This window comes from Barbus barbus (assembly GCF_936440315.1).
Source record: "Barbus barbus genome assembly, chromosome: 37".
In the NCBI taxonomy this organism is placed as follows: domain Eukaryota; kingdom Metazoa; phylum Chordata; class Actinopteri; order Cypriniformes; family Cyprinidae; genus Barbus; species Barbus barbus.
The window spans coordinates 15,742,525-15,810,648 of NC_136715.1; the positions used below are offsets into that span (position 1 = coordinate 15,742,525).

Genomic DNA, 68,124 nt, shown 5'->3' on the forward strand with positions numbered 1-68,124 from the left:
ATGAAAAGTAAGTTCATCTCACTTCTGTGCAAGAAACAAAATGTTGGCTTTTGGTTTCACCCAAGCAAAAAACGAAGCCTGAATGTCCTGGAAAGCATGAATAGCTAGCTTAGTGTACACTGTTATCTTTGCACATACAGGTCCTGCAAATTGCCAGCTGGCTCAGACACGCACTGTCAGCTCCATTCAGATTCTACTGAATCCTCCTATGGTGACTCTATCTAAAGGCAAAGAACCTCTAAATTCCCACTGAACATTCCAAGAGTTTGGAAATGCTGATGCCATTCAATATTGACAGCATACTGCACCAAAACACCAACCCTAACTTTGAAAAGCATGGTGAGGATTCTCCTGCACCAAAAGCTGACTATAGCAGGATGAAGTCAAATAACAGCATATTCTCCTCCGAATGCCTGACCATGTAGTTAAATAAGAAAAAGCATGCTTAGATCTAGCAAGCTGGGGGTCTCACCTCCACTTATGCAGAACGAAGCCAGGACACTGCTCTCCACATGCGGTACAAGGTTGTCCTCTTTCTAAGTCATCAAGCACAGTGGGCTACAGAGGTTGAATAGAAGAGTGAAGAGTTATTTTTCATATAAACTTAAGTTACGCAGTACTTTGTGGAAAAGGCATTACTAGGCTACATAAATGCATGAATATGGCATTAAGAACATCTAAATGTACAATGCATACTAAGTGTGCACATACATAATGTGAACTCAGTCTCTTTCTGTACTTCCCCAAATCATTTTTAAGCTGCACAGTGCACACATTTAATTTAATTCCACCAGTGACTAAAGTGTACATTTGCATTGTAAGGGTTTAAAAAGAATGTTGATATTGTCAGATAACATTTTTGATGGCAGGTGTAAAAAGTCCCTTGACTACAGATGTTTATTTTCAGCTCATCCTTCTGAAAGATGGTGACTAGGTCAAAGCGCCATTAAAAGAAACATGTTAAATGAGTAATAATACAGATAAAACTACCATATTTGATACACGTAATATTTACAGGGTTTATCATTAGTGTAATTACTGATTGCACTAATTTAAATAATGATCTCAGTCAGTGGTTTATTGCTTCATTTCGACTGATCGATTGGAATTATAAAATTGTATATTTTAAAGCAGTGTTACATTAAAACAGGTATAGTTTTATTTCCAAATAACTACCTCACATAAAATTTTACATTGTTATTTTATTTTTTTGTTATTTCTTAGCTAACTTTTGTTTGTTTCATTCGGCTGTCCAAAAAGTAAAACTTAGTAAATCTGCTCACCCAGTACAATTCACACAGCAACATATCTGCTCAAATGCTGTCATATCATAACATGATGTCACACTTAAGAAAAGTTAATTTGTTAAAAAAAACAAAAAAAAAAACATCCAACGTTTTGCAACGTCAAACAGCAATCTGATAACAGGAGGCATCAAAACTGTGGGATGTAGCACTGAGTGTTTGTTGTTCATAACTTCACAGATCAGCTCCAGCACGTTCATCACATACAGCCTTTTCATTTCCGTCCAAATAACTCACAACAAAGAGCTCCATACTTGAATGTCTTACTGATGCACCGTGCGTAAAAATACAAGTCGTTAAAATGTAAAGACCCCGTACCACTTTACTCACCGACCGGCTGGAGTTTCTCTTCTTAAGGCTTCGAGCAAACATGACAGCGTGAGGAACTGAATCTCAAAGCGCAGTGAAACGGGTCACCGAGTCAATAATGTGAGAAAGAGAGCGTCGGTAGAAACGTTCATCTCCGCGCTCTCTCAGTCCGTCCCATGTGAGCTTGGAAATGAAATTTCTGCATTTCCGGACACGCCAGCGGTCTTTTGTTTCTTTAACTACCCCAGTAAATGTCAGGTACATTTCTGTTAATGTGTGAGACCTTTTCTTTAATTGAAGTTATGTAAACCACAGATTCCGACGGTGTAATTGTTTCAAAGTAAAGTTTTGAGTTTCTGTGTCAGTGAATTGTTTGATGTGATATAGCCTAAGCGTTTCACTTGCAATGGTGAGAATGTATAGGCTATTTGTTTGCAAATTTGATAATGGTAAATGCCATTATTTTTAATATTTTTGATTACCATAAAAAATGGACATCTTATGTTTAAGTTATAGCATAGAGCTAGCAACGTGGTTTATTCCCAAGGAATTCATGAACTGATAAAAAGCATAAAATGAAAGTCCTTTTAAAAGTCTATTCTTTTTTGCTAAGCGCCCAAATGCGTCATCATATTTTTTGATCTTGTTATTCAGTGAGATGCACTGATCAACAAAGCAGTATGATAAGGACCCTTACATCGACATTTTCAGTATTCAGTGGGGCTCAAAGAGCAAGCTCAGTATTTCTGTGTAGGAGTATGTGCACTGAATGCCTACAAAACTGACAGAAGAGACTAAAAGGAGCTGTCCAATCCAGTTTCTAATGTAGTCAACCTTTAACCTAAGGTGCATAATGAAAGTTTGTGAAACAATACAGTTTTGAGTCCCAGAATCCTCTCTGGCCAATCTTAATGCAGTCTGTTTCACTAGACAGAGTCTGAAGAAATAAGATAACTTGTACCTTATTAAATATTTATCAAATATGTACTCAACTCTACTTTTCTGAGAAGAATTCAGGTATCTAGCACATAGGTTTAATCAAAGACAGACTTTGTCAATGATGCTCACCGAATCCGTTGAGGAGGTTCAGTGGCACTGAATCCAGCAGTTTCCGCCATGCATGACTCCTGTAGGTGTTTAGTCTAATAAGCCTGTGTGTTGTCCTGGTGACAGTAAACATTACCTGTCTTAACAGATTTCTGGGTACTTGAAAAACATAATCTTCCATGGCCTTAAATAAACTAACATGGCAACACAAAAGAGTTTAAAAACCCTCAGACGAAATAACTATAAAAGACTGTGTTGGACATGTCACTAAGCAAAGGAACCTAAATAACCATGTGACTACAAAGATGGGTGAATCTCATAAAACACAGCCCAGTGATATTTTACCCCAAAGTCAATCGAAATGATAATTTATTAAAAAACAAAGTGATTTTGCTTAAAGAAAGCACATGCCACTGGCAAATATTTTTGTCTATCTGGCTGCATTAGTTTAATCAAAGAGACATCACAACATCATATCAAAGGGAATTTATTTGTGAGGCATACACATTATATTCATTTTGACATTAAATACTTTTATAGACTTTATCAAGACAAATGCATTGCATTAAATCATTCTTATACATAACTCATATGACAACCTGCACCAAGCAGCTCAGAAACTAAACTAAGCAGAAAACTAAAATGATGTTTCTTATTGTTTTACACATAATAGCACCAATGTTACCAAAAAATGGTTTCAACACTGATAATAATAAGAAATGTTTCATGAGCACCAAACCAGCATATTAGAATGATCTCTGAGGTTAATGTGACACTGAGGACAGGAGTAAAGGTTGTGAAAATTCAGCTTTGCATTACAGGAATAAATTACATTTTAATATATATTGTAACAAAATAGAAAACATTATACATTTCAATACTTTTCGCAGTATTTTACTGTATTTTTGATCAAATAAATACAGCTTTGGTGATTATAAGAGACATCTTGTTCTCAAAAAAAAAAAAAAAACGTACCAACAATAAGCTTTTGAACAGTAGTGTATAAATACATCCAGTAAACTAGATGTCAAAGAACCTTTACTGGTATTTCAACACTCCTAATGGCTCATAAACTGTATGGCACTTGAGGAATCATACACATAGAATGTATATGTCCCTCTAAAAGAAATGAAGTCTGACAGTAGAAATAAGTATTTAGAAACAGGTCATACACATTCATGCTGGTTTGTCTGCAGACCTAACCAGTACACCTGCAACATGAAACTTCAACAAGAAGTCCAGGGCTGGAGGAGGGAGTGCATTTTCCACAATAACCACCACATATCCCACAAACTCTACTGCCATCCTGTGGATACAAGAAGACGTACATGTAAAGTTTGCGTAATCATTTTATAATATAGCTAAAGCACGCAAAAAACAATTATTTAGAGAAACCCCAAGGGCATGACAACACAACTCAACTGACTTCAACTAAAGATACAATTCTCTCTCTGCATGTCCTCCAGAGCTCTTGACTTAGAACAGTGGATCATTTTGAATGAATTCTGTTTAATCTCTGCCAAAAACGGTCCCTCTGCTGATTTCAAGAAGGACTGGATCTACACAGCAGCTGCTCAGTTGTGATGGATGATGTTCTACATGTGCTTAAAAACTAATTCTAAGACAAAAATGGACAATATACTTAATTTACTATTCATTCAGAGTTGCAGGTAACAGGAACAACAGACGGTCTGGTGAACTTGGACACATTTTACTCTAATCATTAAGCCTTCTAGTGTGCATTAGTTAGAGTATCTTTTGTTTTATAAAGTTCTTAAAAATGCTGTGTTTTCATACTACAAATAACTATTTTATTAATGTGGAATTACAACATCCTAATGGGCTAAATAGAAATTGCGTGTTAGTTTTTTAAGTCAGTGCATGGTGGTGGAATTACCTGAGACCTGTGAATACAGGAGTTTCCTTGGGAAATCCACCTAGTGCTTTCTGTCATCTTAAATCCTGTTCCTGAGCGGTTGATCCTGAACCGGCCCTGAAAAAAGGGAGCACATTGTTTGAGCAGTCACAACATTTTACCTCCTAGTAACAGGTGGCAGTAATAGGAATTGTAACCTCACGCTATCTGTACACTAAAATCTGGATGAGTAAGCTAATCAAAGACAAACATGTCATTCATATATTTATTTATATAGAAAAGGTAAAAATAAAAGCTTTTCACACTGCACTTAACCCCTGATTACAGTCATTCTTAATCCTGCTTTTAACCCTGGGTAGAGGAATGTTTCACAATATACTTTAGCAGAGGTAGCATTGTATGTTACTTGGGGTTAGAACCATTTATGCACTGCTAGAAGTGTTAGAATATTATGGCTAGATGCTAAGCAACAGACAGTGTCTCATATTCACTTGCTTTGAACAGTCATGGAAACACTGCATGTTGAATTTCAACATTTAAGGGGAAAATGTCAAAAAGAGATGTAAATTGCAATGAAGAAAAGAGCATTTCATTCTTACTTTTGTAGCCCAATAAAATCCACTAAGGAACAACTTCATAAAGTCGGCAATATATACCAGTAATACTAGGATGTCTTTATGCAAACAGGTTTGAGAAACCTACCTGTGGGAAGCGGGCAGCACTATAGCAATCTCCTGCCATGGCAAAAGGAACCCTATGCCCTTCATGGATAAAGGCAAATTTCCAGTCTGTGGCTACACACACACACAAAAAATAAAAATTGACATTTATAATTTAAGGTAGGCATATTAAAGATTAAAAGGGCACTAAATAAATGAAAAAGAGACCAGACTTTTTTCAAGAATAATTTCTGGCAAAATGTGTGTTAGCTAGGCTTACTTATAATGGTCATTTTGCTGAGGTCCATTCTGACTCTTGTGAAGGTAGAAAGACCAGCAGCAGTGTACACTGGCAATCTTCTCTCCTGCTCAGGTTGGATGGGCACTGTGTAGGGTCCATCAGCCTGGACAACAACACAAAGAACAAAGAAATGTTGTTTCTTTGACGGAAAAAAATAATAATATAAATATATAATACAAATGTATTTTGTAAAAGCACCGAATTGCATATTTATGTACTCGCAATGGAAGTCAAACGGTGTAACCTGTATCTGAAGAACTCAGAGAAGTTCTCTTCTTCTCCGGTGATCAACGTGATATACTCCTTAGGACTGTCAGTGTTCATCTCTGAACAGTAGATCTGAGGAATAGAGGTAAGTGGAGTTTTATAATGTCTAAACAATCAGGAATTCATTCTTTGTGCCAAAAAACAAAGTTAACTTATTTAACTCTTAGAAAATGTTTCATAGAAGAGCTGAATGTCATGTTAACAGAAATTTAAATGAGACCTAAAAATTTATCTTACTTTTAACATTTTTCCATCAATGTTCAACGTCTGTTCACCGTCAGAGACAACACCTTTCTGGAGCCGTGCATCTCTACAGCTAGTGGGGAAGTGGCCTGAAAATGAGAGAGGAAAAGAGTTTGTACGGTACGGATCAGACACAGCAATCGATATCCGTAATATTTGTACATTTTCAGCTAGAAAGTGTTTGCCTATATCCTGAAGAGTAAAGAGCATGGCAATTCAAACCAGGGACAGGTTATTTCAGTTCTAGATTTTAATATTCACTTAACCCTCTGATATTATTCGGTCATTTTAGACCCCGAAAATATTTTAAATTTTTAAATTTCACTACTTGAATGGTACGAAACTTGATGACATTTATGTGACCACAAAAATAAATCGTGGACTTGATTCGAAAAAGCTAAATGGTCATAAAAAAAAGTCATAATTGTGTTGTTCACAATCAAAAATGACCGTCTTTGGAAATTAATGGGAAATATGCAAAAATACAAAGATACAGAGAATCTACAAATTATTACGATTCAGAAATAAAAGTAAAAACACAGACACCAGCCCTGCTGAAATAAAAAAAAAAAACAGCTAAAACCAGCGAAGACCAGTCAACCATCTTAGGTTTTTTTCACCAGGGAAGGAAGAGGTTACACTAAAACATCGAGAGAACAAATCAGACAGACCCACTCAAACAAACACTCACAGACACACTATTATTATACATACACAAATGAACTGGTGTGGGCTGTAACAATGTGGCAAAACTGAGCCAGAAGACTCAAATAAGAGGATGAAATAAGATTGATTAACCGCTGATAAAAGCATTCCTGCTCATTTTGTTACATTTTTGTTGAATTTTGATGTTATGTGTAACAAAATGTTTTCCTCTGTGTTAAGGTTTGACTGTAGTACAATTAATGCAAAAACTGACATTTCAAAAAATAAATCTAAACCTTTACAAAAAGATTAATTTTGGGTATGTCTAAATATTCAAATCCACAACTTAATAAAAATAAGTGTTTATGTCTAAAACAACTAGAGAATTATAAGCCTTTATATAAGCATTCTATAAGCATTTACTCCCACCAGATGGCACTAATCTGCCGTCAAAACATCGGATTTTGAAGGCATTGTCTCGAGTTTAACATGAAAAACTGCCTTAAATGTGCACTATTTGCAATTTTTGAAAAATGCTTTTGACCATAGTGTCGGACCGTGTCCCAAAACACACTTGTAGCCAATCAGCAGTAAGAGGCATGATTAGTAATGATAGAGAGAAGAGAGCGCTCCATTTGAGTGCGCAGGACGGGTATTAGCAGATGGACTATAGTCTATAGATATTAGATATGGAAGAGGAAAAAACATTAAAAATAAGGCTTATGATCAGGCAAGAGGTAGGACCTGTGTAAATATCGGAGCAGCTTTCCAGCGGTGGAGAGAACTCGAGAAGCAGGAAGCCCTGGAATCGCGTTGTTTCTTTTTGATAGGTGAGCAAGGGTTGATTTTGCATCGTTTCACACAACTTATCTGTGTTGGCTTTTGTTTGAATATGTTAGTGTGCCATCTTCGCTTGTTTCCTCAGGTATGTGTGGAGCGGATGAGGGAGAGGTCCTGTTGGGGTATGGGCGTGTTTGTTTTGGTGCTTTCAAATCAACATTGTTTGGCAAAAATCGCTTAGTGCACCTTTAATTTAAAAGCAATATAAAATATTATGGAAAAAAAAAACTTTAATGTGAAAAATTTGATCACGCTTACTGCACAAATATTAATTAGTACAATGAAATTCTCTCAAATTAAAAATATTATTGAATAAAAATATATTACATTTATTTGAATTACATTTTTTTTTTAAAGTTACATTTCAGGTGTTTGGTCACTTTTGACCATGTACAACATGGGTAAATGATCAGCTTCTGTGAATTCATGAACCCCCTGCAGTTCCTTGACAAACCTGTAGGGCAAGAACAGCGTTATAAGCAGGCGTTTCCGTAGTGTAGTGGTTATCACGTTCGCGGGCGGAAACAAGGCTTTTTAGAATCGTTTCTTTGTGTAAAAGGTCTGCACTATAGATATGTGGAGAAAATGTGTTTTTGCTAAATATTTCCTCTTTATAAATCAGTCTGGATATATGGTGAGTCCTCTTCCTAGGCAAAGCAGAAGTCATGAAGGCTGCACAACTTGGCCAAAAAATTAATTCCAATTATATTGTCATTATGAAGATTTTAACAATGATATGACCAGTGCCCATCCTACACTTCTGGGGGCCCTACGCAAAACTTTGTGATAACCACTACACTACGGAAACTTCGAGGTTACAATTGTCCTTTTGGTAAAATCAAACATTACAGACGAGTGCTCCTCACCAAGTTTACACTTTTGGAAGATACTTACAATAAAGTTAAACGAGATATTTAAGAAATAGTTTTGAAGTAAAATTAATTTGACCTAATACAGGGCTGTCCAAACTCGGTTCTGGAGGGCCAGTGTCTTACAAAGTTTAACGTCAACCCCTAATTAAACACACCTGAAGCAGCTAATCAAGCTCTTACTAGACATAGTGCAAAATACCAGGCAGGTGTGTTGAGGCAAGTCCATACCCGTCAGATTTTCCTACTGGGGCTTACTTAAATCAATATTTCGTCCTTTTTACCGAGTTTGGACACCCCTGACCTAACAGATTTATTTTAAGTACCTTCTAAAATTTTAAGGTAGTATTTCAACAATTTAACAATATGTGGATTTCACATGTAAGTGTTTTATCTTGATTTAGTTTTGAGAACTCACAAACCACCGTCACTTCCCCAAAAAACCCTCATGACAGTGACAAGAATAATAGCAGGTGTTTCCGTAGTGTAGTGGTTATCACCTTCGCCTAACATGTCCATGAAACATTCACTCTTACAAAGAAAGTGAAACTATAAAATTATAAAAAATAACATTTCAAAGATGAGTTTGGTTTAATGTTCCCTAACATCACAATTTAACACAATCAACAATACCATTACATGAGAATATGTATATGATAATATAATTTATATGATAATGTATATACAAAACAGTAAGTTAATATTGCTAAAGTAAGCTAAAGTATAAAGTAGCGTTAATTAAATATTGCTTTCAACTTACCTTCTCGATTTGACACCATTCCAGAGCTGAGATTTTGATTGAAGATTACAAAGATACATTTCTTTAGTGGATTAATTTTCACAGAAGACTAGCAATGTCTGCTAACAAAATATTTCAATCTTTAAAATCTCTTTACATATGAGCAAAAGCCAATCCGTCCCAGGCAATTTTGATTTCAGAATCAGAATCAGAATGAGCTTTATTGGCCAGGTATGTTTACACATACGAGGAATCTGTTCTAGTGACAGAAGCTCCACAGTGCAACAGAAAGACAGCAACAGGACACCACACAGATAATAAAGAGAATAATATACAGATAGGCACTGTGCAAAATAGCAAAAACACAGTATATAATATAGACAATTATGTGTGTACAGGTCTGATATGTGCAAATTTGAAATGAAAAAATAAGTATGTGTGGTGAATAAATAATGTATAATAGTGTTGTGTGTTCCACGTTTAATGTCAAGTGTTCATGAGATTGATTGCTTGAGGGAAGTTTGCAATACAAACACCTGTGCTGTGCTGGCAAAAATATGGGTGCTGTCATCAATTTGGACCCCCAAACCCTGGAAATCAATGCTTAATTGTTGTCCTGTTTTAGATATTCTCCCAATGTGACAGCTGAACACTCCTAATTAAAATATTAATAATAGCTAAGTAAAAAACAACTACTGGATATTTCCGCCCGGTTTCAAACCAGGGACCGAGGCGAACGTGATAACTTCTACAATTGATGGTTAATTATTTATTTATTTATAGTTTTTCTTTCTATTTTTCTATAAGTAAGTTAATTTATTTGAATTTATTTGAATGAACTCACAAACACCCTTTAGTTCCCCCACAAATCCCAGGGCAGTGAAGTTGGGTTTTCATAGTGTAGTGGTTGTCATGTTCCCCTAACTCACAAAAAGTTCCTGGTTCGAAAACATCACATTATTTGGAATTCTTTAGCGCTATTCAGATGGCAATTGCTTCTCATGGGAATGTTAAAGCTACAGTCCGTAACTTTTTTTGGTTAAAAATTATCCAAAATCAATATTTGAACAAGTACATAACCAGCCAGTGTTCAAAACTATATAGCCTTACTTTAGCCCGAGTCACAACGGTTAGTAATGTTAATAATGTTTCCTAATTTGAGTGGTACGATTTGATTGTGATCCAAAATAGATTATGTGTTTATGAAACACATGTGAATGAAATGAAATTATATTCCAGTTTTAAATATGCTTCTGATTACAGATAGCCTAGGATTACACAAAAGTTGTATTTTAAAGAAAACCAGTTTGAAGGGAGCATAGTTTGCTTTTGGGGATAAAATAATTTCTCAATATGAAATTCGAATGGTATGACAATTAGATATTAGACTGTACAGAAATTGAAATCTACATGGTAATAAACACTATACTCATATTCACGCAATGCTGATGTTGTTATAATAATTTGAGAATAAAGTATAACAGTAATAATAATTTGCACGGTTTAATGTGATATGAGTTAACCGATCTTTAGATTAAATCCCATTGGTAGCGCAATTTATGGTAATGCTTTTTTCCTCGGTTGGTCAGAACAAACGTGGCAGACTTGTTACTTGTTCAGATGACAATATACAGTGAAAATTCTTATTTGGGTCATATATTCCAAGACGTAGGCTAGAATCTGTGATTGGAAGTACAGTAAACATCCACACCGGTGTGGTGACTGACTGCCACACATACTCTAAAATCTAAAACATTAGATTCATCCGCGCCGGAGCCGTGCTGACTCACAAGCCCACGCAAGGAAGACAATTCCGCAAAAAGCTGCAATTCCAGGTTTTCAAACAGAGATGGCGACAAATAGGCAAAACTTACGGACTGCAGCTTTAACCTATTTTCAGTATTTGCAGGGGCCAGTCGTGATTTTATTTCTGTCCGAATCCAGATTGTCAATATTTTTCTCCCAACATCCACATAAAAATTCATGGCCGAATTATCTACTGTTTCTTGACAAACAGGTTGTGTGGTATTTTAAGTGCAGTCCAAATCCACATCTCTGAGTTTACAAGAGAGGATTAATCTAAAAGTTGAAATGGAATATTGAGTAGAGGGTGTGTTTTTATTTGAGTTTTCCTCCTCTCCATCTCTTGATTTCTGTTTTTAAAAATAAGCAAAAGCTTATTTATAAGCAAAGGGGTCATCGGATGCAAAATTCACTTTACAAGTTGTTTGAACATAAATGTGTGTTGGAAGTGTGTGTACACATCCATCCTATAATGATAAAAATACACACAGTGTTTTTTTTTTTAAATCCCTATTTTAAAATCCCCCCTCTCAAATCAGACCGTTCTGAGATTCCTGTCAGAATGACGTAGTTCTGCACAGGCCCCTCCCACCATAGTTGATTGACAAGGCCGTCTTACCTTAGAACCGCCCTGAGTGAGCTGTCATTCATCACTCCGGTGCAGGGGAAGACAAGAATGTCTCTAATTAAGTGATTGAGGTGTTTTGTTGTTGGATGTAATAATGAACATAGCAGTCGTCATTTACTCCTGACATCTGAGCCACTGAAGATGCAGAGGATTAACATTACTTTCACTTTGAAGTGAATGCACCGATTCCGATCTGCCTAAATGCGTCTATGTGCGAAACATTCGTGATCCAGCTTCATCTACAGAAGAAGTGACTATAAGGGTTTTTACGAATCTTTGCAAATCGCCTTTCCTAATAATGTGCTAGTTAGCCAGTTTCGCGGCTGAAGTTTACAGTCTGCTCGTCACTCCATGGAAGAGAGGGGCGGGGTCAGCAGAGCTCATTAGCATTTAAAGCAGCATGGAGTAAAAAAACAACACGCTGAAAACAGAGCTGATTTTGACCGGGTAAAAAAAGGTGTTTTTTTACACTACCATTGAGAAATTCTAACCAAAGTATGTTATAGACTTTTCATTAAGACCCCAAAGAATCATATCAACTTGTGTAAAATGGGCATCCGATGACCCCTTTAAGGAAATCTACTAATGTGTTTTTTTTTTATTCATTCTTTAGGGGAGTGATTATTCTGAGAGATATTCTGATCAAGCCATCAAACTGACATTAGAGAAGGAACGCCATTCCAGAGTGGAAGCAGATTTTAAGATTTTGAATTTTTTCAGTGGATTATGTTGCACAAATAATTATTCACCACATGGCAATGTGCGCTAGCAAAGTAAACAGTGTCAATTTTGATAAAAAGTTTTGAAATCACTTCAAAAATAAGCAAAAACCACTCAGTCACAGACAGTTTACATTTTCAATACAAGCACGTGTGCTTGGAAGAAAATTGGGTGCTGGTCATCAGTTTGAACCCCAAAACCCTGTCAGTTGATGCTTAATTGGTTTATCTATTTTATTCCCTTTGAAGGAAATCTTTCAATGTGACAGCTGAGCACTCCTAATACTGCTTGAAGAAGTATTTTCAGTATGGTGCTTATTTCAAAAATATTTATAGGATGCTTCTGCCGGGTTTCAAACTGGGGATCTTTCATGTGTGAGGCGGATGTGACAACTACTACACTACAGAAACATTGACAGAAACTTCTTTTCCCTTTCAGAAAATTAGGATACTTAAGGATACTTAAAGTTCTACTAGAAGTTTAAAGAAAGCAGTTGTTGTAAGAAGTTTTGACCACAAACTCGTTTGACTTCAAATTTTTATTTCAAGTAAATTTGCTTGAATACTTAAATATTGAAACATTACTATAAAATCTCAGAGGGTAAATGAAGTTCATATTTTAAGGCAAATGAGTTGTGGGTCAAAACTTCTCATGGCTACATCTTTCTTGAAATGTCTAGTAAAACTTGTTTCTGAATTGCATCTGTCAAAAGTATAAAATTAGTGAAGAGTGCTTGTTAATCACAGAAGATTTTATGAAAAAGACAAAAAAAATTGAGCATCAGGATTTCCACAGTTTAGTGCAGGGGTGTCAAACTCAGTTCCTGGAGGGCCGCAGCCCTGCAGAGTTTAGTTCCACACACACAACACAAACCGAGGCTGCTTCTCAAACGGAAGGCTGCATCCTACAAAGGCTGCATATCTCGGCTGCCACGTCATCAAACGTCGCTGAAGGCCATCTCAATCGAAAGGATCCTTGGAAGACAGCCTTTGTTTTGCGTCCTTCATTCAGCTGAAATTGAAGCATGCATGGGATGTATCCTCCGCGACCTTCAATCACCCACAATCCTTTGTACCCATTGCATTTCATGAAAATAAACTGATGAAAACGAGTCGGTACTGAGCTTGACTGAATTTATTATGAAATCTAAGACAAAAATAATGTTTTCGGACATGAAAGTATAGATGTTATCTTTTGTTTTGGTGTAAATTACCTACGAAACGCTAAACTGCCAATAATTTAAGACACAGGGAGATTATAGATGGCGGTTTTTCATTGTATTGCATTAATAAAAAGTAAAATAATATAATGATTTGTAATACAAAGGTTTTTTTCCAAAACTGAGTTTTATTAGTGTTTTCGTGCCGTGACGGTGAGGGCGGGAGCATATGTGACGTAGCCACGCACACTTACTAGACTGTCTTATTCTAGCGTTTATATGTTGAGGAGGACTCTAGCCTACAAGACTCTGAAGGACTGAACTAGGAAGGACGCAGCCTCAGTAGGATCCAGCCTTCCGTTTGAGAAACACCCCATGTAGTTTTCAACTCAGCCTGAAGGACTTGATTAGCTGGATCAGGTGTGTTTAATTAGGGTTGGAGCAAAACTCTACAGGTCTCCGCCCCTCCAGGAATTGAGTTTGACACCCCTGTTGTAGTGGTTATCACGTTCACCTCACATGTTGTGGCTGAAAATGGTTAAGCCTAACTTCTCGTAACTTCTATTCATTCTCTATGGTAGTGCTTAAAGGATTAGTTCACTTTTAAAAAAACTTTTGCTGATAATTTACTCACCCCCATGTCATCCAAGATGTCCATGTCTTTCTTTCTTCAGTCGAAAAGAAATTAAGGTTTTTGATGAAAACATTTCTCCATAAAATGGACTTCATTGGGACCCAAACGGTTCAAGGTCCAAATGACAGTTTCAGTGCAGCTTCAAAGGGCTTTAAACGATACCAGACGATGAATAAGGGTCTTATCTAGCGAAACGATCGGTCATTTCAAAAATAAATTAAAAAGTTTAAGTTTTATAAGCACAAATGCTCGCCTTGCTCTGTTCTGTGATGCTCGTTCGTGACGTCACGTAATACGCAATTACGTGGAAAAGGACACGGTTGACACGGAAGTACCGAGTCAGTAGGCTTTTTAATATTAAAACACCCAGGATACGCACACGAAATGGGCATTTTAAACGATAAACTGACACAAAGACATTTGAATATGTGTATATGGTCCTCCTTCCGCACATTTGTAAACACTGACTCGGTACTTCCGCCTGTCAACCGTGACCTTTTCAACGTCATTGCGTATTACATGACGTCACGAACGCGCATCACAGAACAGAGCAAGGCGAGCATTTGTGCTTATAAAACTTAAACTTTTTAATTTATTTTTGAAATGACCGATCGTTTCGCTAGATAAGACCCTTATTCATCGTCTGGTATCGTTTAAAGCCCTTTGAAGCTGCACTGAAACTGTCATTTGGACCTTGAACCGTTTGGGTCCCAATGAAGTCCATTTTATGGAGAAATGTTTTCATCAAAAACCTTAATTTCTTTTCGACTGAAGAAAGAAAGACATGGACATCTTGGATGGCATGGGGTGAGTAAATTATCAGCAAAAGTTTTTTTTAAAAGTGAACTAATCCTTTAACAATACAGATGCAATATATTTCCGGCCACACAGATTTCATGGCGCTGTTTTATCCTTTCCATGGCAGGGTATTTAAGTAGCACACAAACATCTGTCAATGATTCACTGTTAAACACAGGAGATGCACAGTATTTGAGGTCTGTGTTAGAGGGTTGCATTGGGTTTGGGCTCCCGCAGGACCCAACGCAAATCTCGCGGGAACGGGCGGTCCTGGTCAGAAATTCCGTGGGTGCGGGTTTAAGAAAACAGTCCCGCGCAGGGCTCTAGTCTGTGTCTTATCAGACTGCCACAGACATTTCTAAGGATATATGTATACATAGATAAATAATGTTACACATTTAATACTTATTTATTTCATGCTTTGTTCATTTAAGTATACTTACCAGAGATGTATTCTCAGCACTGAGAATTAAAATACCAGGAGCAGCTACATTTTTTCTACTTTTTAGAATTGTTTATCCCTGTTGTAGTTTTTGTTTTTTTTACTATTTTGGCTATTTATATTTTATCTTGCTCAGACTTGTAAAACATTTTAATATTTATTCAAATTAAAATAAACTCTCTGTTTAAATAAAGTTTAGTACTGGTAATTAAAAAAACAGATCAGAGTTTAATAATATCAGCAACAATAGTAACATATGATAATAGTAACAGAGGTTAATTCAGTAGAACTATATTGTCCATAATATAACTTTACAGCAACCTGAGATTTTTTTTTTATGCCACTTTGTGGCAAACCTTTCATTTCTACCACTATATGGGCATAAATAATCTATAAGGACATTTCATTGTAATTCACTGTCCTGCTGCTACTACTAATTCATTGTTACTCACAAGAAGGACTGATGCAGGATTTCCGTTCCTCGGGTTTGGAGGAGGAGGGACATTTTTCAGGAACCTCACCCTCTGCTGATATACACTGGATTTGTCTCTCTGTCCAACCACTTCCACAGGTTTCAGAACACTAATATACAAAAAAAAAGAGGTTTTTAAACACATTATGGGTTTAGTAATGACATTTAGTAATTTAGTATAATGTTATATCTTGTATAATTATTCAGTTAGGTATATATTTTTATCAGTCCAGATCTGTCTTAAATTCAGCAAAACTACATATTATCAATTTTTCTTTTTTAATTTCTAAAAAGGTTTTTATTTTCTTGTACAAAATGACATTTTTCGATTGAATGTCATTCCTTAAAAATGTTACATTTTTATTAGACAAATTCAAATCATGAATATTTACTTTAATAAACTCACAGGTCCCCATATACCCACTCTCCAAGTGTGTGGGGCAGGACAAGGCAGCCGAAAGCAGGGCAAGATGTCCTCAGGTGGCGTGCCGGGGCAGTCTAATGAAGAGTTAAGACTATACTCATAATTATTAATCCCAGCATGAACCTCACTGCAGGACACCAGCCTCCTCTGATACCCCAGACCACATGTGACTGAGCACTAAAATGGAAAACAGCCTTGATGGAAGCGAAACCCAATCTACAGTGTCTAAAACTTTACTGTAAATTGTCCATTGCTGAATCATAAATGTGCACTTTATAAATTACATCCATTTATTTATTCAACATAAGTTGTTATTCAGGATTCAAAACATCTATTGGCATAGAACATAAACTGTCAAATTATTTCCAAATATAATTTTCAAAAGAACTGTATTATTTCCTGTCTCTCACCTCAGACCATTCTCCTGTAATCCAGATGAACTCACAGTGTTGTAAATTACAAGTTTCCTTATCAGCTGGTTTTCTTTGGTTCATGCAGTACGCCTCATGCACCTCATCTTCATCCTTATCCAAACACACCACTGCTCGAACCTTGTACCCAGAACCACATGTTTTGCTACACTGAAGGAAGGGATATCAGCAAGCAGGAAAATACTGGTACTAATTTGATCAGCCAAGATAAGGAGTGGAAGGAAATGACATCAAAATCTTGTATGTGTGCAGCTTTCTGTTTAAAAACTACATAATTTGAGATTTTGGTGGTCTAAAAAGTAAAGTTCAGTTTTAGATATTAGTATAATGTATGATGAATGCTAACCTGGACTGAAATCTTTACTATGGGGATAACTGCAATGTAGAGAATGTAAAAGAAGTGGGAAGAAAGGTACCTGATTCTGGGAATTCTGTCATACGCTGTAAAGTGTTGACAGTGAGCAGCACCAAGCTTTGTGCGAGGCAACTTGGCCCCTCAAGCATCCGACAGGCAAAGTGAGCTAGTCTAATAGGCTCCAGCTGCCTGTGTCTGCTGTGGAGGGGGAGAAGGAGGTGTTCTCTAGAGCGGTGCACTCAACTAATTACACTTCTTTTAAGTGCTGTGAGTTCATGCTGCTAGATGACCCAGATTCGAGTCTTATGGAACAGTTTTTGTTGTCTTAAAGTTTTTCTGTAGAGCAGTGGTTCTCAACCTTTTTGACTCAGACCTCCCAATGGTCTAACACGATATTTGAAGGCCTCCATATAATATAATATTAGCAGAAATGCTGTGTTATATTATTAGCAGAAACTGGAGGTGACGATATAGGGAAATTAAAGGGTGAGTTCTTGTAGCTTAGAAAAATTTAAGTTGATGTCACATGGACTGTTTTATCAATGTTCTTACTATGTTTCTGGGTCTGGGAACATTTCAGTTGTGTTGCTGTCTATGCAGGGTCAGAGAGCTCTAAGATTTCATCAAAAATATCTTCATTTGTGTTCCGAAGATGAATCAGGTTTAGTCAGTTTAGTCTTACAGGTTTAGAACAACATGAGGGTGAGTAATTAATGACAGAATTTTCATTTTTGGGTGAACTAACCCTTTAATCACAACAATTCATTTTTCTTAAGGTAGAGTTAAATATTATATCAGTTCTTGATTTTTTTTAAGTTAAATTATATATGGAATGGATATGGACTATGCAAAAACATAAAGGTAAATTTAAGTAGATATCTAAAAAAAGTGTCTTAATTACTAGCCAAATTGAACAAAACTGCACCAACAGATCTAACAGGGAAGTGTTTTGCAATTTGGCATTCTTCTTGCTATTTTCATGTTTTTTTTTTTTGTTTTTTTTTGTTTTTATCATTGTGGAAAAAAATTAAAGGCATAGTTTGTATATTGTTTTAAACATGCTTGACTTTCTTTGTTCTGATATATTGAAGAACGTTGGTTGGTTTTGAAGAATGTTGGTAACCAAACAGTTTTGGTTACCACTGACTTCCATTGTAGCAATTTCTTTTATGAAAAACATATAGGTTTGGAGCAAAATGAGGGGAATAATTAAATTATGAAAGTTTTTTTTTTTTGCTGAACTAGCCCTTTAAAGGAAAAAAATACTTCCAGAACTGAGGATATAAAAAAAAAGTAGGCGGTCACTGTTGTGCTTGATTGAATTTTATCATCTGAGAGAGAGCGGTTTGAGGTGCATTTGTATGCTCGTACACACACTTGCTGCTCATTCACATTTGTTTAATTCTTACACTTTGTCACATATTCACCTCTTGCCAGTCTCCTTTGCCCCAGCTGTAGTGTGAGACACAATCGGTGACCCGGCAAGGCTGCGTAGAGGGCGGGCGAAGGAGACAGGCACATTTAGACTCCTGCGTCCTGCACTCGTCACCACTGACACAAGAAACCTCACGATGCTGCACTCCATTTCCACAGGATGATGAACACTATGGAGAACGACACAGGTAGGTTAATGGAACTCATTAATTCAACATTTCTGTGATCCGTTTACATACTGTAAACCCTAACAAATCACAGCTGTCCTCTAGTTTGTTACTTCCTTTGAAAGTCATAAATCAAAATGTGTTGACAGGATTACAATGAAGAGTCCTGCTCTGTTAAAGCTCAGAAAACTGCTGCTGTACCTGAATGTATGTGGACCACTTGCAACAGCAACCAGGAAGGTTTTTGTTTTTGTTTGTTTGTTTTTAGCTGGGGCCACTGAAAAACTAAGGATAAGGTAAAAGTTGAACTAATGTCTTTATCATGCATATTCTATTGTCTTTTAGTTTTGTAAATGTGATGAGCCTATGTGGGTTTTTCATTGCATGAATGCCATCCAAATGCAGGCAAAAGTAAAAGGGAGAAGAAAAGAAATTCAACTCTTCCATAAAAATAACCATTAAAGTATTTTTGCCAAACAAATTCTGTCAGTTTACTTTAACTCTCATTTTACTGTATCATCAAGCCTGCCTGTGGTTTACACAGAAGATGAAGTTTGACATTTTGCTAAAATGAAACAGGATGAAATGAAATAAGATGGAATTGGGCTCTCCATTCGTTTGCATGAGTTTAATTATTGGTCATTGTGTTTAGATCATGCTGAGTCATTTGATCATGCGTGTTTGGTTGTTGAATTGCTTGTAATCAAGAATATTTTGATATAACAGGCAGAGATATTCTAGAAAAGAAAGATTTTGAGTGCTACTGTATCCGATTGGGAAATATATTAAAACAGTGAGTGATCTCTGAACACATCGTACACTATACATTTACATTTACATACAATATACATTTTAAATGACTTGTTAAATATATTACATTGGTTTTGGTGGGGCGGTATTCAAATGATTGAGCAAAAAATGTAAGCATACTGTATATGGATAAGTAAAGTGAAGATTAAATGAGGGCTTTAACAGATTTCTGAAATTGGGACAAGCTGTGCAATACAAATACACATATCTTTCTGCATATCTGCTTTCCTTCTCTTCAGTTATTTACTACACAGACTGCTCCTGTAAATCTCTAAAACTCCATGCTGCTGATGACCTAAAATATATATTTACATTACAGTTTGAAAGTTTCAGATTTTTTTTAAAGAAATTTTATTCAGCAAGGGTGCTGTATATTGATCAGAAGTGACAGGTAAGACTTTTTATATTCTTACAAAATATCTATTTCAATTAAAACAAACAAACAAACAAACAAATATTCTTATGATTTTTTTTTTTTTAAAGAATGTTGAAAAAATCTCTCTGATGGTTTACATAAAAATATTAAGCACCACAATGGTCTTAAGCATTAATATATCAATATTAAGTATTATTATTATCATCAACATTCAAATATAATAATGTATTTTTATATTCATATTAATGTTATTTTCAATATTTTATCAGTATTATTATTTCTTTGAGCACCATTTTAAAATATATTAAAACACAATTAAACCTTACGGACCCCAACTATGTTTAATGGTAGTCCATATATGCACGCACACAGTGTAATATATAATAAAGTGAGTTTTACCTCTCCCCAGCTTCTGGTCTTCCACTTGGGGCACCTCCCACCTCTGCAACGCCTTTGCTTTTGTGGGAGGGGCAGGTGTAGGCAGTTCTCTTCTGGGATTGGCTGGCCCGAGTGACTGACACAAGTCACATTACGGTTCTTGTATCCTCTCCCACAGGACACAGAGCACTGCAAGGAGGGGAAAAAATCTACAGTGAAATCCAACTGCTCGATAAACACAAGCCTAATTAGTGTGTCATTTGAGGTGATTATGTTTGATTATGAAGCTAATTATGTCAAAGTAAACAAAAGAACAAATCAGTCCTGTGGTAATCATTGTAATTACTTTCAAATTTATTACCATTTTGACAACACATCATGTTATGTGGAGAAGTAGTATTTGGACATTTACATTATAATATACCAATAACATAATACATGATATACAATGGGAGCAGCATAAACAAATTGTTGGTTTTTACCTCAAATACTATTTACAGTATAAAAAAGAGGAAAGAAAGTGTCTCTGAATCATAATGAATGGCAGTCGCTACATCTGCTTGCTGAGCTGAAGAAACAGTGACATATTTTCTGGCACCAGCGGATAAAGGGAGAAGAGAGAGAGGCTTCCCTGGACCCCAGGATGGGAGAGGAACGGATAATCAAAGGGCCCCGTAGAGGGTGGATGGATATGATGCGACAAGTCTGAAGTTGAACGAGTCCATTCCCAGCATGCATTCACGAAATACAGGAACTAAGAGAACAGAAACTCCCCAGTCGGATAATGTGTTCCTGGGGATACTGTTTCAAGCAAGTCAGTGTGTCACAGTTGTATTTAAGGTGATGGAATTCATTTTGAACAATATAGGCCTTGGGCAAACAGTTTAGCTTTTACAAATATTTACAGTGCCAAAATATATACAATTGCTTCAACTGATTACATATTATACAAAATGGACAGTTTCTCCAAAATAAAATAAAAAACTTTACATAAAATGATATATACACTTTTATCTTTAAAGCAAGACCTCCATGTACCATTGTTATAATGAGCCATTTTAATGATTCATCCAAAGCTCTAAATATTGATTCATAATAAATCATACACTTGCTTACTCTGCCTCAGAATGTTACAGTGTGTGTTTATATGCGATATATATATTCTTTTAGGGATTCTATTACATGTGTAAAAGATGCATACCTAGTTTTTGTGGGAGTGTGTGAAGCGCTCTTTAGTTGATATGAAAAATCAATAAGCATACATTTAATAATTTGTATAACAATCTTGGTGCTGATCAGCTCTAAAACAATTAAAATGGTTGGTATTTCAATTATTGACAACTGAAATGGGTTTTACATACAGCAGTAATGTGTCTGAATATTTAGGGGCCATATCATTTAGTTTAGCATAACATATATCATTTTATTTGTTTTCATATGGCAAGGCCTTTATTTCAGTCGCGGTTAAGGTGTGGAAAGCTGCCATACTGTTGTTAAATGAATGCACCAGTGATTTGAGCACAAATGACCAACTTTTACACTCAAAAGGATTCCAATGCAGGGTAATTTACTTAAAAATTCCCTTCATCTAAAAATCACCCACAATCCTGAAATGCACAAGCTTGAGTTTGCTTTCCAGAGCAAAACCGTTTAACCAAATGTAATCAAATTGACAACAGAAAAATAAAATGCAAATGTAAAACAAGTGTATATGGGATTTTTTTTTGTTTGTCAAAAATGAACAATACATGGATATTTGTTATGCTAAAACAAACAAATATTCCAGTTCATGACATCTGAATGCAATCAAAACATATAGGTTTAATGTAATGCCACCCTTCAGTTCATTGATCATGGCTTTTTAGACCATGCAAAATTGCCTTTAAATTGTTGCCACAAATGATCAGTCCAGGAATGGCAACGTACTTGGCCACGTGCCTCACTACATTCCAACGTGAGGACTTCCAAGTATCAAACTGCACAGATAGCCATGCTATGTGGGGCCATCGCTCCTGCCGTTCATTCTTCCCATAAGAATAAAACTCTTTCTGAGAAATGCGTCCATTCTGATTAGATGAGCTGGGAAGGCCGGTAAAGACCTTTCCACACATCAAAGGCCATCCTTGGCCCCCCATGCCTTTGCCATTGTTATGCTCACTTGGTTGACTGTGACCATATCACCACCATCAGGGCTGGTTAATATCCTGTGCCGTCCAAAAGGAAATAGACAGCAGTAATAGACTTCTTCTGTAGGTATTGAGGTGAGTGAGCACCAAAAAAAGACCCCCATTTAAGGAACATTAAAACAGGTAAAAGATGTTGAATACTCAGATGAGAAATTAAATAAAAGCAGCAGGATAACAAAAAAAAAATAATTAGAAGTTTGACACACGAAACAACAGTTAAGCTCAGTGATTTTGTACCTTCTTTGATTTGAGAACATATGCTTAGTCGGCAAATAAAATGCTAACACCTTCAGAATAATACAAGACAATAAACATTCAAAGTCCTTTTCTTTTCTAGATGACTGATTCACCAATCTAGTATTATTAATTCATTACAAAAAATTGCCTACTTTTCCAAACCACATGAATAATAATAAAAAAGAAAAAGAAAAGCTTGTTGTTTAATTTGACCATCATCATCAACAGGTTCAAACAAATATGGACAAACATATGGCAGCAGAAATAAATACAAATACATACAATAATATACAGAAATGCTCATGCACACTTTCATCAATACTGCCATTCGATTTAAACCGCTTAATTTTCAGTCTGGTTGCATTAACAGACCATGTCATGAAAGGGAATAGCACCATTACATCTTTGGGGGGAAAAAAAATACAAATTTGTATAAATACAGTGCTGTGAAAAAGTAAGTGCACCCCATGAAAAGTGTAGTATTTAGAAAAGATTTTGGATTGACATTTCGTCAATGTTAATAGATAAAATAAATGATAATTTAATAAATCAGACTTTTTATAATGATTTGTGCCATTTCATTTTTACATCACTGTATGTTTACTTAAATATATAGTATTATATCCATGAGAGACTAGAGATCAAATTAAACAAATAATGGTTGCTTATGGATGTTATAGGATAGCTTAGCATTTGTTATCACTATCCACAAATATAAAGTGGATGGAAGATGTATGTGGGGCTCTTCATTAAGACTGAGGTAGACACAAGCAACTGGCCAACAAGCATATTAAAAAAACTGGCCTTCCCTGGGTCTGAGGGAAATGCAATAAGGAATTTTACACACTAGACTAAACATGTTTTTTGTTGCTTAATACAATAATAAAAAAATATTTAATATATGTAAATAACCTAGAAAACTATTACAATTGCAGAACAAATCGACAGACAAAATGACACAAAACTACATTAGATTTCAGATTAGGTCACAACGTTTTGTATTTGCTTAAAATGCACTTCTGTGTAAGTTACCTTAAATATACAAAAATATAGCAACTATAGACAGATTTTCACATAAAGTCTCCCTTGTACTGAAAAAGCACCATCATAAATTTAAAAAAGGTCAATGGCTAGCTGAGTTCATGTGAGGTATGGTTGAAAAAAAAAATTAAAGAGAAATGAATTATGAAGAGCGACAGAAAAACCACAGAAAGATTGTTTCAATACAATAAAGTAAACTGCCTGTGGCCAGATGTTTTAGCTCTGAAGTGGAGCAATACAAGCGTTGCTGCCCATGTATTCTAAATACTATATACAACCGTACTGTGTTTTGAACACAAGCCACAGCAAAGGGCATCACAATGATTTGTATTTATCCAAAGTACAGCTGCACTGGGCAAAATTAAATGGGAAAAAAGCAAATGAAACAGCATTCCAACTTCAACACATCAACCAAAGAGATGCTCACTTTTTCAGTCAGGAAATAAACCTCTAAAACAATATTTAACTGCATGTTTGGTAGATCTTTAAGTGCAACCGAAACTCGCTAAAAAGCAGCAAACATTAAAACCAGCTTTTTGCTTCTGCAAAGATCAAACCATTTGAGTTTCAGTTTGTTTTCTTCATGTCTTGAGCATAAAGAAACATCGGCATGTTGTGAGAATGAGAACTTACGAAGGGAAAAACTTAAAATAGTTACGAGCGTACCGAGCTCCATTGGTCTGTGCTCCAGTGAGGGTTAATAGAGCAGGACTGAGTATTGCACTGTTCTCGGTCGGGTGGTTTGTCAAGAATTTCACAGCTCAGATCGTTAAAGCGCTCCCCGTTGGGCCGCTGACAAGCGACCAACCGGGTCTTTATCCCTCCTCCACAGGATTTTGAACACTAGGGAGGCAGAAACAGAGTATGGGTGAGAGAAAAGAAAGAGTGAAAGTATGGTTTTATTAACAGATGGCTTGGACCACATATATAATGTCAAAATATCATAATCTCACAGTCTTCTCTTGAGTAGGCACTATTCTAAAGCTTCTTTCAAATAGACAAAATAAGACATGTTGGCCTATCCTACTCAAATATCCTTTGTATTTTTGTCTTAATAGCAAACAAATCCTATATTGACCCTAATGCGAAAAAATGATTTTACAAACCAGTTGTAAATGTGATTAAAATGTTAATGCATGATTGACCAAAACCTGTCTTACCTGTCTAATGGATAGCATATATCTACATGCATACACCAATTCAAACGTTTGGGGTGGAATGGTTTTCTTTATTTTATATAGTACATTCATTTTAAAATGTAATTGATTTCTGTGTTAAATCTTCAATGCCAGATGATCCTTCATAATCATTCTGATTTTATGCTCAACAGACATTTCTTATTATTATCAATGTTGAAAACAGCTGTGCCGCTTAATATTTTTTCAGAATTTTTGATGAATAGAAAGTTCAAAACACATTTGAAATATAAATGTTTTTTAGCATTACGAATGTCTTTACTGTCACTTTTGAACAGTTTACTGTGTCCTTTCTAAATAAAATATTAAAATATGAATTTCTTAAAACAAATCTTACTGACCTCAAACCTTTCAACAGTAGTATACATTTGATTAAATCAAATCAATTCAATTGAACTGAGAGCATCTTACCTCACCCCAGCTGCCATAGAACCACTGAGGACAGGAGCCGGACTCACAGGAGCGTTGCTCTATGGGTTGAGTGCTTTCATCGCAGCTGTTGGCAGGGTAGCCGTTCTCATCCTGACACACCACCACACGCCTCTGGAATCCTCCGGCACAGGTACTTGAACACTGCGAGGTTTGAAAGAGAAACAGAAGCTACATAATGAGAGAAGGGCCACACACACACAGAATCACAAACACAAGCAAGCACATTCTCAATAGACCAATTTCACATTCCATTAGCCTTGACGGAAAATATACGTCAATACATAAACACTGACCAACCCTGACTCCTTTGATGAGAATGATTATGACTATTTCCTTTTTTTTTTCTTTTTCTTTTTTTTTTTGCAGGATGCTGGAACTGAATGACATTTCGTTTTAATTAATGCTTGACTCTTGGTGCGGCAAAATAAATTATGTTTTAGCTAAGTTCTGAATAAGCAGAATTAAATGTGATAAGAGAAATAGAAAACAACCATACAAAAACAGTAATTAAAAGCATTGCATTGAATTTATTACCATATATACTCAAATATTTTTTAAATGCTTTTGAAATCGCCTGTTATGCTCACCAAGGCTGCATTTATTTAATCAGAAGAATAGGAAAACTATATTAATGTGAAATAATATTACAATTTTAAATAACTGTTTTCTATTTTATTACATTTTCAAATGTAATTTATTCCTGTGATGAAAGAACTGAATTTTCAGCATTCTTAACAATTCAGAGTCACATGATTCTTCAGAAATTCTTGTATTACCTGAACTTTTGAAGGATACTATATATGTATAGTATTTATATCCTTAATAAGTGGAATCAGAATCATTCAACTGCACATGATTACCATCACTTGGAAGGATACAAATTATATATAGCTATAAAGGAAGCAATTTTTGAAAGGTCTACAAATACCTACAAGACAAAAAGGAAGAGCTTCCCAAATACTGCACAATATTTAGCTGTTCTTTGAACTCTAAAGACTATTTAAAGCAATGATATCATGAAGGAAACAGCCACATTTATCAGAGGAAATGCTGCTGCTTGGATGACTTCTTAGAGAGATCATGTACTGGTGAGCTCAACACCTTAGATGTCATTCTGTTCCTGGGTTTGCAAAAAGCTCTCTAACAGAACTAGTATGTGGAATATATCAAATATCAGAGACATGCAGAGACATAATCATTTTTAGAGGTACTTACCGCCCCCCATGGTCCAGTCCTCCATTGATGTGACTGGGGTCTGCCAGCTCGGTTATGGTCAGTTCGTCCGGCGGGAGCTGTTTTTTTCCGTGAATCAGTGTTAGGTGAAAAGCCCCCGTGGTCGCTGGAGCGAGACGGACACTGGGGCATGGCACACTCCTGCTCTGTTGCTGGTTTATCATCTGGGTCACACTCACTCATTTCCACAACTTGTTCGCTGATGTTCATGCAAACTACTTGCCATGTAGTCTTACCCTGACCACAGGATACGGAGCACTATAAATACAGAGACACACACACACACATGAGTGCACAGAAAACACATTATACTGAACAATAACACCATATATTAAGATGATAACCCACCACACTTAGGTTTAACCTTAAAACTGGCAGGATTACTTATATTAAAAATGGAAGAAAAATAGTCCCCTTAGTTTAGTGTGTTTGACTTCTTCAGATATCAGAAAGTCTTGATTTTAAAACTAAAAAGCTTGATTTAAAAACCGTCCATCGGTTAAAGCAATCACACCACACTAATTCCTGTCTTCCTGTATAAATGTGAACAGTATGCACACCGAACCCCATCTGCACACAAGAGCCACACAAAATGAACTCTCATCAGTTTCCAATTACAACTGAGCTCTGAACACCAGAATGAGAGTAGAATGATCAAGGACAATGGTCTATGATATTAGGCTGTAGAACAGCTGTGAATGCAAATACAAATACTTGCAGTATTGAAACAATGCTGGCTAACTCAGTGGTATGTCAATACTGGACAAATATACTGAATAAATACAGTGGAGTCCAAATGTCTGAGACCACAAAATGTCATTTAAACTTGAAATTAAACAAAATATTTAAGGATTAAAAAAAAAAGATAAAAAAAAAAGTATGCACTATTTCTAGGTCACGGATTAAATAAGTAAATTTGTGATCCTGACCATGTGAACTCTCTCTGCAAATGATTTTCCTTGTTCCATTGAAATACAAAAACTATTTTAAATTATGCTGGATAAAATCATCAGGTTCATTTTTCAACTTTTCACAATATGGTTACTAAAAATAAAATAAAATAAAAATTAAATTAAATTGCATTAACTATGAGATATAAAAGGTATATTTTATTTACCGGAGTCCATTCCAGAACCTTCCACTGTCCGCATGCCCCTATGGAGCAAACCTCACTAGCAGGAGGTTTTGGAAGATGGGAGCAGGCTGATTCCTCTGCCACTCCACCCTGCTGGTCACGGCAACTTACATAGCGCATCCGGGTGCCCTTTCCACAGGTGGCACTGCACTATTGTATGAAACAACCATTTTACAATATCTACAGAACCTACCACATTATCTAGCACAATAACTACTAACAGTAATTCATAAACATGACATTATTCAAGAACGTACCTGTGTCCAAGATCCAAAGCGCCACTGTGTTTTTTGACCAGGATGTGACATCACTTTGGTCTCTGGGGCAACAGGATGAGTAACGGGACACTGTGAGAGTTCACAGTCCTATGGAAGGGAGGAAGTGGGGAAGGACAATCAATTTTCGGTAATGAAGATCCGTGACTCTAGGGGTGAGGCCAGTAGGGCTTCAAGGCTGGAGCCAGTGTGCTTGATTTATGCTTGACTGGCTGGAATCACTTGTTCTGGGTCACTGCGCCTTATGGTAAATAGAGGATTTAAAACCAGGGGGCCTCCTGCTTTCTCGTTCTGTCTGCTATATCCCTCCTTTCGGTTCCTGACTCTCTCACACTGCCACCTACCTCCACTTATTCCCCCTTGGTTTCTGCCTTCGCCAATCATTTTACATGTCTATCTGAAATACCCAAGTAGGGATAACTGCAGGCTTGAGCAATGGGCGTGGCGAAAGGTTAGGGCGTGCCAAAAGGTAGGGCCGTGGAGAAAGGTCTTAATGATTGGTCGACAAAGCTGTCTGTCAGGGTGTGGGGGTAGGGCTAGGGGTAGATTTTGTTGTACTGATTCACCTTTCGGAACGCCTCATTTCAGCACGCCCATTGCTCCAGGCTGCAGCTACCCCCGTCTCGAAATACCTGACCCTGATTGGTCAATCACAGCATTCTGCAGTCAAATAGTTTAGTATAAAGACTGTATAGTATAATTGACCGTTTTACTACCCAGCAATCGATTTACTGCGGAGCTGTGCTTGTTCTTTCTGTTTATGTTTTATGTAACTTTATAATATCAACTCAAATCCAAATTTTACTTTGGTAAGTAACTGTGTAATATGTGGAATTATGTACAGTCATCTTGGTATCATCGTAAAATAAACTCCTTCAGGGTGATACAAGACCCTTTCACTTTCGCGTCCGGGTCCTGATCATCCTGCCTGGGTTTATTTTGCGATAATCTGGCTGACTGTACAATATCCCTTATTTATTAAATTATTTTCTCCTTCTGTCTCTTATAGTGTAAATTACAGTATATGTCTTATACATGTTCTCAGACTTTTATCAACCTGGTTGGCTTGACAGTGGGAAAAAGGGCTCTTTCTTTCATCTCCTAAAAGCCTTGTGAAAATGAAGCTCTATAAAACCAATGCCTCAGGAAAGTTCATAAAATACTCTGTGAAATGCAGCATTCAGCCACTCTAGCTCTGCAGCACAATTACACTGGGGGAGGGGGAACGGGGTAAATGTAATTTTGCAGGTATGTGCAGATTGTAAAGTAGATAAAATCAAGATCCAGATGACTGCAAATGAACTTAAATGACTATTAAATATAAATCTGAAGTGGAACTATATAGACATGGAAGTTATAATCACAACAGTTCATATTGAAAAAACTACACATGCAAACACACAAGTTAATGGTGAACATTGCACACACATGCAGGGTTCCCACACTATTTGACCAATTTACACTGCCCTCCAAAAGTTTGGAAACACCCCTGGCAAAGTGTGGTTTTGGCTTCACCTTCCAACAAGACAATGACCCCAAGCACACTTCCAAGCTGTGCATATCCTATTTGGAGAGGAAACAGTCAGCTGGCATCATGTCTGTCATGGAATGGCCTCCCAAATCACCCGACCTCAACCCAATTGAGCTACTATGGGAGGAACTGGACCGTGATGTCCGTAAGAAGTGTCCAACCAGTGTGAATCATCTTTGGGCAATCCTTCAGGAGGCTTGGAGTAATATACATTATCAAGTCAATGTTTGAATAAACTGACAGCTTGGATGCCCAGATTATGCTAATGGTGGGTATTTTGATGAATCGAAAATGTAAGTTTTTTCTGTGTATAAACTGTTTATGTAATAAAATATGTTTTCATAATTTGTGTTGTCCCTTATCAGTGCAAAATGATCACAAATTAAAAAGGATTCATGTCAATATTGTCCAAAACCCCACTTTTCTAGGGCGTTTCCAAACTTTTGGAGGGCAGTAAATTTCTTTATTCTTTCCAGGTGTTTATACTAATTTTAATAATAAAATTCAGATTCAGATAAATTAATCATTAATAAATAGATTTTGTGTACCTATTTGGTCAATTCACTGAAATAAACTGATTCAAAACTGGTTCACTCACATTACTTCACTACAAGTAATAATCTAGTAAAAAGTAATAATAACCTTAAAATATAATTTTCAAGATTATATCAATTGCCATGTCTTTTACAGCCCTTAAAAAACTTAAATTTTAAATTCCCTAATATTTCCAGATATTTAAAAACCATGGGAACACTTTTAAGGTTAATTTCATATTAATGGCCTGATGCAGCATGTGTTTGTGTGTAGACCCATGCTTTTCCTTCAGACGAGGCCTTATTGAGTGCAGGTGATAAATATGCTGGGTGGGAAACTTCCTTCCTGCCTTTCAGGCTGTACCTGCACGCACTTTTTTTCTCTTTTCCAGTTTCTCTAGAATGTGCTATCAAACGATTAATCGCATCCAAAATAAAAGTTTTAACTTACATAATATATCTGTGTTTACTGTGTATATTTATTATGTATCTATAAATACACACACATACAGCATATATTTTGAAAATATTTACATGTATTTACATGTACATATTTATATTCATATAATGTATATTATAAAAGAAGTCGTGGCCTAATGGTTAGAGAGTCGGACTCGTAATCGAAAGGTTGTGGGTTCGAGTCCCCGGCCGGCAGGGATTGTAGGTGGGGGGAGTGAATGTCCAGCGCTCTCTCCACCCTCAATACCACGACTGAGGTGCCCTTGAGCAAGGCACCAAACCCCCAACTGCTCCCCGGGCGCTGCAGCATGGCTGCCCACTGCTCCGGGTGTGTGTTCACGGTGTGTGTGTGTGTGTGTGTGTGCATTTGTTCACTACTCACTGCTGTGTGTGTGCACTTGGATGGGTTAAACGCAGAGCACCAATTTCGAGTATGGGTCACCATACTTGACAATACGTCACGACTAAAAAAAAAAAGACTAAAATTATATATAAATATATTTAATATATAAACGTAACATATTATACTTAATTATATACATGCATGGTTGTGTATTTATATATACATAATAAATATACAGTACACACACGTATACAATGTGAACAAAAACTTTTATTTTGGATGCAATTAATCGCGATTAATCGTTTGACAGCACTATCTAAGAGACAACACCTTTCTTCAAATTACTGCACAGCCCCTAATATAATACCTCAAAAAATGACTGCTAACTTACAAACTAAGTGAATAACAATGTATAAAATGCAAAAGAATCAGGATAGTTCACCAAAAAAGTTGTTCTAAACCTGTAACAGTAGCTAGTAGTTACTGAGAATTAAATAAATACTATGGAATCAATGGTTAACGTCAACTGTTTGGTTGCCAACATTCTTTAAAATGTCTTCTTTTACATTGAACAACAACAAAAAACTCAACTTGTAAATGATAGAATTTTAATTTTTGGATGAACTATCCCTCTAATGTATCAGTGCCACAAATCATGTCCATTTCAAGGTAAAACGGTGTTTGCAATAATGGTAACGCATGATCTCCAAGGTTTCTTTTCTCTCAACTTTTAACCCATTCCCTGGCTTCTTGCTCTTTCATTTCATCAAGCATACAGCAAATTGAACCAGGAAGACTGGTTCACCCCTTTATAGTTTCCAGTAGTTATATTATGGAAAACTAACACAGTTCTTAGTTCGCAATCAATAATGAGAAAGACATAAATGAATGAGAGTCAGCGTGAATGTTAGAAATCAATGCTCCTACCTGAGTGTCCGTTGGACGTGTTGCTGCATTACATTCAGAGTCATCCATGACAGAGCCGTATGAGCCAACCACACACTTCACAGCTCTCATCTGATAGCCTGGGCCACACGTGGTGGTACACTACAGACAAATAAAGAGGGAGGTCAGTTAGGGACAGTATATTATTTAATGTTACATTGTAATGCCTATGAATTACCCAGGAGAATAAGTTGAGATTTAAGACTGCCACTATTGGACTGCTGGCATCAATCCAGCACTGATGTGATAAGCACAACATGGAATGTGGAACAGTAATTTGTCCACCTCTCTCCTTTTCTTTATCTCTTTTCCTCATCGCTGAATTGACTGCAACAAGGTCAAGCTCGTGTGGCAGCATTTGCAGCTAGATCGCATATGCTTCAGCAAAGCACCTCAAACATGCATTTATCATGATTGCTTAATCTATGCAAGAGTGATATCTAATCTCTATCATACTTTAGGACTTAAAGATAGTTTGCCCACACAAATGCTACAAATTATATGATTCCCCTCTGGGTGACTTCTGGAAAAAATCTATTTGCTTTTCTGTAGACAGTCATAAACTGCTCAAGTGGATAGAAAACAGATTATCCATGAATAGATGATATTCAGATGGTGTCTGCAAGTTTTAAAAAGTATTTAAGTTTAAAAAAGATTTTAACACCCCATTCTGCTCAACTGTATGATTGGCAATATGCTAAAAAAAACTTTATTATATTCAATACTCTTAAATTACTTGATTTAAGTAAATTCTTTTGAACTGATTATTCATCTAATACTCCTGAAAAAGACCACCACAGTTTCCAAAAAAAACATCTGTTTTCAAAATTAATAATAATGATCAAATGTTTCTTAAGCACAAAATCAGCATATCAGAATTATATATGAAGAATCTTGTGACATAGCTGCTGGAAATTCAGAGCTGCTATTATGAAACAAATTAATTTTTTAATTATATAAAAATAGAAAACAGATATTTTAAATTGTAATAAAATTACTGTATTTTTAATCAAATAAATGCATCCTTCTTTCAACAAATAAATAAATAATTATTTTGTTTTTACTTGTCAACAGTGGTTATCATATAAATCAGAATGAAAAAAGTCTATTATCACCTTTGCAATAATATAAAATAACCTGCAATACAAGGCAAAAATGGCACGTTCACACAGATGTTTTAAAGCAGCACATTGTTTTGCACTATTGAATATTGATTATAGATTTCCTTGTACAAAAAAACAAAAAAACAAGATGAAAACTTTAAACTTGCTCTGATTACATTTTATTTAAGTACATGCAGCAAAGCATCGTAATTCAGCTGTCTAGTGAAAAGCTAATTTTTCAATGAACTAATGTAGGACTTCTGGGAACAACATTTAAAACTTATTTTAAAAACCAAATGAAACACGTTTTCATTCAGGGATCCACAGACCTTATAAACAGCATATTTATTTCTGTTTCAGATGTGTTCCGCATAGACGCAAAAGTACCAAATGTTGCTCTTTGTCTGGTCCCTAAGCTCATTCAATTTTTGTGGTCACTTTCCACCCACGCAGCAGCTGTGATAATCTGTTTACATAATCTGATTTTATATCTGCCGGCTGTGATTACACTGACTCCTGGAAATTACATTGCGTTATCACACTGCACTTGAATTTTCATTTCACAGGCAAAAGCATCAAATATACTTCATGTAATACCTCACAAACCTAAACATGTCATGCACATAAATACTGTTTTTTTTGTTACTCACCTGTCCCCAGGGTCCCACCTGCCAGGAGGCACATTCTTGCTGTTGGCAGGCCTGTACCAACTCTGGTTTGGAGGAATCACAGAAGCGGTCATCCAAACGCTCCTCTCCAAACTGACACCAAGTCTGGCGGTGCTTATAGCCCTTGCCACATGTCACTAAACACTATAAAATTAATTCCAAAGTAGCATTAGAATAAGTCATGGTGAAAGACTAGATTTTTACTTTGATGGTTTAAGCATAGTCTGCATAAATCCAGATTACATTTAAAGCTGCCTGTGTTTTCATGGGATGCATTGGTCGGTGTTTACCTCAGACCAGTCTCCAGTTTTCCACTGAGGACACAGGAACTCATTACAAGGTTGGACTGTGAGCTTTTCTTGTGGGTTGCACTTGGTTTCATCATTAGTTTCTGCTGACTTTCCACATACTGTACTCCTACGACGCGTTCCTCCTCCACAGCTCCTGGAGCACTAGAAAACCAAGAAAAAAAATCCTCATAGTAAGTCACGTCAAATATAATACAGTCCACATTCTTTCAAGTACATGAATATATTTAACAAGAGCTGATTTGAGACCAATGAGGTTTTTCGCACCTCAGACCAGGAAGAGTACTCCCATCCAGCAGGGTTGCAGTCTCCATGGCACACCTCCTTGTCTTCAGGCTTGCGCTGGTTGTTGCAATATCGGTCATCAACCTTCTGGGTTTTCCCATCTGACCTGCTCTGTTTGATGCAGTAAATGTACAAAGTCCTGATGCCCGGACCACAAGTGGCTGTACATTCACTTTTGCGAACAACCTGCCACCTGTAAATTGAAGAAATGCAGCAAAGTTAAACCCCATGCGGCCTTATTTCTGGTTTCATTACAAAAATGAACTAAATAAATAAATAGACTCATTCAAAAGTTACGATTTTTGCAGGGACTTTTTGCCCAGAACAGAACCATACCGCAAATCCAGACTGTATGCTAAATGTCAATCATTTTGACGATAGTGGTCCTGACAGAAATGACTACTATCAATGAATATTTTTGATGAAATCAGAGCGCTTTCTGACCCTGCACAGATAGCAATGTAACTGAAATGTTCCCAGCCCCAGAAACGTACTTAGGACATAGTTAAAATAGTCCATGTGACATCAGTGATTTAACTATAAATGCACGAAGCTATGATAATACTCTTTGTGCATAAAAATGACAACTTTATTCAACAATTCTTCTCTTCTGCGTCACCATCTTCCGCCATTATCGAGATTACCACGATGCATGTGTGTGCATTGTTCTGTTTGTAAACAAGGCGCAGCGCATGCATGTTCTATGGAAAGCAGCATGTTCTACAGGATAAGAAAACTCTTGGATTTCATCAAAAATATAATTTTTGTGTGTTCCGAAGAACAACAAAGGTCTTATAGGTTTGGAATGACATGAGGGGGAGTAATTAATGACAGAATTTTCATTTTTGTTAGTTTGTTTGTTTGTTTTATTTATTTATATAGCACAATTAAAACAACACAAGGTTGACCAATGTGCTGTACAGTAACAACTAATAAAAAGAGGACCATATCACAGAAAGACAAATAGGACAAAAGAAAAAAAAGAAAATAAACAGGTAAAACAAACATCATAAAATAACGAACCCCAATATTGAAAGCTCAGTGTGATCAGCCAAAAGCTAGTTCTAATAAATACAGTTTCAAATTTCTCTTAAAAGACCCCAATGTAGGTAGGAGTCTAAGACGTAATGGCAAACTATTCCAAAGCTTTGGAGCCACCACTGAGAATGCCCGATCACCACAAAGCTTTAACCTTGACCTGGGGACAACCAAGATCATCTGATTAGATGACCTTAGATTCCTTTGAGGTTTCTTAACAAGTATGAGATCTGTTAAATAAGAGGGCGCCAGATTGTGTAGGACTTTGTATACTAAAACAATTAATTTAAAATTGACCCTGTGGTGGACCGGAAGCCAATGTAAAGTGGCTAAAATAGGTGTTATATGCTGATGTTTACGGACACACATCATTAATCTAGCAGCAGCATTCTGCACTAGCTGTAAGCGAGATATCAATGATTTGCTCACACCTGCATATAAAGAGCTACAATAATCCAGTCTAACAAAAATAAAAGCATGAATAAGGTTTTCAAAATTACTGGGTGACAGAAACGGTTTTACCTTGGCTAGTAACCTTAAGTGAAAAAAGGACTTAACCACTGACTTGATCTGTTTATCAAATTTCAGAGAGATATCAAACTGAACCCCCAGATTCTTAACCACTGATTTCTGGAAAGGAGCCAAGTTTCCCAAATTAGAAAAGACTTGGGACTCTGAGTTTCCGAACCAGATTACCTCAGTCTTAGTTTCATTTAAACTTAAAAAGTTTGCTGACATCCATAATTTGACTTCATGCAGGCAACTTTTTGTGTGAACTATCCTTTTAACTTCTTTCACACACACACACACACACACACACACACACACACACACACACACACACAAGTTTATAAAACTAGTGAATGTGTACCTGAGTTCACAGTCTCTGTTGCATGGCTCAGAGATCACAGCTGGTTTGGGAGAGCCATGGCACCGCTGATCAGACACAACCACTCGATCCGACTCACGACTGCACAAGATCTTCCTCTTGCGCTCTCCTGATGCATATAACATACAGCACAAGACATACACAAGTTCAAACACATGTTTGTGATCTAGACAATTTCCTCATTGCATTCTCCAAATTTCCAAGAAACACTGAACTGGATGACCCCGCCAGCATTAAACGTCTGGTTCAAGTTTACCGAATTCTAAACGGACTTTTCTGACAAACGTTTCACAAAAAAGATTTGTTGTTTCTCTCACACCCACCTTGGCACAAAAGACTGCAATCCTGCCACGGGCCGTACGCATCCCAGAAAAACTGCTGAGGTTTGTCTTCTATGGGAATGTTGTAGGAATACCTGACGTCAGGGTTATAGAGGTTACCTACGGATAGCACCTAGTTGGAAAAGATCACATATATGCCAAAAGCATGGTGTTACAAAGATTTGAAACATTATTCACACGTTGTTAAAATGTGAGGTTTCACAATGTAAGACAACAAAAAAGTTCCAATTGAATTCATTGATGCCATATTACCTGGATAATAATCTCCTCTTCTATGCGGTCAGTGCAGTTGATTCTCTCAACAACATGGTCAGAGCCGCTGTATTCAATAACAGCATTCCCTACTCTGACTTCCCTTTTAAACATACTGACCACAAAATCTCCATTGAGTAAATATTCTCCACGGCTGTTGGACAAGGCTGCAAAACAAAAATGAAACAACATGCATACTTTATTTTCTTTATGTTCAAGCACAAAAAACAGTCTGATTTAGCAACAGTCAGGGCAGATTAGGCTTATCGGGGGAAAGAAATCCAGCATTCCGTGAAGAGGCCACATCTTTCTCTACTGAAGTCAGTGTGCTTCAAAAATGCACACTAATGTGATTATGTAGCTAATTTCCTGAGTTACTTTCCTCACTACTTCACACATTACAGTGGCCAACCCCTCCTCCTCATACATAAACACACATAAATGCACCAAATACACATAGGCATGCAAAGATATCAATAAACACACAAACACAGCTCAGTAATCTGCTAAAAACAGCACATATTTCCTTAGGTTTGTATAGAGTTCAGAAGCATAAACACAAATATGTTTATGAAAACAATTGCAAAAGCCTCTTGTAAGTTAGCTTGCAGTAAATCTTGATATCAATTCAACTATGGCACATCAAAGCCATAGGATTCATTTTAAATAAGGATTGATCATGATGAATATGCAAATCAATTTTCCATTTGACAACTGTCTTGTAATGATGCGTAAAGCATCAGCACTACCTGAAATATAGCATGCTCTATAGACATTTTTACAAGGGATGCATGATATTTTAGTGCCATATTTTTACCTGTCGATTTTAGAGATTATTAAAATTTGTCAGCCAGCGTTGGATATTTAATCGTATGCTAATTTGCCATTACATTTGTCAACATATAATATTCATTTAAAGTTAATCTTTAAATAATTAAATATCTTTTTTTAAATTAAGTACTATGCAGCATTTAGTATTTTACAGATTTTAGTATTTTATTAAATAATATATAGGGTTTTTAATGACAAAATAGTATATCGTTTTAATTTAATATGAATATAATATGAAAATAAGTATCAGTATCCATATTGGCCACAATTATCAGTGCATGTCTGCATCAGTGCATGTGCTAATGTCTAATGTAATTTCTTGTCTTACCGAGGTAGTTATCGTCCTCTGGTTTCCCTGAGTAGCTGTGTTGTCTCACATCTATGTTTGTAGCACCGCTGGGAATACGCACCACAACATTGTAACCTGTAAAAAAAGCAGAAATCAATAAAATACTCTTCCAAAAATATTATTATAGAGTAAATATTATTGTTCTTTTGGTCTGTAATTGGGCTGAACTGTGTGGAACTAAAGCGAATCAAGCTAAATTTGAATTAAACTGCTTTGGGTTACTTTGACCAACATGGAAAGAACTGCACTAAAATAAAAGCCTGTGTCACCTACCATAATGCACTATGTTGAACGTTCCTGCCACAGTCTTGCAAGATGAGTTATCCCCACCACACACTCCACACTTATCTCTCCTGGCCTTGGAGTTTAGCACATGGTCACATCCTGCTTGCTGCAGAAACAGAATGTGGAATTAATTCAAAGTACACTTGAACAGGACTATACAGGACTAATGCTTATGCAGGATATTCACTGATTTAAGGTCCATTTTCACACCACATAGACACACAAAAGCACCCACCCTGCACAGGCCCTGCACACAGATGTCGTTGGTATCAGGCCCACACTGCGTGCCATCAGTAACTCTGTCCCTGAGTTGGTAGTAAGCTGTACTGCCCGCCACACGACAGAATAGCTTACAGCGATCCTTCATTAGAACTATAGCACACACAGCCATGAGAAAGAGTTAATACAGTCTGACTTACTGTATTTAGGACATGGATAATATATTTCTCATCACAGCTATTCATCTTTGTACCACACAATTTTTAACTTAATCAAAATCTAATTGTGTTTGGTCATTTGATTCGTCTCAAATCACGAGGAAAATCTGGCCAATTGTTTAATGTGGGTTATACATACTGAAAGCAATTATATATTGGTCGAACAATACGTTTGAACTGAAACAATTAAGAAACTTATTCTATTGGGAAATGCAGCCCATGTCATTATTCAGTAAAAATCTTCTTCTCTAGTGAGCTGTTAAATCAAGAACTGCTGTTATTGGATCATTGAATCAGTGCGTTGAAATTGGATCATTATTCTTTCGAGAGGGTTCTTTTAATTGATTCAGTTTAAATATCAGACTAAATCATTTGTTCCCATCAGTTTTTGAGTCACTTTTCAGAACTTAACAGACATGGTCACTGTGATCTTTCGTTTTTGAAACAGACCTGCATTCATATTTTTCATTAATATTGACCCCCCTAAAGCGGCTCATTCAAACACGCCCCCACATGTCTACGTCACGGTGTGGGGAGATTTGCAAAACACCGCCCAAATGTTCACGCAAAGAAATTTGTATTGTTGCTGCCACCGGCGCTATGTCCTGGAGACACTGTTTTTCGTTGTGAAAGCGAAACTACTTTGTTTGGGCTTCCAAAAGAGGACACAACTAGAAATCAGTGGTTAAGTTGTATTTACAACACTGTTCCAGAACAGTTCAACTCAAATATTAGAGTGTGTGCAGCGCATTTTACGGAGGACTATTTCCTGAACCTATCAGGAGAGTATGCTTGCTTGTTACTATAAAGTGGGGCAATTCCAACTTTGCAAGGACAGTCTGACGCTTCACAGCCTGTAAGTACGTTTCTGCTACTGACTATTCAAACGCGAGTTTTGACCTTTGTAGAGTAGCACTTGTTGTTTGTCATTTCTCCGATCACAAATGCAGACATGGTAATCGCGGCGCGATGCAACACGACGTGTAAAAAGACAGTATAAGTCATTATAATCAGTAATTATGTCCCCACTGGATGCAACAAATGCCTCGTATGTAATGGGTTTTATAGTCTCGTCTCACCTGGAAAGGCCATCACAATACGGTGAGGGGTGTAACATTTCCGTGTCACGCTTGAGGTATTCGGCCAATCACAACGCACCAGATAGTTGGCCAATCAGAGCACCCCTCGCTTCTCAGAACGATGAGCTTTATAAAAATCGACGCATTTCAGAAAGGCGGGGCATAGTGGAGCAACAATAATGTACAGTATGTGGAAAATAATGTGACCCACGAACCACGTAAACACATTGCATTACACCAAATACACAAAATAATGTTCTTTTTAGCAACGTCATATGACCCCTTTAAATATTAATTTCTGAGTGAAATATCCCTTGATTTTTTTATTCTACAACCCATAGAACTAAATCCCTTACTTCCACTATACTTTGGCACCCAGCGGACATTTGGAGGTAGACCATTGATGTTGAAGTGCCGCCCATCAAAACTGGCACACTGTTCCTCCCTGAAGTCTTTCTTTTGCTTGGAGCATGGCTCAGAGTTACAGGAACGGAATTTCATTCTGCGTCCAACACAATACTTCCCCCCATTTCTGGGCCTAAAATTCATGAAAACACATAAACAGAGCACATATTCACATTGAGGAAATGTAACTACAGTATACAGTAAAACTTTCTTTCATAGAAACTCCCATTTGCTTTCTTGATGACGTTTGTGTCTTAATGCAATTTAATTTGAGCAAAACCTGCTGTCTACCCGTGGGCATTAAGTATTCAATCTCTTTTGAAGAATATTCTTCTTCAGAATGGCTGTGCTGCTGTCATTTGTCAAGGAACATTGAGAAACCTGGTGCCAATTCACAGTCCAGTAAGAATGCAAGACTACAAAGAGCAGCAGCTTACACGGGTCGGTTGCACTCGCGCACAGCAATCTTGATTCCCCCTCCGCAGGTCCTTGAGCATGTGCCAAAGGGACTCCAGACACCCCAGGCCCCCTCTACTGGAACAGATGCATGCTCTTTATGGATGCACAGGCCATGTTTACAATGCTGCAAGCAAGGAGCAAACACAGAAAAGATGAGATCATTGCAGAACCAGTCAGCGCAGCCTGCATGCTATAAAGTCCACCAACTAGAATGACGAGGAATGATGTTGATACACAGACACTATGACAATTCAAAGTGTTTTTTGTTTCACTCAAAACCCTTGTCAAGCAACTAAGTTATCAATTATCAATCTCATCTACCTTGATTTCAATCCATGGTGATTATGTAATAGGTTCTGGGACTCCACCTTTTTTTGATACAGAAATCTTCTCTGAAGATCCCTTTCATACGATTCATGTCAACTTATTTTAATGGAAATAAACTTTATGGAGCAAAGCGCCAAGCTACGGCATTATTCCGCCATCAAACTGCACATGGGTCAAGCCTTGTGATGCAATGCTAAGATTTAAAACAGTTTCACCCAATGATTACCAGACAATCCACATATTATGGGTGGTCCCAGCGTGGAAATCAAAACAAGCTGCAAGAGACTGGTCCTGTGCATATCTAGATACATCAAGCTGCATGATACCACACCAAAAGCATATGACATGCAAGGAAAAACAATGTATGGCAGCAATTCAATGTTGAGATACCTAGCAACTATATAAAATTGCCCTTCTGTGATGCTATCTGCAACGCTTTTCATATGGAGGTCATGAGAAATGCATTGCCGTTCACAATCACTACCACTATGCAAGTCTGACTTAGGTTCACAATCTGGGAAACATTGTAAAACAGAGACAGGGGCAAAGCAGTATCAGTGAGGATGAGTGTCATTGTGGAAGTGATTTGGAGGAAATCTGCTTTTCATCTACAAAAGACATACACAAAACTAATCACATACTCTCCACAAGCAACCAGGCAAATGTATTACTGCTGCATATTAGAAAACGCTACACAAATTTTATCTTTAAAAGGACAGTTCACCCAAAAATGACAGTTCTATTATCATTTATTCACCCTCATGTCATTTAACACAAAAGAAGATATTGCTGGGATCTAAACAACACTGGAGCCTAATGTCTAAATATGTTCACATTTGATTTACTGAGTGCTTACCTTTCCAGGAGAACAGTCTGTCCCGTCGGCCCATGGCATGTGTTGGGTCCGGCAGCCACGCTGGACTCCATCTGGACTGGTGCACCACAACCTTCGACACTGTGTCTGCACAACATCCAAACACTTACTGTTATCTTAAACAACTCTTAAACATGCACTTACTCACAAAATTTGTACTGACACTTTTTCCGCACACGTAACATGCTTTGAATGTCACTTTGATAATACTAACAAGCTGTACTATGGATTCTCTTTATGGTTTTTTATTAAAAACATCTCCATAATTAATATTAGACAGCAGATAATACACAGTAGAAAACATCCATGTCAGTATGTTATGCAATTCCCTGAGGGATCTTCTCACCATATATGGGCACACCTGTGTTCCAGACCCAAATATCAGCTCACATTGTTTATTGACGCTGTATATCTGTCCAGGCAGCTGCTGGGACAAACTGTATGGCCTAGAAACTGGCTCATCGAGCAAACACTCACCATACCCTGTGCTAATGACAAATGATCAACAAATGAGCTGAAGAAAAACAAGACAAACAAGACACACACAACACAAATGATCTCAGTAAGTGACAGAAGACAAAAAAATAAATCTGTTCCGTTTGCTACTGATGACTTTGTTTTTCATCTCAATTGAGAATGTTTAGAAGAAAACAAATGCAAGTTGATGCTGGACATGTGGGGCTCAACATCGACAGTTCAAACCAATATCACAGGTTCAACAACATCCTGTGACTGTGTGGAGTGTAAAATGGGGTTTATATACTCAAGGAACTCTGTGATGTATTTCCGACTACATTTGGACCACATCCAAGGATTGGTGTAATAGTTGAGCGTAGGGGCCATCACATGTTGCTGGTTCTTGACTCCATCCTCCTTGCATTTGTTACTGTCATCATGAGGCATGTTGAACCTGAGGGCATGATTGAAAACACACATGCACACACACACAAACAGGACAAGATGGTGAGCAGGTTCAGGACACATGTAAGACTGACCAAAACCAGGTATTTTCACATTTGTACCACAATCCTACTATGTAAATAATGTATTTTTTCTTTTAATTTGGAAATAAAACAAAGATTATTGGAGTACATTTTAGAAGAAAATACTATTTCAGACTTTCTGCTTCAAAACTTGATGTCTCTTTGTAATTTTTGTGAATGTTACAAGCTATTTTTTTCACTGTATTAAAAAGCTGGGCAATTATATATATATATATATATATATATATATATATCAGCATTAAATAAACCTTTTGCCACCCCGCTCTCTAGATATTGCTAGCAATATTGCCAGTATTAAAAAACCTATATCAGTTGGCCACTAGTTAGGAAAGTAATAATCCCATGAGCAGCAGAACATATCAAATTCTGGGACAATCATAGGGGAGAGAGGTGGTACGCGCTGCATAGCACTGTACAGCACCCTTAATCCTCACTCAAGCACATGGCACTGATGTCCCTGCCACCCAATAAGAATGGAATTAAAAAAGAGAGTTCATTTAAAGGCCTTTTAGAGGTAATTTCCATATGAATGTACATGCAAACTTAGGCGTAGATGCATTTGCCAATATCGTGGCATAAATATTGGCCTTTTAATCTAAATTTTTGCCAAGATTGATTGAACTGAAATAGATTGAACTGAAATAGGAACAGATACCGATAGAATGTTTTACTGTACGTGACCATCATGAGACTGCGGTATGTGTTATGACCTCATTTATTTAGATCATTTACCTCCAAGACTCTATTAATATAAAAAATCCAGAGCATAACTGAGTCATTTCAGCAGTGATGAACAGACCTTGAGAAGTTGCACACACTTTTATCGAGCTCTACAAATGGCAATGACATCTCCCCAAAACAAACCAAAATAAAAGGCTCACAACTAAAAAATAGGAAAAGAGGCAGTGAAGAGGCCTGAGAAACTTGCAGACTGGTGGACCTTGAAGAAGTGGAGTGTTTTAAAAGTAGAACACAACAGTAGATAAATGATTTCAAGACAATTTAGTTCTAGGTATAATTAGAGTTCTTCTCAAGCAAAGTCAGTGTGACAAACAGCGTTCATAATGCAGGAGATGTTACAGCTCAAAACGTATTTGGACACTTTAGCCACACTCAAAACTTAAAAATAAATGATTTAAATACATTTAAATACAATTTAAATACAATTATTTGGACACTTGAGCCACACTAAAATGTAAAAATGTCATTGTGCTAGAAAGCCAAAAATGAACTTAAGAGGCATGTATTTTGAAGGGGGAAGGTACGCACACATTTACAAAGTGAAATATTTCACAAAAATTGTACTCACACATGGCCAAGCTCATGAGCGATGGTGAAAGCAGTACTGAGTCCATTATCCTCATTAATACTGCAACTTCTGTAGGGATCACAAACTGTACCCAGCTCAGCAAGACCTGAAAGTGCATGAGAGAACACCGTAGTTAAACTGTCAACTTTAATATGATCATAATCATCATTTTCATGCAAAGATGATTTACCTAAAGTGTCACACTTGTCCCGTGCTCGACAGATGTCCTGCCTAAAAACAGAAATAGGACAAGGCTTCACAAATTTGGATATCCTTTTATCTTGCATTTGTGTCTGTGCTGTCCTTTGCTTTGTTATTTATGCATGCACTCATGGCCTTGAAAAATATAACCTAAGTAGTTGCAGCACCTTAAATAATTACTTTGTTACTCAAATAAGTTCTGTACTGTTTTGATCGATGTTCACACCAAGTATAAAGTGTCTGTGTTGCCAAATGAATGGCACTGAAATCACACTGTGGAGAGAGGGCACAAAACATCACACAACTAGATTTATTGTATGAGCAACTTACCTGTGAGCAATATGAATAGGTAAAGGAAAAAAATCGATAAAAATCGTTCTTACCTTGTGATTAGGATGGCGGTGTCGTGATGCGAATGATGATTGTCGTCCGGGTGGTTCTGACTTTGCTGCCATATGCAGAAGTTTTTCAAACTGGCTTGTGCATTGAAAGAGATAGTGGGACCATCCTATAGAAGAACAAAAACAGATGATAACATTTGAATAAGATTAAGATTTAAATGTAATAAACTGCTTAAGTACATTTTAAAAGCTCTCTTAATGCAACCATTAATTACCACACTTCCACACAAAGAACTCTTACCAGCTCATTCTTTATGATGACCAACTTCACAATAACAATGTTAATCAGGTTTCCAATGCTGGGATCCTTATATATGGAGGAAACCTAAGTGAGAGAACACAGACACAATTGGAATTCATTCTCAGAGCTTCTAATTACTTTACAGCAGGGGTCTTAAACTACAGCCCTGTGAGAGTTTCAGCATTATTACATTATACACTACTGTTCAGAACTGTTTGGGGTCAGTAAGATTATAAGAAATTATACTTTTATTCTGCAAGGATGCATTGAATTGATCAAAAGTGACAGTAAAGGTATTTACAATTTTACACAAATATGATATAGTAAATGCTCAAAATTCTGTTTTGCCATAAGAGAAATAAGTTACTTTTAAAAAATATATATATTAACATAGAAAAAACAGTTGTTTGTTTTACTGTAAGTTGATCAAATATGCAACCTTGGTGAGCATAAGAGACTTTTTTAAATGTTTTTGAATGGTAATACATATAAAAATTGGAGAACATAATCTAGCCTTTGGGGTCCTGTAATTTCAGTTTGAGACCCCTGCTTTATTAGAAAGTGATCTTTTGGTAATCATCTCGATGTACAGTAAGTAAAGACACCACTGATAAAATATTTCAATCAAAATTTCATCAATCAAAATTTAGTACTTGGTAGAGTGGTTTTTACATTTGCTGTCTTGATTTTTTGATTTCTGAATTTCAATACACAAAGACCTCTTTGAACACGTGATGTTATCCTCAGCTGTTGAAAAAAAAATCTTTCTTGGCCATTGAGAACTAGCTTGTGCTGCCAAATCCTGCTGAGAATTGAGCCTTTGCCAAGATCAAAATATAGGTCATCTAACCTCTCTGTGAGTTCCAACGAAAAAGCATCTAAAGCATGCAGTCCATGCAACATACCTAATTTTATTTGTTTTATATTCAACATTCATCAAGCCTGTCAGACATATTTACCCCATGCTAATAATCAGTCCCGTATGAGCAAGAGGACCAGACCTAAAGCAAACCCAGACACAAACCCATCAAACCAGGAGACTATTGTTAACTGGGCAGAACTTACGATGGACATCAGTGTAAGAATGTAGTGCTGGAGGTTGCTTCCATGATGTTCCACCATCTTGCTGTCTGCCACAACCATGACTTCAACAAAACGGGGGTAGGAGAGGAAACGCTTTGATCTCTGGTGTGGCTTGGAGTCACTGCTTTCATTAGCTGAGTTGTGCTTGTTTTCTGAGGAGGGTAAGGGGGCAGAGAAGAGTCTGGAATTAAGAGTCTCCAGGTCGGACAACATGCTTGAGGGCAACTTTCTCTTCAGTCTGTTCCTGTGTCTGCGGTGTGGCTCTTTATGTCCTGCATTGAAGGAGGAAAACAATACACGTTAAGAAATGAAGTGACATGATTAAGCATCCAAGGAGGGTTAATCATTATCTATATTAGATGATAATATTGATTGCAGACAGGTGACCCTCCATAAAAGGGAATGCATGCCACTGCTTAGGGTCAGTAAAAGTTAGTTTGAACTGAAGAATGTTTCTTGAGTGCCAATCAGAGTGCCAATTAGAATGATTTCCAAAGGATCACGTGACACTGAAGACTGGCTAAAAAATTCAGCTTTGCCATCACAGGAACAAATTCCATTTTAAAATCTGAAAAATAATATTTCACAAAAAAGCGTGCTGGGAATCAAAATGAATCCTATTCCACTAGACAAAAAGAAAGCCGCAATGGAGCTTTCAATAAAACTCTTGCAAACTAAAATAAGTTCTTCTCCCAGCACTTTTGAGGGCTAAACGTTTCCTTTACATAACACAATACCAAAGAATACCAAAGGGGTAATTCAAAAAACAAAGTCGCTGTTGAGTTCTATTGATACCCAGCAGCGTTCATTAGCCCAGTCCAAATTTATTTTTGTAACACTGCATTTACAAACACTTAAAACTAGCTTTGCTTTACTAGAATGCATCACCATGTGGCTTTCATGGTATTGGGCCTCTTGAGTTTCCTTATCTTCAGGCCACAGGAAGTGCAAGAGTCAACAGGATTTTGTGGCAGTAAACTAAGATTGGAATAATACCAAGAACTTCTAGTCAATGACATTTCAAAATAGAAAAGCAAAGGATGCAAAAGAAGCCATGAATAGCACTATGAGTATTTGAATGCCAATGACAGCATATCCGTTTCCATGCCTAGAAGCGTTGTGCTGTGCTTATATTCATAATCGTATTTAGATTTACAGAATTATAACTGGTTAATTTAATTATGCGTTAACGTACCACTTGCAAAACTACACTGAAACAATATGGTAAATGAATGTTTCTTATCTTGAATATGAGTCAGTACAATGCACTGTGAGTCACTGAATTCACTGCAGTGATGCAAAATCCAGTACAGTTTTATTATTATAAATATTAGCGACATTGGTTTACTTTAAAGTTTAAAATCAGATGTATTACCTCAAAATTTTCCACTCAAAAGATAAGACTTGCGTGTCTTCCTGCTTACCTGGAGTTTCACATGTAGTTGAGTCATCTACAGCCTTTTTTGAGGCATCTTTTCTGTAAACGACATGAGGTTTGATGTGTTCTTCTTCATAATGTTCACCATTGTAGCTATGAAGGGGCTCCACAAAAAACTCCCCTTCTGGTGACCTGAAAGTGCCAAGCTAAAACAAACAACAAAGTTTAATTTGGTCCACAGCCAGTGAAGTCTATAGACATTCTGTGTGTGACTGTAAATTGCCCTTACAACTTCCCCCTAAGATTTGATTTACGTACAAATCCTAAGTGGCTGATGAAGTGATAAAGAAAACATACATTGCATGCATATCAGTGCACTGGCCTCAGGGGGGTAATGGATGCAGGATGTTGTTGATAACTATCAGAACATTCTGCTACACTTACGAAGCATAACGTTTTGAAATGTGAATTTCCTAAAAGCCAGAGAGAAGCACATTGGTAAATGCTCTACTTATCTTCAAGAAGAAACATATTGAACAGGTTTGAGGCTGGTTATTGTATTACAGATAACACATTTTAGACAAATTGTTTGCATACACCTGAGTATTAAGGGATACAAACTGGCCATCCCAAACAACCCTGACAAATTTACTAAAAATGCCTCAGATTCTGCATAAGAATACATGTGCATTAAAATACCATATAACCATATAATCTCCAGGCTACAGACACTCTATAGCCTACTAATGGGGGTAGTTGTGTAGTGTTATCTAGGCAGGTAATCCAAACTTCATAGGAGGAGGGATTAATGGATCGCGTTGTGTCAGATTTTCTTTTTCTTTTTTTATGTTTTGAATATTTTAAAGTTAAACCAAAATGTTCAGTTGTTATGGTGCTTGAGGACAATCAAGGGCAAACTCAAATGCAAACATCAGATTAATTGAAACGGCGGCTAATTAGGGATACAGATCCTTCCGCTTTCAATGAAAGCCTACAGCTCTCATGATAGCATATTGAAAAATATTGACCATCTAATGCTTTCTGACAATCTCCATTGACAGACATTCAAAAGTAACCAAATATTCTTACATTGAAATTGAACCCCTGCAATTCTACGATCTGCCTTAAAATTAGTGCGCATGTATCCGACTAACTTGCACCAAACTTCTTTGTAAGTGTGCGAGTAATTATGTAACCACATAGGAAGGATCTGGAGTGCATATGAACATTTGCAAAGTTTCCGAATGCATACTACGACCTGTATCGCATAAATTAGGATTAAAATCATTATTATTATTAAGAAACGTTTATTACGCTCACCAAACCGGAGCAGAGGCTTATTACTGCGGTATGCTCCTGCCCAGCGTTCACATGTCCTTTATAAAAGCAGTGCTGATACTCCGTGTTCTCTTCTGAATTATAACCTTCACTGGATGCTCCGACGATCGCGACAGTGTAAACTGGCGCAATAAATCCCGACTCGACCGTAAGATTTAGGTAATAGTCCTGCCCAAAGGCAGATATTTGGTAATAGACGTGCGGAGAGGTCCAATGATGGGAGATGTTGCCGGTTACTGGGTCGGTACTCCGCTTTCTCCTCTTGAAGTGCACGCCCGTTAGCAGTTTGTCACCGGATTCACTCACTCTGGCCGGAGTTACAATCTCATACGAGCCAAACTGAGATAATTTCGCTGTGGTAGAAAACAGAGATTGAATAGTAAAATTAAGTGAGTCATTCTATAAATGTCGTTTGCAGTGACTTTTAAAGTGCATTTTTTGTGATAGTAAAAGTTTTTACTTTAAAAAAAAAAAACTGTCTAAATGGTCAAGTATATAATATTGCGTCTATGTAACAAACAGGTAACAGGGTTGACAGTTTTAAATTTTAATTTGCCATTACAAGATAGCGGATTCTCAAATAGGGAAATATAAGAGTAAAAGGGTTGATGCATAACCTAGGAACACAGCTTTAAGTTTTCTTTAAATAATTCATTGTTAGCCTACACTACTTACAAAAATAGTCTATATTGAAAAATCTCCATCAAAATAGTAGTTAACAGTGTTTTTTTTTTCTTCTTCTTTCTTTTTCCCTAAGACTCCACGAGATAAATCAGGTGTCAGTCAGTTACTGTTACTCGAAGACTCTTCATACAGCGCGCTATGAGCTCTGAAGCAAGAAAGGAAAAGTCATTCATTCTCCGCGCCTCAGGTTCTGAGTTGAATGAGAGCGTAAAAGATCACGAAAAGAGCTCGTACCTTTCTCTGAACCTGGCGGTGTCCCTGCTGAAGCTAGTGCATTCATAAAACCAGAGAATAATACTAAAAAACGTAGTCCCCAGAAGAATAAAAACATGATTGTCCCCTTAAAAAAATTAATGCAAGCAAGCCCAAATTCAGTGCTCCGCTGTCCCTTGAAGCCGCGCTCAACCGGAATTTCTGGCGTGCGGTTGCCACATCCAAAACGTTTCTCCTCTACTTTATAGAAGTGACTTCCATGTCGCTAACAAGCGCTCGGTCGGAGCTCTTGGTTTGCATGCATAATACCAGAAAGGGGGTCGATGCAACTGTGGTGGTCTCCAGTTTGCTGATTACTTTAGCCGAGACTTGGGCGTACTCTAAGAGACACCCCTCTCTCAGAAAGCCACTCCTGCCATTTGTGTCGCTAATACAGCGTGCAGACTAAACTTCATTTTAAAATCACTAAATATGTTACTCATAATGATCATGCACACGTGCATTTTGTTCTTGTTCCTACCTCAGACTGTGCAGTTATGGCTACACTCAGTTCCGTTGCCTCTCTCTCATTTGTCTAATTGACGTTTACATTAAGTCGATACATATGCTGTAAACTTCTTAATTTAAAGAGCAAGGAGCGCTGTAAATTTGACCACCTGATATACCATAACTGATAAAGTCCACTGAGGTTTCACTTGTATATGGTAGTTTCCCACTTCTGGGTCTGTTTTTAAGCATTTGTGTCTGTTCCAACACCTGTGTCCCAGCAATGTGCATTTATATGACTGATAAGTGTTTTTCAGTGGCCAATGCTGATACCAGTTATTAGGCAGCAGGGTGGCTGAAAACTAATATATAATGCTGATATTTGTGATGTAGACTATAATAAAGCAATTGAGACATATCCTTGTATGCTGAAATTAAACATTTTATGCAAGATTCACTAAAATACACTTTAATAGCAAATGTTACTTTGCACTCTGATAGCTAATTATGCAAGAATCACTTTTAAATCACTGCATGAGCAGTAAAAACATCTTGGCTCAATACACATTGTTCCTAACAGCCCCAAAATCTTCCAGATGCAAATATTGTCACATTTACAAGAAACAAAGTGGCAGTTACAAAAAAAGTCACACTGAGCGATTTAAAGTACAATTACGAGAAACAAATTTGAAATTGCAAGATATAAAGTCACATTGTGAGATAAAGTCGCACTTACAAGAATCAAAGTGGTGATTATGAGAATCAAAATCACATTGTGAGAAATAAAGTCACAACTGTATGAAACAATTTTCATAATGGCAACTTTTTATCTCACGCTGTAACTATTTCACAATCTTGAACTTAAGTCAGTTCTGAGATATAAACATTTAATTTATTTTATTTATAAGGAGATGTTTTATCACAATTATTTATTTTTTTCATTTTTTGTACTCTGAGGCTGCTTCCATAGCAATGTATTGCATTACATACACTCAGTATTAAGGTTTTGTTTTATGTTTATATTTTTAGGCCATAACCTTCTGCCACAGTGTTTTTTTTTTTTTTTTAAGTTCTTCAGAATAAATTCCCACAATCTTGCATTACAAAAAGCTTTCTTGGGAACTATCTCAAAATAGAAAAAGGTGTAGACATATGCCTATAGTAGCACTCGATTTCCATCTAATGCTTAGAATTGCTGAATCTTGCATCACCCTGGGGAAAATGTGTGTGTTTTGTCGTAATAAACTTTTTAATATCAAATTCAAAGCCGGGTCAGAGTGCTGACAGTGCTAAACTGAACATAGACACTTTTCAAGATCTACAGCAGCTGCTTGGGGTCTTTTCCAAATCCAAGCACTTTACAAATCTAGTACTGCTCCATGGAATGAGAACACTGCAAATTAAGTAAAGCAGGGATCCATCAAGATTCACAAACAGACATGAGACAGGAGAGATAGACTGATGAAACTTGTTAAGGTTGGAAAGACCTTTTCCAGGCCACTTCTTAACAAAGCCCATTTGTGTTAATAAAACTTCTCTGCTCTTTAAAAAAGTTGTTTGCTTAGATGTGCTTTTGACCAAGAAAGGCTGCCCTGAATCATTCTCATTGTGTATGAATGAGAGAGCATTTTACATATGGCTGCAGTAACACTGACCATGGCGAATACTTGGAAAAAACGTGTGGGATTGGGCATTCAGATGGATTTAGACAAACTTTGATTAATATGAAATGTGACAGATGGTTTAAGAAAAGTGGTTACATTGTTGATCTGAGCCTTCATGGCATTGCATTACGGCTGCCTGACCCATCTCCTCACATATCTTCTCGTGTCAAACATAAGGACAACATGGTGACCTAATCACTCTCAGCTGTGAGCGAAATTGAAAAAGATAACTCAATGCCCAAACTGCTGTAGCCTACACTCTGATATGAAGCAGCTGGACAAAAAGAGGGAGAAGGGAGGGGAGCAAATGAATAAGGACCCACAGCATTAGCACTTGCATTTCAAGAGAACTATTTTCTTTAGCTGCACCTTGTGTGACACCAAACATTTAGTATCATCACGAAGGACAACAAACATTTGCCATCCTACATGATAATACTAAATGTTTGATAAGGGGCTACATAATGACATAATGCTTATGATTACACATGACTCGTCTGCATTGTGTGTTATTGTAACATACTGAATATAATGTTCTGTCACTACAGCTCCTCATTTCCTTCTGGCCATTTCATATCTTATTATTAGCATTCATGCAATTAAACAAACCACTTCTTAAGGAGATATTGTGTCCCTGAAGTACTGTGTAATATTAATTAACATGTATTTACTTAATATAGGGATAGGGTTCAGTTTAGGGTTAGTTGCATCTAATTATGTAGCATTTTCTGTAATTACTATAGTAAATACATATCATGTGTGACAAGGAAACTGTAAAATTAATTTTACGGGAAATTATTTGATATAAGTTCAGCTTAACTGTCAACATAATTTCACAAGTTCGTGTGCTCATATAATTTTAGCATTAGTGGTAAACGGATTTGGCTTGATGTATGCAATGGAGGGCTCAGAAAGACTATTCTACTCGAGCTCCGATAGCCCCCCTATAGACAATAGGATAAATTAAATATGCATAAAAGGAGGAGATTGGGAGGTGGATGGATGTCGAAAGAACTAACAGCGGAAGTGGTAAGAGGCTGTATACTCAGATATTAATTGTAAGATTAGATGGGCATACTCCTCCCGAAATTACGTTAATAACTTCACATCAATTGCCACAAAAATTCTTCCCGGCATGTACCTCATATTTAGGTTACGGCACTTAAAATAGAAAGTTAATGGGGCCAATTTTTGGAGGATTTAAAATATGAACCTTATAATCTTATTTTATTTAAAAAAAAACACTTACATTAATTCTAATGTGAAAACTTGAGGATTGTTTGAGCCATAAAGTTGTTCTCATCATTTTATGGTTGGTTTAGGCTTTCAGACGTACATTGTCATGTAAAAAAAGTAAATAAAAAGCAATTTTATCACTGGAAAATCATGTTAACACACAGAGTTTACATTTTTGTGGTTCAACTGTTAAAAAAGTGAATGTTTTAACATTTACATATTGGTCTCATTTACTTTCAATGTAAGTGCCTCAATGTAAAAAGAAAAGAGGCAAGTGAAAAAAATGGTGGTAATCAGCATTTTGCCACAAGTGCTGTCAGTTAATCTTAAACTTGTATTGCATATTCCTTTAATCATAGTTTCTGAAAAACCAATCAGATTATGCCTCCCCATTTATTACACACAAGAAAACTCTTTATCCAAACTGTACATCTTTACATCAAAGACATGTGCCTCAAGGAAGAGGAACCATGGGGAAAAATGCTTGCACTCTCCAGATGCAGTGGCCTGGCCTTTTGTCATATCATATATAGCTTAGAATTCTGGGTCACAAACTCCATTCTCTGGTTGTCACTGGGATGAGAATGGCCAGGCCAGAGTCCTGCTGGCAGGAGCTTGGAGACCCGGGACTCACTGTGACTTCAGCCCCTCAGCGTCTGACAGGATCGCAGCAGTGCGGCACTGGGGCCTCTGCTGGAAAAAAAACAGGAGCCCAAACTACCTCTGCACTCCTGTTTGATTGTGGCCATTCGTTGAAAAAAAGGCGAAGGGAGGGGTGGATCTTGAGGGTCTGAAAGAGACTAAGGAAGAGTGAAAGAGAGAAATCCACTAGATTTAATACAAAAACGGCAAATTTCCAAAAGCATACTTTAACAATACAGTCAAATGAACAACCTGGCTGAGATTCAAGACATCAGTGATAATGATCATGAACCTTCACTTTTCATTCTTTACAGAGAGCATAAATTGTAACTTGGCTGTCAGAAACATGAGCAGATTATTCTTCTTTTGGGAAATCTTGCAGAGGCCGTGACAGCTTTTCAGTCCAAAACATCGGAAGCTGTTGTTGCATGTCAGATGATCCAACATTCATAAATGGAAGTCTGACAAACTAGAGGGAAACGTAATTTATATTTGCAATCCAGAAGAGCTCCTGGCACTATCCGAGTAAACTTGCCTGATTAGCCCACACCTCAGTGCAAATTAATTTGCAGCCACAACAGAAACAACTGCTATTACCTTAAAGCTTATCCTATTTTTGAATAACAAGACTAAATAAATGTATATTTCAACAGCATTAAACAAACTGAAAATTCCCAAAACTCTGAAATATAGCTCCTTGTAAAATTAACCTCAATCAAAATATTTCAGACAAGACATCTGACATTTCCCAAGATGCAGAAGCAGAACATCACCATGGATATTCTCTCTCTCTTTCCCAGAAGCAATGATATTCTGGCCACAGATTGTCTTTTGTGTATGTTTCAGTTGTGAACTAGATGGCTGGAGAAGTACAGGAAATATCATATGACAACAGGCTGAAAATCCTATACTTGTATACCCTGAAACGCTCATTCCTCAGGAAACAGCACTTTATTAAACAGCAAATCCTTCTTTGGGGCCAAAAACTTTATATGAAGCTCTAAATAGCCTGTTTTTATAGTGTAAGCTCTGTCAGGTATAAAAGGAATGTTGCTCTGATTAAAAGAGGGAGGATGTTATGCAAAAAATTACTATTAGTATAATAAACTACAATCAATCATACACCCTTCATAGTCTCACCAGGAAACAAAGAGCGCCTACAGATTAAAACATGTTTTTCAGATTGTCACAAAGTCTGGAGAACGAGTGCAAGACGCAACAATTTGAGTGTGCTTTTTTTGAGAATGCTGAATTTCAGAAAGAATGGTCCGTGAAGTTCATATGTCAAAACTCAATGTGCTGTGAGAGTCAGCAGAGGCCAGAGGTTTTGTTACACTTACTCAGGGAACACGGAGCAAGGAACAAGGAGATGAGCAATTCACAAAAACGAGCATAGGAGGCACAGGAAACACAAGGAATGACGTTCAGAACCGACAAACACTCACAGAAGGACTGGGGCTTTTAAACATAGGATAATAGGGGAAGACGACGAGACACATCTGGAATCAAATTAACACAATCAACATGAGGGTAAAACTGGGTCACAGGGAACACATGGGGAGCAAAACACACACAAGACAGTCCACAATCCTGACAGGTTTACAGTTACTAACATTGTTGTTACATCAGCTACAATAATATCTACTGTTTCATCCTAGACAGCATTCTATAGGCCAACAAAACTTCCACATCTGTCTCTCACATTTTCAACAACCTCCTTCCAGTTTCATAATGTCCTGTTCACGGCAGTGGTTTAGTCTAGTTTTTTGTAATGAGCATAATGTGATTTTTCCCTCCCTCACTCATCCCAAAGCAACACCCCGTAAGCAATGTTCCCCTTAAGCGCAGAAGAAATAATGTGCCGCACACATACAAAAATGAATTGGAAAGTCATTTGATTAAATTCTAGTAAAAGCGAAAGAATTGCCATGCTCAGGCAAACCGCTATAGAGCTGGTGAATATAGAGTTAGAACGGGTGAATGTGGTTTACAGGTTTCATAGAAACAGAATGATGTACGCCAAATGAGTCGCTGTAGAAACCGAATACTTCAATAGCTCAAATCGAGAGCTAACGCAAATGCAATGACATGTGAAATAAAATGTCCTCATGTATTAAAGAAGAGAGATGTGAAATAGCGGAGGATGAGCACAGAACGGTAACGAAACTCAGAGACATTTACAGAGTCACACACAGGTGTATTGTGCAAACTGTACTTCATAACAATGTTTAGATAACTATATGAGAATTCACGTTCACGGTTTTTTGAAAATATTTAACTTACAGATCTCAGTTTAAGTTTTGCTTCAGTTTTCTATTCTATTCTATCAGTTTAAATGCTTTAGTTTGTTTTGATATTATATTATGTAGGCCTCTATTATTAACCTAATATATAATTGACCTTGTTTTTTAATTGGGTCTCTCTTTAAAAAATACAGCAAAAACACTGTGATATTGTGAAATATTATTGCAATTTCTAATTTTAGTTTCCTATTTTAATACCTATAGCCTACTTTAAAATATAATTTATTCCTATGAAGCAAAGCTGAATTTTCAGCATCATCAATAATAAATCAGCATATCAGAATGATTTCTGAAGGATCATGTGACACTGAAGACTGGAGTAATGATGCTGAAAATTCAGCTTTGCTTCACAGGAATTAATTATACTTTAAAGTATATTAAAATAGAAAACTTTTATTTTGAATTGCAATAATATTTCACAGTATTATTTTGTGAAATAATATTCACTATATTTTTTATCAAATAGATGCAGCCTTGATGAGCATACGAAACGTCAACTGATCCCAAACTTTTGAACGGCAGCGTATTATACTGTAAAAAAAAAGGCAACCTAAAATGTACATCATTTAGTTACATCAAAGGTCAAATCAAATAGAAATAGCACATTAAAGTTAAAAGTTACACACTTTTTTGCGTGTGCTCTGTACAAGGTATAAAGAATGCTTTTGCTCAGGTGGCCGAAATGTCCGCCCGATAGAGAAAAGCTTTGCTCAGCAAGAAAAAAAACATTGGTCCAGAGAATGACTAGGGAACATTGGTCTTGGCAATTAAATTTTGCCTGTGGCCTATTTTCAACATTTAGGCTGCAAAAGACTAGAGGTATGTCTCAAACACTATGCTTTAGTATATTTATTTAAACAAACCACAAAGATTGACATTTCAAACCATTGGGATAATATTTATATACACTTAAAAACGTTGGAGAATGAGATGAGAAAGAAGTAAAATAATCGTAAACATCTAAAGCTACTTCCTCGAGAGCTGAGTTGCACATCTGGAAGCCCCTCAAGATTAAAGATGCACTTTATGACCTACTGAGAACCCCTCGCTGTAGCACCAAAGCAGCACTGCCAAAAAGAAATGAATGAAAATAGCTTCATAGGTAAAGTTCAGAAATTGGTCTCGGTTGAAGAGTTGATTTTGAGGGTGGTAGTCACAGTCCCGTTAGGAATTCACATCCCACTCATTTGCTACACCAATCTGTCCTATAAACATCAATGATAATGATGATTCTGATTGTGAATGTTAAATATTGAGCTTTTTTTCCCCCATATACTCTGCAATTGTAGATATATATTATATATTAAATATTAAGCAGATGTATTAATATTTTTTCTTTTTTATATTTTTTATATTTATTAATATTTCAGTTAAAAGCGTATGGTTATTGGATCAAAATACAGTAAAAAGAGTGCTGGTAATATTAATGTTATCATTTAAAATAACTGTTTTCTATTTTAATATATTTTAAAATGTAATTTATTACTGGTTTGGCAACACATCACTCCAGTCTTCAGTGTCACATGATTCTTCAGAAATCATTTTAATATGCTGGTGTTCAGGAAACATTTCTTATTATCAGTGTTGGAACAGTTGTGCTGCTTAATGTTTTTGTGGAAAACATTACAAATGTATTTCTGGATTTGATGAATAGAAAGTTAAAAAGAACAGTATTATTATATTTGGAATTGATTTATTGTTTTAATTCAATAAAACACTTTTGAATTTCCCTTTTTTTTATTTCCAGAAATTCTAGGCAGAAATATATGGGAAGGAAAGTTGCATTATAGGCTATTTTCTTCACAACTGGGATTGTTTTGCTGTGGCTTTCAAATAAATTCTCAATTTAGACTAAGAATAACAAAATTATGGGGTATGTAATTTAGGAACAAAACCAAAGCATGTTACGTGCAGTGTTCTTGATGCGGAAATGGTGATTCAGAGTTCAAAGGCTGACATTTACCATTATTATTGTCTCTTTCATAGCATGCATAAACTGCAAGGTTGGTAAAATCTATTTAATTGCTCTGACCATGTGCAGCTAGTTAATATACTGATTTAACATCAAAATGACCAGGATCCTGCATAATTGCTTTGATATAACTAAAGACTACATTGCTCTGATCTTCCATTGAATGCAATTAATTTCTTTCAGAATAAGACAATGTCCCTATCTGTGCGTCAAAATAAAAGTATATAAAAACTGAATTTGGCTTTTTCAGCTACGCTCATTACTAACAGGTGCATAAAATCAAGCATACAACTAAAAAAAACCCATTAGACAAACATTTTATTGAAATGGTGCCTTTTGTGTAGTTTACTGGGACTGATCTGGAAGACCTTGACTGGCTTCTTCAAATCCCACACTTGAACCCAACTCTACACCTTCAGGGTGAACTGAAATGCTGAATGCAAGACAGATCACCCAACATCAGTGCCTGACTTCACTGAATTGGACACAACTCCTTGTATCAACATCTAGTGGAAAGACTTACAGAAGCAAGGGAGGTCCAAATATGCTTCGGTTTCGATGTTATGTTTCATAGCTGGCATCCTTTAATTTCTCTTTTCCAGGTCATGTTGCTGGAACTACTGAAGTAGTCGAAGAGCCAACAAGAAAGACTACTCTTGGTGACCATGAGATCCTATAACTTCCTCTGTGCAGCTTTGATAGCACCGAGTAATAAAACAGAACAATTCCTTTTTCATGTTTTTATCAGTTAGAGTAGCTTCCGTTGAGCTCACGGCTCCTCTCTTTTTCTGTCCCCTCCTTCTAACAGAGATAAGTAGGTCATTAAGGTAGTTGGGATTTTCTTATGCAAAGTTTTACCTCTCTGAAGACACAAAATTATGTTTTTCTGTGACTTCAGAAAGAGTAAAACATGACTGCATGAGATAAGATACTATGCTCAAAGGATGATGAGCAGCCCAATGAAGTAAAACATCCCTGGGACATAAAATGTATCATTGGATCTCAAATTTACATCAGTTCATCTGTGCTTTCCTTTTGCGTCCATTGCAGAGCTTGTACAGATGGATAGTTGCAGGAAACCACAAGCCTAAAAGGGATTTGGCATAGCATTTGGTGTGCAAACTACAAAGGGGGGACACCAGTGTGTCCTTGTAAAAGAGTTAAAATAAAGCTTAAATAAATTTGAAGGCTTATGGGATGTCTCATAGACTGACTATATGTGGTGTGCTGCAAGAGAGAATCTGCCTATAATTTAGGATTTTAAGATGTTTTTTGCATCATGGTACATATGCAGCAAACCTTTAGGACTGAATTTATTAAGGAACTATTTTTGAACTAGGAGGGTCATCTAAATTATGGGGTAAGCAACTATTTGCTCTTTGATTTCCTGCCAAGTTTCAAAGCCTCATTAGTACAGCATTATTTGTGGAATTTCTCCTTTGCCTGATCGTTGATAATTACCTGTCCTAAACAATTTCTTCAGGCCAGATGCAGAGTCTAATAATGAATGGGTACATGGCCACATGAATGCATCATGCCTAAACTGTGCTCTTTGTTGGGCAATGACTGTAACAACAAATTAGGATGGAAAAATCCCTTTGTCTTGATACAAAAGCATTCGTGCTATATTGGGTTATATAGCAGTCTTAATGGATGCACTTCCTCAGTTACTGGAATCATGGCGGAATATCCGGTGATTTCCACGTTGCATGGCGCTTATGGTTGAATAGAACAAACGTCGCACGTGATAAGAGATACATATGAAATGTGCAGGGGGGGTGGGGGGGGGGGGGGGGTCGGAATTGGGAACCGCGACAGCAATAGACAGCTCAGTTTTTACGAGAGCTGTTTTCCAAGAGTTTTTAAATGTAATGTACTATGATCACTGCCACTCATGCAATTTCAGTAAAATGATGCTGCTAGAAGCTTTTTAGCAGTTTGGTCAAAGCATGGCTTTCTGCCTCATAAAATGTGAGCTAGGTAATAGTTATAGAGAAAAGCAAAGTGCATCATAAAAAATAAAAAATAAATTACTGCATTTAGTGGAATTTGACTCATTTCACCTCTTTTAAACACACTGTTTCTTATTTTTCAAACAGAACAATCAAAAGCATCTGGCTGAGCACATTTCTGAAACCCTATGGAAAGCCAACCTGACTGTAATCTTTACAGAAGAGAAGAAAAAAATATAAGTGCTTAGTTCACAATCTCCCAAAACAGTGCATAATGTTGGCCATGGACCAACTGCTTGAATTATCATCATGTTGAAGAGAATCAGCAAAACTGTTCTGAAATCAATATAAGGCGGCATCGTTCCAAAAAAATTTATTTAATACAGCATGAACAGAGGTGCCAGATTAGACCATTATGAATTTCTTTGAGAGCTATTTTCATAACAGCTCTTTGAATGATGCCACAGTCTTTGTGAGCCCTTTTACAGGCTTATCCATTACTACACTTGATTATGACATCAGCTTTAGAGCTGATATACTGTGTCCACATGCAGTCTAGACACGTCACCGTAAAAAAACATGGCACAACAAGCAACGGGACACGCTGTACATTTAAAAAGTCTGCTGAATGTTGAAATGTGTTTAAAACCATATGTTTTTGCTAATTATGATAATCACAGTTGATCAGGGAGTATGAATTGAAAATGAAAATGAAATTCCTCAGATTCTGCAAAAAACTGTTGTTTGGACTACTTTTTTGGACGTTGCATATGAGATGTCTGAGTATGACTGATCCTTCACAGCTTAGTTAAAGAGGATATTTTGGCCAGTGACAGTCTTGCAGTTAGCAAAATATTTTATAGATGCATTATTTTATCAAAATAACCTTTTGTTATATTCAAGTTAACAAATTACTGAACATATACTGTAGGCCCAATAAGAAATAAAAAATGCATGCACACACGGCAAGAAACTGTATGCACATGCATATTAACATTAGAAATTGTTCTACATTAAAGTTTTCTTCTATAAAACAATATATGTATATATTTTTTAACCAATAAATGCTTTTTTTCCCTGTGTGCAGCTATGACCATACAGGACATGAACTTCTGTCAGCTGCCTTGTTCATTTTCCCAGGAACTATTATTTCAATGACAAGAAGCAATTAGTGTTAGTTAGTTAGTTAGTTAGTCCTCTACCCTGTATAGAGTACACACATGCTGCTCATTTGCTCTCTCATGCCAAATTATGTGCAGAAGTTGTATGGCCTCCTGGGATGGAATTATCTTAACATTTGGGTGCATCGCTTCAGTTTTTGTTTTTGCTTGCTGAGTACGTAACTCCCAGATTTCTGGTCACAATGCAGAAGTACCCTTTTAAATACTAATCAGTTTATTTAGGGTAAATCTGGTAGGATCATGATTTAAGGAGTCATCAAAAGCCATTTAAAAAAATTTAAATTATGCAGCACAGTGATGGTTGTGGGTTAACAAAAATGTAGTCTATAATGTGTTACTGAATGATTAATGCTCAGCATTAATGAAATGCAGATGTTATGTATTTCATTCTCAATATCAGAGAGAGGGGATAAGAAAATCAAAACCAAAACATTTTCAGATGCTATCTTCACCTTGATAGCCTAGCCCTCACCAGATACCCAGCATACCGCACACAAAGCTCAGTGCAACAGCACCTCATTTTGAACTTCAGATCAGAAACAGGCACTTCAAACAAAAACCATGTACTGAAGCACAGATATTTTGTCTCCCTAATGCATCCCTCCTGTAGCGCCATACAAATATGGAGCTTTTTAAATGTCTCTAAATAATATAATATTTGTATGTATTCAGTTGTCAAGAAAGGAAAGGAGCTTTAAAATAAATAAATAATACAAGTTAAAATTTACAGAATTAAGTCTGTTGGAATGCTTTTTTTTCTCAAGCATGTCATATAGCATGCAGTTTTATACACTCATTCAATTGAAATCACTCTTGAGAATGTCTTTAGATGGGCAAAATGTTCCACAATGAGTGTGGAGGAGTGAATTTCATGGCTGGAAAACCACCACAGAGCCATTTGACATATTCTTTAAATCTTGTTTTGTAATTAATAGCTTTAATTAGAAGCTACCCTTAATCCTTAATCTCACAGTGTGTGACCACAACCCTCAAACACTCAGACAACCAAACAGGCCTGGAGTGCTGCAGTATGAAGGAATCATCGATTCCTCACTCAGTACAACAGATAATCCGCCTGCAACACCCAAAGCAGTCTCAAAAACAGATTACCAGTTGTGTTAAAACCATTACAGTCTATTTTAGTGGGTCGTGGTGAATAAACATTCAGGAACTGCTTTAGAGAATGAGAAAGCAGTGTGAACTGACACAGCCTGATGAATAAAGTAGGGAAATTTGAATAAACGGATGTGTTTGCATACTGATGGGTTCCCCGCTATGTGCTCTTAATGCGGATGCATTAGAAATTCTTCCTTCCTGCCATTTCCCGTTCTCTGTTTGCATTGTGTAAAAGTTGTCCTGATCAACAGGCCTCAGCCCACGGGAGTGCATCAAGGTGGTTTTGCAGTGAGCGTTCAACAGCACTGGCTCAGGTTCAAAGCAGGCTGAGTGTTGGTTAACCACTTTAAAAGAGCTGACATGCAGAAGGTTCAAAAAACCTTTGCTGTGGGTTCTTGGACGTGCTGACTTTCTAAAAAGTTTTTTTTTCTTTAAACAGGTGCATTTCCTGTCACTGTATGGGGCATGTTGAGTTCCCATGGCATCTTAAAAGCTTGCACAGCACTAGTTACTAAGTGATAAGAAGCCACGCACATACCAGATTTCTTGAGAATTCGCTGAATACTTTTGGTTCTTTTTGGAAGGCCGCAGGAATACCAGAGCTAAACCAACTAAAACATGAACAAATAAACGAGCGCTGCCCATTTCTGCTCTGTTTTGTGTAACGTCGTTACTAAAAATGTCTTAAGTCTTACATCTGAGCTTAAAAATCTTAAAAATATTGAGATTAAGATGATTTAAGGGAGCTGTTTTGGTCCCTTAATTTTATCAAGGTGAAATAGTTACTAAGGACTTCGTAGCAACGCTTAAGGGAACACTTAGATAATTAAGGGGAATACTTAATGACAGGCTTATTCCTTTAAGTTAACCCTTAGGATTTTTCTTGCAACCCAAGTTTCACTAAGGGTTCCCTTAACCTTATAACTAAGGGATTTCTTAGCTTAAGGGCTTTCATGCAACTGGGCCCTGCTTTTTCTTAAAGGCAGCGGCTATTTGCACTAAGTGGGAAGTGGTGTGTGGCCAAGTATGGTGACCCATACTCGGAATTTGTGCTCTGCATTTAACCCATCCAAGTGTACACACAGTGGTGAACATACACCCGGAGCAGTGGGCAGCCAATGCTGCGGCGCCCGGGGAGCAGTTGGGGGTTCGGTGCCTTGCTCAAGGGTCTCACCTCAGTCGTTGGTATTGAGGGTGGAAGAGAGTGCTGGTTATTCACTCCCCCCACCTACAATCCCTGCCGGACCTGAGACTCGAACCCACAACCTTCAGGTTACAAGTCCAACTCTCTATCCATTAGGCCATGACTGCCCCTTAAGTGGGTGGAGTTAGTGGGTGGAGTTAATGTAAATAGCCTTTGCCAACAAGGTGGGCTATTTGCACTTAGTGTAAATAGACACTCCGTTTCTGAAAAGGGTTGACTAAGTGGGAAAATGTCAATCCGCTTTGAATACACAATCAAAATCAAGCAAATGCTTTAGCAGTCACTTCTAAGGCACACTTTGCATGCTTTTACCCTTAGCTAGGTTTTGATAAATGCTTTTATGTCACTGTAAGATGGTTTAGAGGTGGTAGATTTTGGTCTTCAAAAATAGCAGTTGTTCAGCTCCATTTCGAACACAATAACACCTCACCACACTCGAGCGTGTTTATAGTGAGAAACTGCAGAATTCATTGACTACACTGTAGGAGAAGAGGCAAGGAATAACAACATGTTTGAGGTAAGAGCAATAATTCTGCATGCAAAATTGGTAAAATATGGTTAACAGAATGTGCGTGTTCCTGCTCAGAAGGGTAATGTCAGAACGCAGCCACATTTCATGTCAATAAGTGGCAAATCAAAAGAAGTGACACACATACACAAGTGTACAGTACATAGATGGTCTAAGGTTTTTGTGGGCTATTGTATGTCATTCAACACCTCTAAATGATGTTCTTTGTTAAGAATGATGAGAATGAGGTGTCTAAGAGCTTCAAGCAGATTTTTAATATATGTATGTGTGTGAGAGATCTGTGGGCCTCCAACAGCTGGTACCGCTGAGGTGGCAAGCTTTTGGAATATGTCACTGGCATCTGTCAGTACATGACAACGTCTCTGGAAAATCCTACAGAATGTTTACCTCAACTTTTAGTCACATACTGAAAAATTAACCACATCTCATTATTACATGACATCCTGACATACAAACTCTCTGCTGACACAATACAATAAACAACCCACAGAGTCACAAATGATTCATAGAGGCATATTCTAAAAATCTTGTCAGCTCTACTCATACACTAGAGTGTGTCTGTAAAGATTGTTAATTCCATAGTCATTTAAAATACATAATAAGAAATGAAACTGCACCAGTGCCATAGGATCTAGAATAATCAGAATAATAGCTGTACATGGGTGTGTAATGATAACAGTGTGTTAATGCTTATCTGTGGGTCCATCTGTGTGGTAAGTAGAAGATTGTTTCCAAAAATCTTTGAAGGAAAAAAATAGACAGATGGAGAGAGAAAGAAGGAGAGTGAGGGGGATGAAAAGAAGCAAATGAAACTGATAAGAGTAGCCAGATGCGCCACAGGGAATTTCAACATAGTAATTCTGTTCCAAAACCTACTGAGCTGCACCACTACCTTCTAGCTGCATATACAGCTGTCTTCTAAAGTAGAATTCTAACTGAAACAGAAGCTCATAGTCATCACTCAAAAGTGATTTGACGTGCTCTACATAGCATGTTGTACAAATAGAACCCCACACAGGAGACTCAATTGACAGTTGTTTCCAGCAAAGTTTGATGTTTTGCTACTCGAGTAAGCAAATGCACCACAAACATAAAAAAATCTGAGTAAAACACTGAACTATTTTTCAGTTACTGAATTAAGACAACCCAGGCTCATTGGACAAATGTGCCTTTGGTGTCAGTTCTTCAAAATTATATTATGTTGTTTCTTGCACGCTTTGCGACACTTTTAAAGTGAAATGTCCAGTGAGTGGCACTAAAAGCACATTCTGTTTTATCCAAAACTCTTGCAGAATTTTATTGCGTTGGTTGTTGTATATATCCTGACAGAAATACAATTTCCAGTGAGTGCTGCTAAAATTAATGCTCGCATTTGAAAATAATGGAGCACCTACTAAACCTAACCGATTGTGTTAACAAGAGCAAATGTGAGATAAAAAGCATTTGCTGAAGCAACTATAACTATTTAGCTTGCTTCTCCAACTCTTTGATCGGTTTTATCGTGACACATTTTACGGGACTCATACCTGAGCGTTCTGCATCCCAAGTGCAATGCTGTACCAGGTGAGCAAGTTTACTGCATCAAAAAGCCTTACATGTGGAGCTAGTTATGTGATGCAGAGGTCAAACGTATTAGTTTACAAGTCATACATTACAGTAAATTACGTTTTAAGGTCATAAAATTGTATTGTGCAAGGAACCGTACACAATTAGTAACCTGTAATCATAATGTATGTGAAAATGAATAAAAGTTGTTGCTATTTTACTGCCATATCAGCTGGATACTGCAGTGAATTGTATGCATAGGTATAGAGGCATGTTTTTCCAGTGCACCTAGGTTGCAATATGGCAGGATTTATTCTGTTATATTGGCATGGCACTTTCTCCTATTCACAGTAATTAGAGAACCTTTTTTGTATTGTTACGGAAGTATACCCAGGACACAGAGAGGATGGTTAAATGGTTTATTGAACAACACAGCAGTATGAGCAGGGGAATCAGGTGAGTAATCAGGGCAATGATACTTTGGATTTTTTGATGAGGTAAGTGAAGGTATGGCTTGTCTTACAGGATCTGGAGATCGTGGATGGATGGAATGAGAGAGCACACCAGTGTCTTGATCGGAGGCGAGGACGACAAGGAGACGATGGAGGATGAAGACGAGGAGAACACGCTGGAGAAAACACAGGAGGTAAGTACAGGAAAGAACACTTGAAGGAATTCACTTGGGATAATAGTCTTGCGTAGAGTAGGAGTCCTATGAGTACGAATGAGACCGGACACTGGAGTGAGGTGCTGTGAGTGCTTATGAAGTCGGCGTGATGAGTGAGCAGATGAGTGACAGGTGTCGGTGATCAGTATTCGGGTGATGAGGTGCGCTGAGATTGGCTGGGATGTGGATCAGGCTGTTCTATTTCATTTCCCCCTCTCCATGGCCCGCTCCTGAGGGCCGGGGACCCCGATGTCATGGTGGCCGACCTCGTCCTCGGGGTGCATGGCGACCTGGATGTGCAGCATGGTAATTATCTACTAGACTGGGGCCAAGGATGACATTTCTGGGCACCCAGGATCGTTCCTCTGGGCCATACCCCTCCCAATGCACCAGGTATTCTAAAATGCCACCACGGCGTTGGGAGTCTAGGATCTCCTTGACCTTGTAGGCCGTGCCGTCCTCTAGGATCAACGGAAGGAGGGGTTCCTCAGCCTGATCAGGATCTGTGGAGACAGGAATGGAAGAATAGTGAGGCTTGAGGAGTGACACATGGAAGGTAGGATGGATTCTGTAGTGAGGTGGTAAATTGAGTTGGTAAGTGACTGGATTGATCTGCTTCGTGATGGTAAATGGGCCAATGTATCTGGGACTGAGCTTTCTACAGGGCATGCGCATCCTGATGTCCCTAGTCGATAGACAAACCTTTTGACCCGGCTGATAGGACGGAGCTGTAGAACATCTCAGTTCTGCCATCATCTTGCGTTGGCGCAAAGCTCTTTGTAGTTGGTGGTGAGCTGCGTCCCAGACCCTCTCGCTCTCTCAGAACCAGTGATCGACTGATGGTACATCAGATGGTTTGCCAGACCATGGGAAGAGAGGGGGCTGGTAACCGAGTACGCACTGGAAAGGGGTGAGTCCAGTAGACTGGAAGGTGGAAGATCGGTGATGAAGTCCACTCCTAGGTGTGACCAGGGGCGATTTTAACGGGCAGCGAGTGGAGCTTGCCAGATGGTAGATGGCGAGGGCTCTTTGAGATGGCGCATTCAGAACATCCTTGCACGACCCTTCCTACATCCCGGGCCATGTTGGGCCACCAGAAGCGATCTTTTAGCAGCGAGAGGGTTCCATTGGCCCCTGGGTGGCCAGTGCCCAATGATGAGTGCGGTGAGGGAATGAGGGAAGTGTGCTGTGCTCTGGTGACATACTGTAGTCCTGGTGAGCAGCCCGGCAGATCGTTGGTGGAGACGTTGGAGGAGGGTACAGTACTTGAGGACCAGTGGATGGGACTCACGACTATTTCCTGGGGTAAGATGGGTTCTGGTTCGTCATTGTTATCCTCTGAAGCGTGGAGATGGGATAAGGCATCTGCTTTGATGTTCTTCGAACCTGGTCAATAAGAGATGGAAAAGTTAAAGCGGATGAAAAATAGGGCCCACCTGGCTTGGCGTGGGTTAAGTCTTTTGGCCTCTCGAAAATATTCCAAGTTCTTATGGTCTGTAAGAACTGTAAATGGATGTTGGGCACCCTTCAACCAGTGTCTCCACTCTTCAAGGGCTAGTTTTATGGCGAGGAGCTCTCGGTTGCCGATATCATAATTCCTCTCCGCCGGGCTGAGTTTACGGGAGTAGAAGGCACATGGATGGAGTCTGGCTGGAGTCCACTGCTGCTGAGACAAAACCGCTCCTACCCCAGTAGTAGAGGCATCAACTTCGATGATGAATGGTTTATTTGGATTGGGATGGATGAGGAGCAGGGCACTGATGAAGGCGTCTTTGAGTTTGTGGAAGGCTTCAGTGGCAGATGGTGTCCAGGACAGTGATTTGGGCCTGTTCTTCAGAAGGTTGGTGAGAGGACTGGCAATGGTGCTGTAATCCCGGATAAATCTTCTATAAAAGTTTGAGAAGCCTAGGAAGCGTCGGAGTTCTTTGACAGTGGTAGGAACAGGCCAGTTCTTTATGGCTGCTGCAGTTCTTTACGCTGTTCTTTTAGATGCCATTTTGGTCGATGTTGTAACCAAGGAACTGCACTGAAGTTTGGTGGAATGAGCATTTTTCGGCTTTGAGGAATAGGTGGTATTTTCTCAGGCGTTACAGGACCTCCACAACGTGGTGGCGATGTTCGGCTATACTCCAGGAGTAAACGAGAATGTCATCGATATAGACGAGCACG

General features: G+C 37.4%; 1 protein-coding gene and 1 pseudogene across 3 annotated transcripts; both read right to left on the minus strand.

Moving 5' to 3' along the window:
• Nucleotides 1-3,858: 3,858 nt before the first annotated feature.
• LOC306856624 (A disintegrin and metalloproteinase with thrombospondin motifs 9-like) lies at nt 3,859-18,486 on the minus strand (annotated as a pseudogene). Its single transcript has 9 exons — nt 18,400-18,486; nt 16,590-16,760; nt 15,736-15,865; nt 6,001-6,095; nt 5,741-5,835; nt 5,476-5,599; nt 5,239-5,330; nt 4,558-4,653; nt 3,859-3,966 (listed from the first exon to the last, which is right to left on the minus strand). The product of its transcript is annotated as an A disintegrin and metalloproteinase with thrombospondin motifs 9-like (transcript).
• A 3,374-nt stretch (nt 18,487-21,860) lies between these two features.
• On the minus strand, nt 21,861-49,580 carry adamts9 (ADAM metallopeptidase with thrombospondin type 1 motif, 9). Of its 2 annotated transcripts, XM_079396047.1 has the most exons (28): nt 49,480-49,580; nt 48,544-48,914; nt 47,270-47,429; nt 45,828-46,117; nt 44,763-44,846; nt 44,504-44,628; nt 44,110-44,150; nt 43,920-44,025; nt 42,370-42,516; nt 41,953-42,094; nt 41,589-41,693; nt 40,384-40,529; nt 39,898-40,079; nt 38,261-38,397; nt 38,014-38,131; nt 37,720-37,815; nt 36,561-36,727; nt 36,291-36,420; nt 35,950-36,076; nt 34,023-34,233; nt 33,738-33,899; nt 33,430-33,591; nt 31,659-31,778; nt 27,848-27,955; nt 27,573-27,740; nt 26,438-26,713; nt 25,202-25,363; nt 21,861-24,437 (listed from the first exon to the last, which is right to left on the minus strand). In XM_079396047.1, exons 1-28 carry the CDS (start codon nt 49,574-49,576, stop codon nt 24,249-24,251), a joined length of 4,329 nt encoding a protein of 1,442 aa, XP_079252173.1. In that variant the 5' UTR covers nt 49,577-49,580; the 3' UTR covers nt 21,861-24,248. The 2 variants fall into 2 exon arrangements, with proteins under 2 accessions (XP_079252173.1, XP_079252172.1); XM_079396046.1 differs by having other exon boundaries at nt 43,920-44,150.
• Between the last annotated feature and the right edge of the window lie 18,544 nt (nt 49,581-68,124).

Bases quoted from the DNA above. Each gene is read 5' to 3' on its own strand.
- adamts9 (XM_079396046.1), bottom strand. From the start codon at position 49,576: ATGTTTTTATTCTTCTGGGGACTACGTTTTTTAGTATTATTCTCTGGT. The intron at 42,095-42,369 runs GTATATAAACCC...ATTTGTCATTAG, and splicing joins TACATCACAGAGTTCCTTGA to CACAGGGTATGGTGAGTGTT. The intron at 27,956-31,658 runs GTAGGAGCATTG...TCCCTTCCATAG, and splicing joins CACGTCCAACGGACACTCAG to GACTGTGAACTCTCACAGTG.